Raw genomic sequence first — 72,089 nt, 5'->3', positions numbered from 1 at the left:
TCTAGTGAACTAGATAGAACCCTACATACTCTAAGTCCCAGTAGTACTCACACAGCTCTTAAATTAGAAGTGAAGGCTCCAGGCACCCCTCTATCTCTATCTCTAACACCCAGAGCTATGCTGATACTATCTACCTTGAAATTAACAGATAATTTTTCTATCTCCTTCATTCCTAATTTTGCCACTCCCTAGAAGAAGCCACACATTCCTAGGATTCTCATCCTAGATTATGAATCTTAGAATTCATACCTTGCATTCTAATTTCCTTCTGGCTCTTTGTATCCTTTATTCTGTCCCCATCTTTCATAACATTTCTAGAAGCCCCTCTTGCCTTTCAAGCAAATAGTCTGACAACAGCAGAAAGTATATCCTCATTCTCTTCTCTGGAAGTTGTTTTTTTTGTTGTTGTTGTTTGGGTTTTTTTTTTTTCTTCTTTTTTTTTTTAACTTTCTTAAGACCAAGCTCTGATCTCCTTTAAGCATACTGATTCCCCTGTAGCCTTTTAAAATTGTGGTGATTTTTTTCTCCTCCAGCCATGAGCCTTAAAGTGAGCTAGGAGTCTTTCTTGCTTCATGTTTCCTCTTCCAAACTACTCTTCTTCCCTCTTGTACAAATACTCCCAGCACTGACTCTTTGTTGCTAAGATAATACGAGTTTTTGTTGGTTTGTTTTTTTTTTAGTCATCTACACACACACAGGTTATCTCTCTCACTTATTCAAGGTTTTAACTCCTCTCATACTATCATATTCCTCAACACTACTCCTGTCCTAATTCCTGATGATTTCTATATCTAGAGTTAGGATCACACCAACAGCCTGACCTATATTTCTTTGAACTTCTTTCCTATTCTTGTGTTTATTCTTGTCTTACCACCTACCTCAGCCAGTCACTCACTGAATATGCCCCATTACCAATATGTACCATTACCTCTCCATGCACTCAAATTCAATTATCCTGCTCTCTGACCACCATGTCCTTTCTTATTAAGCTAATCACTTCTGGCACAAGATTCTAACAATCGTTCAGCCCCACAGGGACTGCCAATCCATTAATCTTACCAATATTTCATGCTCCTTCAGCTTCCTCAGGTATTTAACTCCTCCTTGTCAAGATAAATTTTGCAGAAAATCACAAATGTTGTAATCACTTCCTTGCACATGTTTTCAATTCTTTTGTGCCTTTCTCACTTTCTTGTGGCTCCAACCTGGTAAAATCTTATCATCATTCCTTTACCTTTATTTGCTCCTATGTGGTCTACTTGATACCCTTTGAACTGAATGCACTTTCCCCAGATATCTATATAGGTTGCTCCTTTTCCTTCTGTAAAACTTGACGAAAGTGTTATATCCTTAAGGCCCGCTCTTTCTCCTTTTGAAATATTGCACTACTCCTCCCTGCACTTGGGTTTCCTATCTCCTTGTCTTCCTGTTCTGCTGTATTTTCCTCCATAACAGTTATACTTTCTAGTATACTATTCTTTTTTTTTTTTTTTTCTAGTATACTATTCTTTTCTTTATTTAATTTATCTACTATTCTCCCTTCCCTATCCTCTCAGATATAGGATAGAACATGAGCTCTAGCTACCATTGTCTGGAATTTTTGTTTGTTTGTATGTTTTTTTCTTTTTGTTTTTTTGGGGTTTTTTGCAGTATGCAGGCCTCTCACTGTTGTGGCCTCTCCCATTGCGGAGCACAGGCTCCGGACGCGCAGGCTCAGCGGCCATGGCTCACAGGCCTAGCCGCTCCCTGGCATGTGGGATCTTCCCGGACCGGGTCACAAACCTGCATCCCCTGCATCGGCAGGCTGACTCTCAACCACTGCGCCACCAGGGAAGCCCTGTTTGTATGTTTTTTATGGAAGTATTCTCAGTTCCTAGAATAATGTTTGGTTCATAGAAGTAATTTAATAAATATGAAACCATATATTCAATAAATGAATGAAAAAATGCAAATTGCCTCCAATAACTGGTGCTTGTAGCACAGATAGTCCTGACCTGGGCACAAATGTGCCTTTCCCCTTCTAGATATTTGTGAGAATTTTCAAGTATTTTCCCAAAGCTGAAATAACTCCTAATTGGAGGTATCAGTCCTAAAACCTCATACATATATATATATATATATATATATATATATATTAGCTCTTCCCATTGCACTATTTTGCCTCAGAGCAAATTTATTTTCATATGATGCTTAACTGAGAAAATATTTGTTCTCCAGAATTTGTGATATGTTGTACTTCTATTAAAATGTTATTACCACATATACATTTATTATAAATATAGTAGAGACACTGAATAAGAAAAAACTTGTGACTCCAGATCTCAGATTTCTATAATAGAGAATGGATAATGATACAAAATGATTCAATTCATTCCCAGGCTACTTTCAAAAAGGATAGATAATTTTGTGAAATAAAATTTATGTATGTTCTTTCCTAGGTAAGATGATTTGCAGTAATTGCCCTATGGGAATTTTAACAAGCTCTTGGAAGCAAAGGGAATTTTTTTTTAATTAAAAAGAGTATTGTCTGTCTATCTTCTATAGCAAGGCACTTTGCCGCAGCAATTTACTTTGTAACACCATGTTCAACACAGTACCAACCACTATTACAGTCATAGTATCTAGATTATACAAGGCTCTGTACTCCAGTAAGTTAAAATTCTTGAGCCTATGCATGTAGATGTCTTCTTTATATTTACATGTTATGTAGCATATTTGAGGGTGATTACACAGCTGGTAGCAGTTTGATTTATGTTTAACATAACTTCATATTCATTTTGTAAATTTCTCTCCACATTGCTAATTAAGACATGTCAATGGCTATTCTAAAAGGTATTAAATCAGCAAAAAGTGTTCAAATGATAAAGGAGGGAAAGCTGGTAATATTTTTATTACCAGCTTTCCCTCCTTTAATGATAAAGGAGGGAAAGCTGGTAATATTTTCTCCAGTATTATTTTACCACTTGGTTAATGAATGTAACCATGACTGCTAATTGCTTTCTAGAATGTAGAAAAATTATTAACAAGCTTTTTTTTTTTTTTGCTTTCCTAAAGATGGATCAGTTCAAGTCACTGGTTTAAGACATGAACTGCAGGATACTTAAGTAAGTGATAGTTGAAGTAAATAGAACTTTTTTGAAAAATAAATAATAGGATCATCTAAGAGATTCATGAAATATGTTAATTTTGATCATCTCAGACTACTCGGATTGGCACTACTATGAGAACTGAAGAACTGACTCAAACTTAACTTGCTATTGGCTTAAACATTGGCTAATAATTCTAAAAGTGTCTTGAACAGTGTGAGAGTTTGAATAATGCCCCCTCCCCAATATATTGAGATCCTAATCCCTACAAACTGTGAATGTTACCTTATATGGCAAAAAGAGACTTATCAGATGTGATTAAGTTAAGGATCTTAAGGAGAGATTATCCTGTATTACCTGAGTGTGCACTAAATGAAATCACAGGTCCCCTTGTATGGGGGAGACAGATTTGACACAGAAAAGAAGACCATGTGACTAAAGTAGATGAAAATAGAGGGAGGCAGAGGGCAGCAGAGTCAGATAAAGATGGTTCTCTGCTGGCTTTAATGTTGGAAGAATGGGCCAAGATTTGTGCTCCCCCATTCTTTGCATGCCTGTGTCACAACACCTAGTTACTATCATCCAGGAAGTGGTATTTCTGTTTTCTACTGTGGTAGGGAGAGATTTGGAGGTCTATCCTCACTTCTGACTTTACTACAGAAAACATCTAGAATGACTTTAATTCTGGTTTTAAGATTTCTCTGGAATTTTTTTTCAGTTCTGAATATTTGAGAGTGATAATGTTCAGGACATGCTACCTCAAAATATGGCATATTGATGCTTTGGATATTTTAAGCTCAAAGAGTTTGAGGAAACAGCAGAAGCAGGAAGGTCACTGACCTTCTCTTTCCTCTCCCTTCTTTCGTGAAACGGGTCATAAAACCTTCATGTGAAAGGTGTCCTATCTATACTCAGAGGAAAGGAGTATCCATATCTCTGAAGACAAAAGGATGCCAAAAAGAATCCTAACAAATAAGCTTCCTTGGTTTCTCCAAGATTACTACAATTCCTCCATACTACTCACCCTATCTCATTCCTCTACCACTGCCCATGTTCATCAAACCTAGCTTAAAAATACACAGGTCTGTTTCTTTGGGTCTTTATTTCCTTATTAATTTTCCTGTGTCACATAAAATTTATATTAAATAAACTTTTATGCTTTTCTCCTGATCTGGGCTTTGTCAGTTTAACTTTCAGACCTAGTCAGAGACACTATGAGGGTCAAGGAAAACTTTGTTCTCTCCTACAAGAGTAAAAAGCAGGAAGTATATGTAGACTTCTCATGCTGGTTAAAGAGCTATGACTCTTGTCATGCACGCTTACTCATAAGAAATAAAAATAATAGAATATACTTAACGTGCCTCATAATTAAGAACAATTTCATCATTCACCTTCTGTTTCCTAAGAAGATTTTAATAGATCTTTAATGTTACTAATTATTTTCACTTCTATTCACTATTTCCATAATATCATTGTGGAAGCTTCAGTATCTAAGCCTATTAAATGTCTAAATATGAAAATAATAAGGCATTTATGATCATTTCTCAGCAAAAGTGAAAAATACCCAAAGTACCTGTTCTCAGGATTCTTCTATTTTATTCAATCTAGACAGACAGGAAGGAAACAAATAGAGGACAGTGTGGAAGGAGCTAGTATTACAAGGAAAAATAAGGCACAGCTTAATAGAGACTTCTCATTTTTCACCAAAATTCACAATGTACTCTGTTACCTGAGACAGTACAGCTACACTGTACCAGCCAGCCTCCAGTTGAGGTCAAGTGTAGTCGTATGATCGAGTTTCATTCACTGAAATGTGCTCAGAAGTTACATGTACAGCCTTCAGGTCTGGCCCATAAACACACAAATCAAAATAAAAAACTGCTATGCTCCCTTTGTTTTCATGCTTGTCATCTTCTGACTAGCATGGGTGGCAGTGACCCCAGTTAGCTTGAAAGCTACATGAAAATTGTAGCCTGGCTCCACTCAGCCTGAGACTCTGAGCAAAGATGTGGAGAAGAGTCATATCACTGCCATACGTGCATGCTCCCTGTTAAGTGAGCAAAATATTAACTTCTATTGTGTTCAAATATTAACTTCTACTGTGGGACATATATATTTACATGATATTTCACACGGGCTGGTTAGAGAAGCCTCCCTAATAAAGAAAGTCTTAGAGCCCTAATAAAGGGAGAGGCTAAGTCATGTGTCCATCAAAAGCAAAGTGAGGGCTTCCCTGGTGGCGCAGTGGTTGAGAGTCTGCCTGCCGATGCAGGGGACACGGGTTCGTGCCCCGGTCCGGGAAGATCCCACATGCTGCAGAGCGGCTAGGCCCGTGAGCCATGGCCACTGAGCCTGCACGTCCGGAGTCTGTGCTCCACAACGGGAGAGGCCACAACAGTGAGAAGCCCGCGTACTGCAAAAAAAAGCAAAATGAAACTGCCAAATCAAGATATAATTGCAAAGAACTGGGAGCAGAAGTATTTTTGTTGTTTTTAAGGAAGAGCAAGGAGGTTTATGCTGGAGCACAAGCCCCAGGTGGGAGGAAATGAGGTCAGAGATGTATGTATCATGGTGCCATGTCATATAGAGCCTTGAAGACCAGGATAAACTTTTTGAATTTCGCTCTGTGTGAGATGGACAGCCAGTGATGTAACATAATCTAATTACATTTAAAAATCCTATCTTTCGTGTTGATAATTGAATATATGTGGCAAATGATTAATTAGAAGATTATTCTAATATAGGCATTTAATGTTATATTTTTCCTGCTAAACACTGCTTTAGCTGCATCCAATAAACTTTGAGTGTCTTTTTCCTTTTCATTCAGGACAAATATTTTTAAAATTTCCCTGAGACTTCTTTTCTTCTTTGGCCCGTGTCTTCACAGAAGTGTGTTGATCAATTGCTAAGTATTTGTTGTGGTTTCCAGATATCTTTCTGTTACTGATTTTAGTTTAATCCATTGTTATCTGACATAATCTTTTGTATGATTTCTAGTTCTAAAAATTTGTTAAGAGTTGTTTTATAGCCCAGAATATGATCTGTCTTGGTGCATGTTTCACATGCACTTGATAAGAATTTTTATTCTGTTGTTGTTAGGTGAACTGTTGTATAATTTTGGTCAGGTGTGTAGATAGGTTTTTCGGGTCTCCTAAACTTACTGATTTTCCATTTACTCTTTTGATCAATTCCTGAAAAAAGAATATTGAAGTCTCCAATTATGATTGTGGATAATTCTTTTATTTTTTCTTTTTATTCTATCAGATTTGCTTCATGTAATTTGAAGCTCAGCTTTTACGTGCACGTGCATTGGGGATTTTCAAATAATCTCAGATAACTGACTACTTTTTCATAGTATAATGTCTCTCTTTATCCTTGATAATGTTCCTTGTTCTGAATTCTGCTTCATCTTATATTAATAGAGGTATTTCAGCTTTCTTTTAATTAACATGCACAGGCATATTTATAAGGGGTTTGAGGGATTTGGGGGCTGATCAAGGTAAAAGATATGACCATGAGGTGGCACTTTATTGGGTGACACTTTGACAGGTTTGTACTCTGTGGGAACAGGAAGGCCCTTACCATAGGAATCTGTCCAGAGGCTCACGTAAGGTTGTTCCTCAGAAGTGGAGAAGGGCAGGACAACTCCCGAGAAAGGGGGCTTATGTGTCTAGGTGACAACATGTTAGAGAGCTGCAGAAGGGCAGCAGCGGTTTGGGGTCTTTATGGCCAGGTCTTAACCTATCTATTGCTAGAGGTGAGGTTTTATGAGTATGCAAAGAAGGCAGGCTCCAAATGGCTAAAAATCTGCTTGCTTGGGCTCTTTTAAAAATAATTAGATGTGTAAATATTTTAGTTTGGACCAGGCGGCTTTTGAGCAAATGGGTTGCTGCCTGCAGTGAAGAAATAAATAACCTAGGAGCCAGTATACAGAAGCCATCTTCTTGTCTCATTTATCAAACTGTTCATCCCCGGTCCCAAGTTGTTTTGTAATCTAAAGTGTATGTTGTTTTACAGTGTCTGAATTTGGAGCCAGTGATAAAGCATTCCCAAGACCCAGAACCCTATAAGAGCAGAAACTAGGATTTTCAAGCTCTGTCACAGCCAGTCTGCCCTTTTAGTGGAGAAAGCCTGGAGGATGGATTAAGGACAGACTGGAACTCAGGGTGAGAGGGAAGACACATGTTTTCTCTTCAAGTGAGAATTGGCCTCTCCCTCTTGGCCCTTATGTCTTTTCCATTTTTATTACTTTGTGTGTGGTCACCAGCAAGGAAGGTAAGTGATTCCAGTCCCCTTGTGATGACACCATGCTGCTTTTTTTCCCTAGAGGGCACCGGGCCTCTTCTCCAAGGTTCTTCTTCTGTCTCATCTCACTGGTTCCTCCCTCCATCTCATCGACCCAGGAGTCTGGATTCCATCTTCCTCTGTGGGAGGCACCCTCCTGAGAAGCTTCTGTGAGCAGGGTCCACCACAAGGCTCCTGGTTTGAAGCACTGTTTCAGGACGATAGCTATCTCCTCTGGAGTCTGGGAAGAGGCAGGAATATAAGCATCCCTGCTTTTAATCACTTTAAATAATCCTTTACCTGGCTCAGCCCAAGGATGGGGGTCTTGATATTCCTCTGGAGAGGGGTTAGAATGACTCTGTCCCTAACAATAGATCCAAGAAAGACAGCAGCAAAGCCGTGCTAGCTGTTTGCAAAGGCTCCTCTCCTAGTTCTGCTTAGTAGAGACCTCTGCTGTGCCGTCTTTGCCTTAGAGGCTCCTTAATCTGCCATTACGGTACCTAGGGCCATGACATCCTCATCTCAGAGAAGCTCAAACTGCCAAAAGGAGCTCATCCTGCTACAGCCTATTGTGAGGTCAGGGACAGCCCACACTTGGTCCAGAAATATGCTCTCCCTCCCTGTTTCTATTTAGACCCATAGGTCTTACAATGTCCAGTAGCTGCCTAGTGGAGATCCATAAAACAAAGTCCACTGTGTGCAGTTTGAAATTACTTCAAAAGGCAAAAGTAAAAACAGTTTGGGAAAGTGAAATGTTGATGAAATCTGGATAAATGTATGAAATAATATTCTAATAACAATAGTGATTAAAATACGTGATGTTTTCTTTGTAGGAAGTTTGTCAGGAAGTTGCAGAGAGGTTCATTATTCTGATAGTAGCTTAATCAAAGTTACCTGAAAAAACTTTCTTTACAATACTAACTATTATGGAGATGGAAAAGCAAATGTTTGGTAAATAAATATTTACAGAGCCATGCAGAGACTATGGGACACAGAGTGGACTCTGATCTCTAGGCTCTGCCTAGAGTTACCTCCACCACACACAGCCCATATTCTTTGCATATATCTCTGGTAATAGCTCTATTTATCTATAACAAACCCTCTATCTAAATTATTTTAGACAGTGAGGGGGAAGGTCAAAGTTTCTTCCTGAGTCTTTTGAGCCTTTGTGGTTTTAAACCCAAAATAATTCACATGCCAAAGAGACATGTTGGGGTGGCAAATTTTGTTCCCCTACACAATATTCTAAATCATATTCACAAAATTCTGAAGGCCAAAAAGCAATGTCCTCACTTTCCAGATAAGAAGCCTGAGTTTCAGCATGTTTAGGAAAATTTTCCAAAAGCACACAGCTAACTAAGGGGGATTGCTGAGACATGAACTCAATATTTGTGAATCTGGCTTCAGCCTTTCCACTGTATCCCAAAATGATCCAGGTTTTTATCCTTTAAAAAAAACTCAGTTGAGATTGTCTCTTGATTATCAGTGCTCTCTGAACTTGCTCAGGGGAAAATATAATTGTTATCATCAAATGTAAATTGCAAGAGTAATCATCTTCTTTTACCATCCTCTCCCTGCCTTCCACCATGACACTGTAGTCCAGAAAATATGATGTACATACCATAAAAAATTTCTTTACTATCTCTACATTTCCTCACTCATTCCAATTGCCTTTTTAAGGTAATGCTCATACACTCTCTAGGTATCATATTATGTATTTCTTCTGACATTTAGTATTGAGCACCAATGTCTACTGCAGGTAAGTCCTTGAGAAGTTGTCAATAATCTGTTTCTAAATATTATCATGTTTATGTTGAGCATTTGAATCTTAAACATTAATTCACTTTAAACTTGGTACTTCTACTTATTTATTTTTTTTAAGTTGTATGCCATTCTCATGTGAAGGAATGATTAAACACCAATTTAAGCCAGTTCTAACAAGCAGTTTATTCTCCCATTACAGCGTGTGGCCATGTGTGACTATGACTTTTAGGTTAGAGCTCCCAGAGAACACTTGATAATTGAATTTGTGCTTATCAAATTGAAGTTTGAAAAATTTAGTGCTATTAGATTGATGATTTTTTTTAAGGAGTACACATAGATATATTAGAGTCCCAGTTGGAAAAGAACTCATTAAAAAACAGCTAGTGTCAAAACTTACTGTTCACGAGTATGAAGATTCTGGCTTTGAAAAATCTAAATTAAATACTTGTCTTGATATAATATGAAATTTTTACAAGTAGAATATGTATATATGTGCTAATTTTCTTAAAAATACAAAAATCCTTGTGTTGTTTCACCTTGCTAACAAGAAGAAAAAGGAAAAAGAAAGGAAACTCACAGCTAGATGTCTACAAAATAAAGTCAAGGAACATCTTTATAATTTGGATCTTTGTAGATAAGAAATGGATTCTAGATTACCTTCAAATACAGCATAACATAGTTTTAGGAATATGGATTTGAGAGACAAACTACCCAGTTATTATGCCCTGCTCAACCACTTACTAGCTATGTGATTGGGATAATAGTCTCTGTGCTATGTGTTTCCTTCTTCTATAACATAGGACTAATAAAATTATCTTCTTGTATTTTTTAATAAGATTAATTTAAAAATATGCAAAATGCTTAGAACCTCTCTTGGCATATAATTAATACTATAAAATTATTCGCTTTCTTAACTCTCTTTTGCTAGGTGCTTTGAAGGCACAAATTCTACCCTAAATTTCCATAAATAATTTGTTCACAATTATATTAGAGACAAAGAAAAACCTGTGCCATTCTTTAAAATCAAGAAAAAGTAAACAATATATACTACCATTGCTTCTATTCAACACTGTATAATAATAGGTACTACCCAGTAGAGTAAGTAAAGAACTTTTTCTTTAATTAAAATGTATAAGAATTGTAGGAGTGTACATTCACTTTCTTGCCCTGGGGCTACATCCAGCTCACACAGGGCTCCGCATGACACTGATACACTCTAGTAATGCCATTACATTGATTGGACTTGGGGAACAGAAAGTGGTAAGTACCTTAGATGCCTGTAAGTGTGCCAAAGAATGGATTGTTTGAAGTTTTTAGGGGTCTGTGGTCTGGGGCATGTGGTAAAAATAAAGTGACCGTGTATTGCGCTCCCTATTGTTAAGAAAGTTCTTGGTGAATTTCTTTAGATTTTGGAGGAAGTCTACACCAAACTAGGGGATGCTATTCCAACCTACTTATCATGTGACTGAGAAGTCTGACAGTTTCAAGTCACAGAAAAAAAGAGAACTTTGTAGCAGGTTCAAGTTGCAATGCAAGATGCCTTCTATTTGTGCCATATTTCCAGGAAACCAATGGTGTTAGAGACATCACAGTTGTATAACGATGATGTGTGGAGTCTCTAGTAGACCCAATAGCAGACTTCTGGGAAGGTTATGGAGAAAGGCAATGCTGTTTGTGACCAAAAAGAAAAAAGAAAGAAAGAAAACGAATCAAAACCACTCTCTTTGTGTAGAAAAAGTCCTGGCATGCTCTGGGTTTCTGACCATGGGCTCTGCATTTTCCATTTGGAGTTGAATATTATTAGATCTACTAAACATAAGCCACAAGAACAAATAAGCAAGCAATTGTACAGTGGAAATGGTATAGTGAGAATTGAACTTGATCAAATCCAGAAGGCATGAGTAAAATTACATGATTTTGTGGCCCACATTCTCATAATACTTATCCATATTACACTGATATCTCTCTTTCAACTCACATTTATGGCTTTTCTACACCTGTCCTATTTCCAAGATAGATTAGCACAATAGGCTTGTCTCTAGCTGAAAAGAGACCACTGCCACACACCGAGCAGGAATGGCTCTAAAGGACAGTGGTAAAAGGAATTCCTCCCAGCATGGCTGTGAGTAATAATCTTGTTACTAAATTCACATAGGTTGAGAAGTGGTCTGGAGTATGGCTAATGTTGAATGACTGGAACAGATTTTCAGGGGCCTGGAATAAAGGTTAGAAGGATGAAGATAAGGAAATCTGAGGAAGAAACATCTGGATTGATCTATAGGTGTTGCACAGCTTATCCATCAAATTGCATCCATCACTGAGGAATCACTAACCAAATAGGTAGAAAGAATGACCTAATCTCTTTCCCGGTCACATCAGTAATGGCACGACGGGTCTATGAAAGGGGTAGTCATGAGTGTATGTCTGAAACTCATTTAACTGATTTCCTGCCTGGTAATAGCAGTGACAAAACAATTGCATCAACCACATTACAAGCCAAAGAACAAAGGCTCAGAATCCCTGGGGAGAAAGATGTTGGTCACCCTATAGTGTCTGTGGCATGGAATATAATTTTTATTTTTATTTTTTTCCACAAACTCTCTTGTGTCTTTGCAAAAAATGTGCTTTGCCACCACCTGTGACAGATTGGGTTTTATGTAAGGCATGAGGAAATCTGAATGGTACAAGAAGTGAACTGCATCGGATATTTCTTGTGTGTTGTTTGAGATTCTCTTGCCTTACGTCACCGTCACCGTGGTGACAAATAGCTTGGGGCAGTCTTCAACCAGTTTTGCTTAGATGCAGTCTGACAGTGCTCTACTAATTGTTGCTTCAGGTACATTTGTTTTCCTACCATAGGGCTCGTCTGTGGGTGGACCATGGAAACCATTTTGGCATCCTTCATGTATAACTCATGGAAAATGGTTAATCTCTAGAGGGCAACCCTTGGCCAATAACTATGGAAGCCAAGAGTTAAATGCTTCCTTTTTTCTTCCCATAGCCACAGAGGTATTGGATGCTTTTACTAAAGCTTCTCACAAGAAGATGAAACAACCAGATATGTATGGGTGGCAAACTCAGTAACGCATCCCTCTATTCTCTCTACCTTTTTTGTTTCATTCTCTCTATCCTTCATTCCTACTCTCTGGCATCATATTCTCAAGTAAAATTTTTGTTCATGAGCCTTGTCCTTAGGTTCTACTATTACAGACTAGGCAACAACCTAATAAAATAGCATTTGCAAAGCCACCAGTTGAACACAGGGAAAAAAACCTAGCAATTTATTTTTCTAGTTTCTTGAGCTTAACACTTACTTAGTCATTCAAAAATCATTTATTAATCAAATGTATGTATGTGTGTAAATATGTATGTTACACATATGTATGTGTGAATATGAGTGTGTGTACACACACACACACACACACACACACATAAACATAAGCTCTGTTTTATCCACTGATTTAGGGGAACAATTTTGAAAAGGAAAGAGGGAGAGTGTGTGTTCTCAGAAGTTTAATAGAGGTCTGATCCAATATATGAAACTGTAATTCAAGAACAAAAAAATAAGAGTTGCAGACATTTTCTTTACATGTTTTGCTTAAGTATACTATGTTTATATTCCTTTAGATGAGGAGTTCACCTGCAGTCTGTAGACTACTTAATAACTAATTTAAAAAATACTAGCATATATTTGTGGTAGATCTAGTACAAATTTTATCCAACTTAAAATCAGGTATGTTCTTAGCATTGCTTTTTTTCTTCTTTATTATGTCTTGGTTATTTGTTCATTAGATTGAGGCACATTTAAGGTCCAGAGATTAATCTTGTAAGCAGGTTACTGCTAGAGATGACTGTTAAAGTTTTGTAGTTATTACTGTTCTATTATTTTAAAAACAATTGTATTATTAAGGAAGTTTAATTTTGAGCCTATACATTTTGTATCTGCTAAATGCCTTACTCTTTGTGAGGTCACATAACCAGGAAGCATCTTTGTCCAAAATGACAAAAATAAAACCAAATATAGAAAGAAACAAACCAAAACACTCAGTAGCCAAAACTAATATTGTAACGTGCAAATAGAGCTAGTATATTTTATCATATGAGAGTTAAAATGATTACATATCATTCTGAAGTGATAAGTGAATATAAATACAAGTGTCTATTCATAAATTGTACAAGAAAAATAAATACGCTTCTAATGCATAATTTTATAATGTCCAATATGAGAGTCTAATACATGAGAATGAGAAAATGGAAGGAATCTCACATATTCAGTATCATGGTAGATTTGTAAATTTTTCCAGATAACATATTTATTTATTTTAAGTGTGAAATAATTTTAATATAAATATTTCAAATATTATTTTAAAATGTATCACTCATATTTCAAAATTTATTGAAGAAAGTATGTTAAACATAGTTTAAGCTTTTCTACTTTTCTTATTTTGACACATCTGTTTTTTTATCATCTTCATTCTCATTGCCATCATTTAATTCATACCCTCAATGACTAACTGCAATATCATAATTTTCCTTGTTCATTTCTGTGTTCACCTTCATTAATATTTCCCATCCTCATAGCCATATAACATATGCAGCGATTTTTATATTTAACTCAATGATATTTTGTATTGCTTATAGTATTTTATGCATATTAATTTTGACTCTCCAACATACAACTACATCGTAAACTCCTTAAAAGCAAAGGTAATAGCTGCTATTTTATCAGTACTCTATTTTTAAATCCTAGAAAAATATTGAACACATGCCTTCTGAAAAAAAATAATTATTTTTGCATTTAAATTCAATTATAGTTATTTGAAAAATAACATCTTATACTAGTTTCATATGAGTGGTTTCAAACTTTGTAAAGCCACAAAACCTTTGTGTAGAATGAAACTTACCTTAAACAAGAAAAATATAAGCACAACTGCTATAGTTGAAATGGATTGGGGGTAGTAAAACCACACAAATTTTCCTTGCTTTCAATCAGATGATCTTTGATGTATGTGAATCTTAAAATGTCTTCTCTATAATATTTCATCTTATTGAATTCTTGTACTGGCTGATCCATTATTTCATAATATAAAACTGTCAAAAATATAAAAATATAAAAATATTTTCCTATGATTAGTATTTTAATTTACCACTTATAAAATTTAAGCCTTGTGTTTCAACTATATTTAAAGATGTGTTTTGGGTAGTTTCGTGGATCAGAAATAATGCAGGCATCCATTCAGCAAGTGTTCACTAAGCACCTTGTATGTGTTCTATAGGCACTGGAAATAAAGTAGTAAAAAGAACAAAACATGCAGACTCCCTATTTTGAGGCATCTTGAGTTTTGGTGGGAAAACAAATATAAACACACACATAATGTCCACGTGTAGTTAGGACTATGGAGAAAAAAAAGAAGTGAGGTAAAACTGAGCAAGATGAAGTAGATTGAGTGGCTGCTATATTTAGTAGTGTGGTTAAGTGCAATTCCTCTGTTAAGGTGAATTTGAGCAGAAACTGGAAGGTGGTAAGGTGAAATGTCCTCTGCTCATTTCAGAAGCTAGTTTATTTCTTTGTTCTTAACCAGCGTTGTCTGTTACATTATAGATTTAGTGGAGGCCATTTTATTATAAGCAGGGCTTTGATGCTGTTAAGATTCTCCTCAATTCCAGTCTGACGTCCAAGTTCAAGTGGAAAAAGGACTCATGAGTAACCACGTATTTAGAAAGACATGAGAAAGCTACTTATATCTAAAGCACTGTGATTCCTACAGAGGAGTGACTGTGTGAAGCTCCAGGATTGAAATGTAGTACATTTAATTATTTGTTCATAGAATTACAAAATTGAATAATAAAATAATGTTAACTGTGTGTGATGAGTATACATCAAACACTTTTCTTGTGTTATTAAATTAGAGTAAGAACTTAAATGTTTATATGTAGTTTATATCTTCCTCTCAAGGGTGCCATAATGACTCATTGTCATCATGGGATGCAGCTTTGAATAAATTGAGCATTTAAGAGTTTGAAGTCTGTCTCAAACATAACAGTAGCTTACATTTATAAATAATCATTCTTTAAGCAACTCAAAGCTTTTTATGGATCTTTCTTGTTAGTCCATACAACTTCAAGGAAAATTTAAGAGACCACAACCACTGTCTCTTTTCAGGGATTAAAAGTAAGGCAGTCAGATTAGCTGCCTTGCCCGGGGTCAGTCAACCTCACAGCAGAGCTGAGAATAGAATGAGCCTAGCTTTTCCAAGGAGCTAGTTTCAAAATCTTGCTCCGCTAGAAGAGTATACTTTTTGTCATTCCCCGAGGCAGAAAGGTAAAAGTAAAAAATTGCTTATATCAAAGTCTTGCCACCTTTAGAAAGGTCAGCTTTCTCATGGTTCACAAAGTAGGCTTTGTTTTGTTTTTATAAAGGGATCCAGAAACTATAATAAAGCTTTTGGAAACCACTGACTCGATTGATATATCAACGTCAATATTTTCTATAGAGTAGACATGGCATTACACTGGATGTTGTTCATAAAAAATATTTTGCTAATCCAGTCTGTAAAGTGGCCATTAGATTAATTTAACAAAGGTCATTGGAACCTACTTAGTAGGTGTGGAATATGTATCAGGAGAGATAATGATATTTATAAAAGGTTTTGCTCCTTGTTCTACTGAAAAGGAACTTCTAGCATAGTCGGGGTAATAACTACATCTATATAGCACATTGTTCATGCCATATTAATATTATATACAAAGTATTGTGCTACTTCAGCAGGGGGAAAATCACTCATCTGTTGGGTTTACCAAAGGTTTCATGAAATGCTAATCAAAACTTGGATTTTGTTAGGCAGATATAAGGGACAGTGGGGACTACAAGAGAAAAAGCATATTGTGTGGTCACCCTCAGATAGGGGCTGAACCCTAGCAATTTGTGCTGCGAGCAGGATGTCTAGGTGATGGCCACCACTACAGGAGGTCTTTCTTCTCTAGCTTTGCTCCGTTAACCGGCTCTACTTGCTGCGTTCTGGAGAACATGCACTTTGAACCGCAGCTTGTTGGCTGCAGTGCACACTGAGCTGTGTTGCTGCCTGCTGGCAAGCTTGCCCTTTCACCTGTGCTCCCTAGTGCCGCTTTGTGCTGCATTTGTCAAACCTACCAAAACTCCGTTACAGATTCAACTGTGACCAAAGTCAGAAATTTCAATAATTGGTGTTTAGGAACAGCAATATATGCTTGGAACCCTTCTTGAAGTGGCCCCGGGTTGCTTACCTCTACCTGTGCCCATCTGTGTGTCTCAGATTAAATTGTGTGTCTCAACTCCAACATAAGGAACAATTGACACTAGGCTTAGAGGAATGACTCATCCTGTGACTACTGGTTGTATGTCTTATCCAGGTATTGGGTCCTGCTCTGCAGAGTGCTCAGGAGAAAGAATAAGTCACCATGCAACCTATGGGCACATCAGGTGTAAGGAAGAGTAAGTAGTTAGTTACCATGTGGTGTGAGAGCCACACTCCTAGAAGCAGATGACTCATCAGGATTCTACAATAAGTCTTGGCGACTGCTGCTGCCTATGCCTCTGTTGCCAAAACACAACACACAGTATATAAAATTCTTGGGATTTTCCAGAAATACACATATCCAAAGGAGGACTGGTACATAGAAGTGCATATGAACATGGAGTGGGAAATAAGAGTGATAATAATGACAGTGACAGAAGTAGAAATTGCTTTCGGTGGTGAACTGTGTGTCAAGGACCAGAAAATTACTATAAAATCACCAGTGGTCCTTCAAAACTAGACTTAGGGTTTAAGATATTAGTAGGGAACATTGAACTATTGAAATTTCTGAGCAGAGCTGAGTTTTAGAAACATTAATCTGGCTGTGTTGTAATACTATCACAGGCTTTCTAATCAATCAATCAATCAGTCAACCAATCCATTATTTTTAATTAGATTTGTTAAAAAATAATTGTACACCAAGTTTTAGAGTCACCGTTTTAGGTTACTTGATACAATAGTTATATAGACATTTGATCATTTGTAAGAATTAAAATTCAGACCCTCTTACTCACTATTGTGTGACCTTGGGAAAGTTATCTCCCTGCACGCAGGTTTTATAATCTTTAAGACTGGGATAGTAATTGAACCTACCTCATAGGACTATGGTGAGAATTAATTAATTTAGCATATTTAAAGTATTTACAACAGCGTCTTACACATAGTAAACACTGATATAGAGGTTGTCATTTTAAAAATATTTATTTAATAATATCCACTCAACAAATATTTATTGAGTGCTTAAATTCCAGGTATTGTTTTAATTTCTAGCAATATGGCAGTGAATAAACAGATGAAGCAAACCGACTGTCCTCGTGTATTGTTAACAAAATAAATAAAGTTGTCCTCATGTAACAAAACTGATGTATTTTGGGTGTTTGGGGCTTGAGGAAACAGAGGAGAATTTTGAAATAAAGATTATCATATATTTTGCTGACATACTGAGCTGTTCAACATCTAGACCCCCTTCCTCTTTGGGAGGCGTGCCCAACAGAGCCTGGGTAGGAAGCAAGATCCTACCTCATACTAGGAAATTTGAAGTTTCTGTAATTTCTTCTTTTTGCCCTCTAGCAGTTGTAGCACTGGAGTCTGACTGAGGTTCTCCCAGTCAGATGCCCTCAACAGGCACTAATAAGGAAGTAACAGCTGACGGTCATTCACTCTGTGCGCAGTGGAGTTAAGCATCCAGTGGTGCCAGCAGTAGTGGGAGTTCAGAGTTGTCAGGGCCAGTGGCAGCATTCTGTGCATGACTAGGACAAGATGTTGGCTGTTTTATTTGCTGGTAGCAGCTTCCTTTTCTGATCTTCAGACTTCCTAGATATCCTTCCATATCTTTGTTAAAGTCAGGGTCAGTTTCATTGTTTCCAGCCAAGCCTGTTAATTTGCATAAGTCTTTGATTGTAGTCAAATCACTGTCATTAAAACAGAGCTGCAAAAGTGAAGTTAAAAGGAGACTCTAGGGCTTCCCTGGTGGCGCAGTGGTTGAGAGCCCGCCTGCCGATTCAGGGGACACAGGTTCGTGCCCCGGTCCGGGAAGATCCCACATGCCACGGAGTGGCTGGGCCCGTGAGCCATGGTCGCTGAGCCTGCGCGTCTGGAGCCTGTGTTCCGCAACAGGAGAGGCCACAACAGTGAGAGGTTTGCGTACCACCAAAAAAAAAAGAAAGAAAGAAAGAAAGGAAAGGAGACTCTAATTCATTCAACAAAAATGTATAAGCAGCTTCACTGAGCTAATCACCATAACCGAGCAAAAATAGATATTATCTCCGCCCTTTTTAATCAAATATCATACATATTAGTGTAAAATTGCAGCTCTAATAAATCTTTTGAAGGAGAGTTGCATTATGCATGATTACTTAAAGCAAGAGGATTTGACCTGATCAAGAATGTCATGGCAGGCTTATTTGAGGTTTTGACAACAGATTTGAAATATCTAATGGTTGAATGGTTAATCAAAAAAAAAAAAAAGAGAGAGAGAGAAAAATAGAACTCCATGATTAGGGCACTGCTTATTCAAATGCCCTGAAGTGAGAAGAAGGAAAGGGTCATTTGAATTTTTTTTTTAAAGGTCAATATTGTTAGATTATAGCGAACTACAGAGTGAGTCTAGATGAGTTAGTCTAAATGAGGGTGCAGAATAATCAGGAGCCATGGGGTTTGGTACAGAATTTTTTAGCCAAAGTAATCACTTTCATTTAATGGTAGGGTAAAGACTAATCTAAAAGCAGAAGGAAAGCCAATAAAATATTTTAAACTCTGTGTGTGTGTGTGTGTGTGTGTGTGTGTGTGTGTTGGGGGGTGGGACTTAGGGTTTATTTAAAATTGTATTTAAAAATCTAACTTGGTGTCCAATGTGACTAATTAATTAGATAAAGAGTAAAACAGATTCACATAGAACATTTTAGATATAGTGAAATCCAACAGAAATTTCTTCAGTGAGGTAAATGTTCTACATCCATGCTGTTCACTTGAAATGTGGCTAGTTTGAGGTTTTGAATTTTGAATTTTAGTTAATTTAAAGTTAAATGTAGATAGACATGTGTGGCTAGTGGCTACCATACCGAACAGTGCAGAAAAGCTATTGCAATAGTTCAGGCAAGAGGTAATAGCAGCTCAGATTATACTTGTGACAGTGGGGAGAGAAAGAAACAGATCTGAGAGAAATTTATAAGTTAAAATGTTAGAGGATTTGGTTATGGCTTAGATATGAAGATGAAGGAGAGGGAAGAATTAGGGTGACTTGGTTTCTGGCATATGTAATTGGGGTCATAGCGATGTGATGTCATTCACTGAAATGAGGAATATGGAAAATACCACATTTTTGGTGGGGTTCATGATTTCAATAATGGGCTTTTTGAGTTTCAGGTATCTTGGAGATGTCCAAGTAAGGTTACCAAGTAAGCAGTTGTATCCATTAAACTGGTGGTGAGAAGAGAGCTCTGGGTTAAAGATATAATTTTATGAATATAATTTTTTTTGAATTTTTGTATTTTATTTTATTTTTTATACAGCAGGTTCTTATTAGTTATCTATTTTATATATATTAGTGTGTATATGTCAATTTTTTGAATTGTATGAGGAGTGAGTGTGTGTTAGTCTAGGGGAAGGATTTTAAATGAAAAAACAAAAGAGGGTAAAATGCTCTTTAAGGAGCTTTAACTGTTAATGGTGAGGACAAAAGAATGAATAATCCCATGATGAAAACTGGGGGAATGTGATATTTTTTTCTATCTGTGACTCAAATAGAAACATTGTTTATAAAATGAATAAAGATACCTGAAGATATCTGATAAGACCCTATCATCAGTTTGTCATTTAGAAAAAATATTATTCTTTTTCATTTCAGATAATTGGTGGTTCTATAGAGAATATATTTTTAATGTTTCTCTGTGGTTAGGGCTTTATGAATAAATTTTATTGGAACTTGGGTTAGTAGACAAGCCTTGGAAATTACAAGATGACTCAATAGGTTTGCAGATTTCTGGAGAGATTTACCTACATTAAGGCACATACCTTGTACCTTAAACCAGGTACAATGGAGATGTGTTTACACGATATATGTAAACCCAGAGACACTTGTCTAATCTTCCCCTTGTAGACATTCACTTACATTTCAGTGGGTGAGAACACAGGAGTCTTCCCTGCCTCTTGGCAAGAGAATTTGTTTATAATAGGGAGATGTCTCCCTCTTTCAGGAGGGGAAATGTGCAACATATATAAGCTGCCACCCAAGATATTGCATACCATCCAAGATGTTGCAGGTTCTTTCCAGATCACTGCAATAAAGTGAATATCGCAATAAAGCAAGTCACACACATTTTTTGGTTTCCCAGTGCATAAAAATGTTATGTTTATACTATAGTGTGCTCTAGTAAGTGTACAATAGTATTATGTATAAAAAAACAATATGCATACTTTAATTAAAAAATACTTTATTGCTAAAAAATGCTAAGCATCATCTGAGCCTTTTGTGAGTTATCATCCTTTTGCTGATAGAGGGTCTTGCCTCTATGTTGATGGTTGCTAACTGATCAGGTTGGTGGTTGCTGAAGGCTGGGATGGCTGTGACAATTTCTTAAAATAAGACAACAGAGAAGTCTGCCATGATTAATTCTTCCTTTCATGAACAGTTTCTCTTCAGGATGCAATGCTGTTTGATAGCAGTTTAACTATAACAGAACTTCTTTCAAAATGGGGATCAATCCTCTCAAAGCCTGCCACTGCTTTATTAACTCAGTTTCTGTAATATTCTAAATCTTTTGTTGTCATTTCAACAGTCTTCACAGCTGTATGATCAGGCCACCCTGTTTGCTTGCTCTCTGTACAACCCCTGTTGAACCATGACTGACCTTCCCCCTTAAATGTAGAGCTTAATCAGTAAATAAGTACAGATTATCTCCCCACCCTAGTGATTGTTCTAATCTTTAGATCAGAATGGCTCGCCTTTGATAGTTTAATAAATGGAAGACCTCTGCCCCAAGAAGGTACTTAGACTGAGGGGCTAAGAGGGCTGTGTCCCTCTGCTGGTTTCCCTGGTAACTGATGGGCCAATCTGATGTCAGTTCCCCCTATAACTAGTAGTCTCCCTATTCCCCCAGAAGCAAAGATGGCCACTGCCATGTTCTGCCCACCATCTGCTGTTCACGGTGGGGTGTCACTTCAGGACCCTTTTGCTTCAGAGGTGTAAGATCTTCCATCTATTAAACTATTGATGTCTCTGTTGCTGACTCCAAGCTCTTTCTTCAGTCTTGAGACTGGACAAGTACCGGGCTTGCAGGTCTCTGGGGTGCAGCCCAACCACAGTATCTTCACCAGGAGTTGATTCCATCTTACCAATTTCTTTACTCATCCATAAGGAGCAACTCCTCATCTGTTAAAGTTTTATCATGAGCTTACAGCAATTCATCACATCTTCAGGTTCCATTTCTAATTCTAGTTCTCTTGATATTTATTTCCACCACATCTGCAGTTACCTCTTCCACTGAAAGTTTGAAACCCTCAAAGTCATCCATGTGGGTTGGAATCAACTTCTTCCAAACTCCTATTTATATTGATATTTTGACCTTTTCCCATAAATCATGAATGCTCTTAATAGCAGCTAAAATGGTGACTCCTTTCAAGAAGATTTTCAATTTATTTGTCCAAATGCATCAGAGGCAGCATGGCAGCTATAGCACTAAAAAATGTATTTTAAGAATACATTTCTTACTGAGCACAGGCTCAGTAGTTGTGGTGCACGGGCTTAGTTGCTCCACGGCATGTGGGATCTTCCCAGACCAGGGCTCGAATCCATGTCCCCTGCCTTGACAGGCAGATTCTCAACCACTGTGCCACCAGGGAAGCCCACCAGCATTCAAAGACCTCTGATCACAGATCAGCATAACAAGTATAAATAATAAGAAGAAGTTTGAAATATTGTGAGGATTACCAAAATGTGACACAGAGACACAAAGTGAGAAAATGCATTTAGAAAAACAGCACTAATAGATTGGCTGACTGCAGGGCTGCCACGAACCTCCAATATGTAAAAACATGCAATGACTTCAAAGCACAGTAAAGCAAAGTGTAATCAAGTGAGGTATGGCTGTAATTTAAATTGAATTGGCCAGTTTAGACGTGATTTGGAAACATAAATATAGTTCTACAGTTAGTGAAGGCTCACCTCATCCGTCTCCATCCAACTCTCTCCTATTTCTATATTATTTACATGAATCTATCCAAGCTATTCATTTAGGAATATTTAGCAGACAATTCTATTCCATGTGTAGATGAATAGAACTTGGATTTGTTAAATACATTTACTATTTGGAAAAAGATCATCATTAAAAAAAGACTAAAGTGTTACATTAGTCATATGTATTATTCCATGAATTTTTAGGACGTCTGAGAAGCAGTTTTATTGTGTCTTTCCCCAAAGATAAGTAACTTCATCTTATAAGGAAACAGTTTTCTACAGAATAGAAAAGAGGAAATTATATCTTTTTTTTTTCTTCTGAGAATCTTATTTTTATGCTTTCCATAACACTTTAGTTGAAGACATGTAGGTGTATTCATTGTAAGACGTTGTTTCTTTTGGTTTATAATTTCCTCAGGTGGCATTTTTTTCACTGATGACTTCCCCCAGAGCAATTCTATCTTTATAAAATTGAATTTAGATATTGGCTGCTCCACTGAATTCTTGTGGTATCATCAAAGAAATCTTCTTACTGAGTCCGTCTAAAATTTGCTGGGATTGTGTCTCATGTATCATGTGGTTAAAGGGAAGTAATTTCAGTTAGAGAACATTTTAGCTTTCTTAAGCCTATGGTTAAATAGCAGAAGCTGTGAAAATGAAGGTGAGTTAATGGCCCAATGTAAATACAAAGAATAGGGATTAGAGCTACTAATTTCTTTTCTATTCTTTCGAAACACTACCTCTTTGTTTCTTCGGTTGGAAGAGAAAACAATACTCAAATTTCTTTTAGGCCTAAATTAGAACGCAGGTTGCTGATAACATACATTTTCCAAGTCAAGTTAAATATACCTTTACTGCCAATGTGAGTTATTTACATACTGAAAAAAATATTTTAAACTTTGATACAATCTCAGGATTCCAATGTTTCATTAGAAAAGAATATATTGACATATAAATCTATCCACACTTTTTCTGCATAGGTTTTCTATCTCTAGAATAGTTTATGATAGTACATAATTTTAATGAATGGTAAAAATCTCTAAAAAAAATTTAAAACATTGTTTGGAAAGAAATGATTTGTAAATTAAATAAATATCAGTATCTCCTACATGCCAGACACTAAACTTACCTTTTAATAGGAAAAAAGATAACAAATAAAGGAATGTATAATATGACAGGGGTTAATAAATGTTATGGAGAAAAATTAAGCAAGGAAGGATGGGGGTAGTTTGCTTGTGGGAGGGTATATCACCTTAGGTAGTATAGACAGAAAAGGCCTAATTGAGAAGGTTCCATTTTAGAAGCAACTTAAATGGACTAAGGGAATAGAAAATTCTGGGAAACAGCAAGTGAAATGGTTCTGATGAGTAAATATGATTGATTTGTTCAAGAAATAGCAAAGGAGTCAGTGTGGCTACAATGGCCCAGGAGAGAGATCAGGTGAGATCAGTTCAGAAATACAGCCAGGAACCTAATTATACAGAACATTTTTCATCATGCTAAACATTGAGGATTTACCTTGTGTGAGACTGGTGTCCATTGGAGAGCTTTTGATCTGAGGGAGAATATGTTACTACGTTTTAAAATGCTTCATGGAGAAAAAAAACTAAATGAATAAGTATGGAAGAAGGACTCTTCCATGGAAGAGATGATAGTGGTTTGGACAAGATGGTAGCAATGAGGTGGTGAGAGATGGTTAAACTTGGGATTTATTTTAAAAGAAGATAGTTACACAGCTGAAAGGTTAGATATGGGGTTTGAAAGAAAGAATGGTGCTTTGAATTTTGTAGATAGAGAAAAATATAGGAGATGAAGATTTGGGGGAAATAAATTGTTCAGTCTGGGGCATGTTAAATTTGAGGGGATTTAGACTCCCCAAAGGAAATTTAATGTAACTGGTTGGATAGACAAGTATAGACCTCAGGTGAGAGATTAGAAAAAGATAAAATATGGTGGTCAGATATAGCTAAAATATAAATCTCATGAGTTAAAGTGAGGTCATCTGGGGAGTAAAAATAGAAGAGAAAAGGACTAAAGACAGAGTACTGTGTCTCTTCAATATTTTGATACCAGAATATTGGTAAGTAACTAACAAAGAAGCTTGAAAAGGAGGATCTAGTGATATAGGAGGACCAGGACAAAATAGTGTCCCAGAGTTCAAATAAAGAGTAAATTTCCAGGGAGGAGTCATTACCTCTGTCAAATGATTCTGAAAAACCAAATAAGAAAAAGACTTACACTTGAACATAAGTTTTGACAATGTGTATGACATTGAAGGAGGAATTCTTCCATGTGCATAGGTATGAAGTCAATTGCATATTTTGTAGCTTTGGTAGCTTTGGTACAATTCCATTGTAATGTCTGGACCATCAGCTCATAGGTAAATTTTAGGTAATTAAATTCTGAAGTGAAAAATAGATAATTCTATGTCTTGCTCATAAGTAGAAGTGTAACTCAGCAAATACTGGATTAGACAAATATATCAAAACTGAATTTGAGGAGGACACTGGGGAAAGGTGCATTATTCTACAGAATAAAATGGGAAGAATTCGCTTTAAGAAAAAATTTCTGGCTTTGCCTTTTTTGTTTCATCTACATATACAAAGAAAGACACAGCAAGGTGACACAGAAGTGAAGGGGAAAAGAAGATTATGGAGACATGGAAGATGACAGAAGGAAGCTGCAGAATGAGTGAATAACTTCTTTTATACCAAAGATACTTAACACTCAATTTTATATTTGTTAACTTATAAGCCCCATCACCATACCAAACTTTCTGTAAAATCTACTACATCCACAAAGATCTTGTGTATTTTGGTTTTCTTTGAATTACAGGAAGGGAGCTGAGTTGCAAATTTATATCAATTTCTGGATAGTAGAAACAGCGTGCAGAGCAGAGGGTAAGAATTCAGTGGGAAAAAACTTGTGCCAGATGTAATCATGTGGCCAAAAGCAGCATCACAGGAATTTCATAAATAAAGGGAAAATCATGGTCAGTCTAATGTGACACAGAACTTCAAAGCAAACTTACCTCAGTGCTTTAAAGACCTTGTGACCCAAGCTGTCACCTGGATAATATAAGATGTTAATAAAAATGGATGCACGTTTTAAAGGGAAAATCAATATAACACTTTCATTAATAGAAATTTCTTGGTCAATTATTAACTTTCTCTAAAGAGTCAATTAGTTTTAAAAATGTATAAATAGTGATATGAGACAGAAGAGGGGAAAAATCATTTAGGCACATCTTAAATAGATCGCCATTATTTATGATAGAATTAAGCCTGATAGCCCAGAGAAATAGTTAGCGTCAAGATTTAAAAGAGTAAATAATGGTAGTCATTTCTATTAAGTTTAAAAGTCCCTGTCTGTGGCATTCCAGTATCTTTTGATTTGCAAATACACTCTAAAAAATTCTAGACTTTTTCACACAGCTCAGGGAATGAAGGCCTTCTAAATGCTAGAGGTTGTAGCAGAATAAGCTTTGGGGATGGTTTGTTTCTTAGAGGTTCAGAATCATGAATTTGTAAGAAGTTGCTGTCTCTTTAAAACACAAACATTTCTTCCTGCTCCCAAATCCAGTGTTACAGGGATGTGGATAGTTGCCCATGACTAAGTCTTCAATTAGATGCTTATTTTAACCTGTTACTATATACTTCAGTTTTCTATATCTAAAAGTTTCCAGTGATATTTCTGGTATTGTAGATTTGAAAAGTGTTTGTCTCTACCTGACTGTTTACACAGCCACCATTTTTCTTTTCTTCCTGACTGGGTTTAGTGGCTCTAAATTTCCCTACAAGGGAATGTCGTGCAGTTCAACAAGCAAAGTGACTCAATAAATATCTGCTTAATTGATAATTGACTGATAATTTGCATGCAGGACATTAATTGTTTTTGATAAAACTGTGGAATAGTTTTAGAATTACAGGAAAAGTGCAGACGGTACAGAGATTCTAATATACTTGGAATTCTGTTTCCTCTGTGGAATATTTGTCACAATGAATGAACAATATTGATATATTATTATTAAAGTCCATACTTCATTCAAATTTCCGTAATTTTTTCCTAATGTCCTTTCTCTATTCCAAGATCTCATTCAAGATACCACATTAATTTTAGTCATAATCCCTTCAGACTGCACTTGGCTGAGGGATGGTTTCTCAGACTTTCCTTGCTTTTGATAACCTTGACAGTTTTAAAGAGGTCTGAGCAGCTATCTTTTTGAATGCCTGTCAACTGACATTTTTCTGATGTTTTTCCTCCTGGTAAGCCTGGAGTTACATGTTTTTGGCAGGAAGACCCCAGAGGTGAACTGTCATTTTCATCACATCCCATCAAGGTTACATTCTATCAACATGACTTAGCACTACTGATTTTGATTTTGATCACTAGGCTGAGATAGTGTTTCTCAGGTTTCTCTACTGTGAAGTTAGTCTTTTTCCGCTTCCCATACTTTACTCTTTGGAAGGAGTCACTATGTGTAGCCCCTACTTAAAGAGTGGCGATTTATGCTCCATTGCTTTGAGGGCAGGGTATCTACATAAATTATTTGGAATTCTTCACAGATTATTTGCCTATTCTCTCCCATTTATTTGTTTATTCAATAATTTATTTATATCAGTATTGAGTCATTAATATTTATTTTATATTTTGGGTTATATGATTCAATATCACTTATTTTATTGCTCAAGTTGTTGCAGTTTTGGCCATTGGGAGCTCTTTGCGTTGGCTCTTGCGTCCCTTTTACATACCAATCAATGTGCTGTGTTTTTTGTTTGTTTTATTTTGTTTTGTTATTAAGCACTTCTTTACTTTCTGTTACTAAAAGAAGCTCCAGGCTCATCTTGGGTATTTACTGCACCAGTCTTAGAATCATCCATTTCTCTACAGAACCCTGGTTCCTCTTATTAGAGAATGGTATCAGAAATCAAGTTCTGGGCCTAACTGTGCTTGTTGCTACGGGGGTGTCATTGCTTGTAGGCCATCTCAGCTCACAGAATTAGCAAATATATATATGTGTGTGTGTGCTAAACCATGTACAGACATATATCTATAAATATTTCTATATGCAAACATCTGTATCTATATTAAGCTAAACATGAATTCATACTAATGTCTCCAAATCTAATTCATTATGACATAGATCATTGTAGACTTCTCTCCTTGCTTGTCTGTAACCTTATATGCCAAATGTGAGAAACCTGGTTTCCACCATCTGCCATCCCTTTACTTAATTGGTCAGTTTCCAGTATACAATTATACCGATCTCAAAATTGTTAACCCCAAACCACTGGTGGAAAATAACTTTACCAACTAGTGTTTATAGACAGTTCCTTTTGCCTTTAATCTTAGAGATCCCAGCAGTTCCCAAACTTAATTAGGTAAACACATTTCCTCCCTCCCTCTTTGGTGAAGTTATTTCAAACATTTGTAACAAAGTTAGATTGTTTTGTCACCTTCTGCATTCCATCCTGAGATCCATTGACCTGAGTTTTTTAAATTTGCATGTTAAGGTTCTCTCTTAGTGCTGTACAGTTCTGTGAGTTTTGGCAAATGCTTAATGCCATGTATCAACAAGTACAGTACAGTAATACAGAACAACTTTGCCAGACTGAAAAATTGTCTGTGCTTCACCTAATCAACTCTCTGCCCGTCCTTGAAGTCCTCCCAATCACTGGTCTTTTCACCATTATTATAGATTTGCTTTTTCCAGAATGTCTTATATTTAAAATAATATATCAGACTGGCTTCTTTCACTTGGTATTGTACATTTAAGATTCATCCATGTTTTTTCATGGCTTGATAGCTATTTTCTCTTTATTGCTGATTAATATTGCATTGTACAGATGTACCTTGATTTGTTTATCCATTCAACTTGAAGGACATCTTGGTTGCTCGAAGTTTTTACTGATTATAAATGAGGATGCTATGAATATTCAGGGCTTTGTGTAGGTATACCTTTTCAAATAAACTGAGTAAATCACTAGCAGCATGATTTTTGGACCCTACAGTAAAGCTACGCTTAGCTTTGTAACAAAATACCATCTATCTATGTTCCAAAATGGTTGTATATTATGCATTCACACCAGCAGTAAATGAGAGTTCCTTTTGCTCCCTCTCTTTACCAACAATTAATATTGCCAATTAGAAAAAAAAATATTTTAGTCATTCTAATACGTGCCTGGTGGTATCTCATTGTTGTTTTAATTTATACACAACTTTTAACTGAACCTATTCATAGTCCCCTTTTTTGTTAGTCAGCATTTTATTTAATGTTTTATTACTTTACCTCATTCTAGCCAGTTTAATCATTGTTAAACTTTACTTCTTAAAAAGAACATTTTTACTCCATATTAATGGTTAAAGAGCAATTGTACCTATAAAGCCATACCAACAACACTTAAGTGTATTGAAATACATTATATGTGCAAAGGAAGCAGCTGTAGCAAGAACAGTTGGACACTATAGATTTATTGAAAATACAATCTATGAGGTATTGGTAGGCTACGTGTTCTATTAAGATTGACTAGCTTAGATTTACTAGATGATTAGATTGACTAGATGGAATGTCATCCAAATCACAAATTAAGTCAGAATTTTTGATGCCTCTTTGTGTCCTTTTTTAGTTACTTTATGTCATTGAGGCTGTGTCCAGTGGGGAGAGAACTAATGCAAATTGTGGTTGTCAGTTTTGGCATTATTTTGAAAGAAAATAAATGGGAAAATGAATAAATGATGTAAGTGATATTTGGCATTGCTTTCAACACAGCTTTCAGAAAGGATGTCTTCAGCTGTTGCCAAAACATATCTGTATGATATGCCTCAAGTGAGGAATTTTGCATGAAGCTCAGGTGGCTTAGCTGTGAACCCTTTATAAAGGCATTTTGCACATCTCTTTGCTTAGTTAATAGAATTATACCATGTGGGAGATTAGAAGTGCTTATTTTACAGATAAGAAAATTGAAGCCCTGAAAAACTTTGCTACTTTTAAAAAATCACACATGGAGTGAGAAGTTCAATCTCTTGACTCCACTTAGTGTGTGTGTGTGTGTGTGTGTGTGTGTGTGTGTGTGTGTGTTTTCCTCATGGAAATGCAAAGGAGTTGGCAAAGCAAATGCAGAATATATAATTTATATTGACTGGTTGACTGGAGAATGGCCCAGGAAGTTGGATGCTCAGGGAGATGTATGGTCTAGTCTCAAGTATCTCTGACCTCCATTTGTTTGTTTCAGTAATGGGCATTTCTGATTATTTGAACAAGCAAAATTAGTCATAAACATTGGATTCTGATTTCAGTTCTGACTGAAATACTGACTGTTCTGCATCAGGTATTTTTTCCATCTTGGTTATATATTGAACACCTAGTCACCAGTCACAGCTACCAACAATGATACATCTTTTGTTGGTATTCTATTCCTGCTTTACTTCACTAACCCTTGTTCTTGTCCCTGGGATCACATTCACAAATAAATTACTCACACATAAGCCTTTTCTCAGGCCCTACTATTAGGGGAAGCAAACAAAATAATACATATACATATTTTTTTTAAACGAGCAGTTTTCAGTCCTGTTATTCAGCAGTAAAAGATTGAGCTTTTTTTTTTTAACCTCCTCTTTTGATGATTATCTCCATATTTCTAATAAAATTCTAGTAATTGTTTTCTTAGATTTGTCCATTTAACAGAAATGAAAATTTGGCTCGCTTGTATAATCAACCCCAATTCCCTTTTCCCATCTTAAAATATCAACTTCACTCCTTTTAGTTAAATTAGAAATCACTATTTTCCTTTTTATGATAATGTAAATACTGTTCACTCCAAAATTGTATTTCATATTTCCTTTTTGGAAAAAGCTGTTTTACCCCCTTGAGTTAATTTACCTCATTTTTCACTTACATACTTTTGTAGATATCTATCCATAAATTTTTCTGCATGTTCTACAATTTCACTTCGCAGTATCTTTTCTAAGATGTCATTCTTTTTCTTTTAATTTAAATTTATTTATTTATTTATTTTTGGCTGTGTTGGATCTTCGTCGATGGTGTTCGTTGCTGCACGTGGGCTTTCTCTAGTTGTGGCAAGCAAGGAAAAAAAAATTTAAGCTGTCATCTTTGGCTAGAAGTTTCTCTCTCCTTTATTGAACACTGAACATACTTTATTTGTACGAAAGAAGAATATACAAATATTTCAGATAATCATACATATTGCAAGTAATCACATAAATATTTATCAAATATGTATATATATTTGTATACATGGGTGGGTATATATATGTGTGTGTATATATATATATATATATATATACATATATATATTTCTCTGAAATTTTTTTCCTTATTTTCTGAGCTTGGGTCCTTTAGCTATATATAAACATCATAAGATCACAAGTCTGGTAAATAAATACTATATTGTACCTAATTTTGCCAATTAGAAAAAAAATATTTTTCTAATTACTGATTAGAAATACTGATTCTAATTACTGATTAGAAATATTTTTCTAATTACTGATTACTGAGGATTACTGATATTCGTAGAGAGTAAAGAATTGTAAACTGACTGTTATCAGTTTGCTTTTCCCTAACCACACCTGTTCTCTACCTTTTTTACCTTGCTCTGTGCCTCAAGAAGTCGACCCCTATGGAATGCATCTATCTTACCAGTTCGCGTTGGTTGGGTTTCATCCATGGAAGCCACTTGTAGATTAGAGTACAAGAGGAAAGAAAGTTTCAGGTGTTTCTTTCCTACTCCTTGCTGATTGAGACTTTGGAAGGGGCTGCATTTCTCCGTGACTATAGTTGCTGCCGGTTGGGCTTTCCTCCAACTCCTCCTTCTCCACTTCTTCTTCCTCCTCTATTCCAGCTCCCCCCAAAATTAATGGTTTACTGCTAATGCCAGTCTAGGATCCCTTGTTGTCCCCCTCAGCCTTTTCTGTCCTTCTTAACCTTGCCTGTCCTCTACAAGTAATCGCTTTCCTAACTTCCCTTTATTTGAAACATCTAAGTTGAATTTTGTTTTATTGAAGTTTAACTCTTAAAGAGGTACAGTATGACACATGCCGTGTTCTTTTCTTACTCTAAAATCCAAACACTTATACACAGAACTATACAGTTTATACTCTATACTATAGGCACACAGAGTTCATTAAAGACTGTTATTGATATGTGAAGGAATTAAAGATGTGTGTTTGGGTGCAGAAAATCATAACACATTCAGTAAAAAAAAAATGTAGAATGCATCTTCACTAAACATTCAAGGCTCAAATGGCAAAATGATATCAAATAAAGCAACTATAAATATTCAAAGAAACTGCAAAATTTACCTAAACTGTTAAAAAACAAATATTATGTGCACTGATTAGAGGACCTGAAGTTACAGCATTGATAGACTTTACAACTCCTGTGTAGGGATGCTGAATAATATGAAGGCCCAGAAAGGACATGGTAGAAATGATTTTCCTGCTAATCTAAAATTTCCACCTTACATTCTCCTGCTCCATCTCCAGTCCCAGCTATTTGTGAAGGAATAAAATAGAATAGATAGTTTAGCTGAAGAAATTGCTGTCTTAATCATATACAAAATTTGGATTTCCTTCTCCTTTTTCTTATCTCAAAATTCTATGAGGAGTTTACTTATAGAATAGGCCATTTAAAAACTACTAATATTTAGAACAGAGTCATTTTCTCCACATCAATTCCCACCCTCCCTAGTACACTTTATGTGATCACGTTCTCCATCTGTATAAAGCAGTAAGGCTCGTTTTTTTTTTGTTTTTTTTTTAATTAAGATACACTATTAAGCTCAGATTAAATTAGCTTCTGTGGAATACTGTATCTTATTCTTCAATAAGACTAAAAAGATTTATCTGTGAGAAAGGGATCTGATATAGGTGCCAGCTTCAGGTCCTGCCTTCTAAGAGCTTCTAGTTTAGTTACAAAATGTTACTGTCAGTTGTTCTTTTATTTCACTGAAATTATTTCAGCCCCAATATGTTTTGTGTTGTTTACTTAGTCTAGATTATTACAAAAATATATTGTTTTTCTCCCAATATGCAGCTCTTAATATTTCTATTTTATTCTCACTCTGAGAGAATTTGTTACTCTAGCAGGCGTACTACATAGTTTTCTTTCTTTTTTTTCTTCTTCATAGTTTTCAACTTCCAAGCCAGTTCTGATTTATTGGGAATGGTTTCTAGTGTGCTGACTTAAACAATCTGAGGCTGAGTGGGAAGGTCTGCCAATACTGATTGCCAAAGCCTGTAAATAGTACCCCTGTGGAGAGTGACAGCATTCTAACTACATGCTTTCCATTCTTACCCAAGGGTCTGATCGTGCTACAGTCCTGCCTTATGGAGGTAGAATAGCATAATACTTAAGAATATAGATTTGGAGCCAGTCTTCCCGTTGGATCACAGCCTAGGGAATTCCTGGGGTGAAATTCAAAACTGGCCCTTGTACATGGAGGGCAAGGAGAGACCCAGGACAGAGGCAGACCATTCCTGTTTAGCAGGTGGCAGGTTTAATAAACAAGGGAACTTGCACACAAGGCTTATCATGGGTGGCCACAAGACAAGTAGATCTCCACAATTGCCTATAAGAATGTTAAAAGTTTGTATAGAGGTTTTATGGGGTTTAATCATAAATACCATCCAGATAGTCTCAATAACACCTTACTCTTTCAAAGTTACATCATTGAAAGAGCTCTGGCTATGGGAACCGTGGGCAGAATGTACCTTCCAAAGGCAAGGGAGACAGTGAGGAACCTCTGATTGCCCAGGTCCGGCTCACAACAATTGGAGGTCATATCCTCTCAAGAACCTCTCCAAAGCTTCTTGAATCCAAAATCTGGCTCCATCACTTACTAGTTCTGTTGATTTCAGCCCTATTATTCAATATCTCTTCATGTTCTTAATCTTAAAAAGGACAATAATACTGGTATCAATTGGAGATGGTTGTTATAAGGATTAAATTAGTTAACATGTATAAAGCATTTAGAATGTAGTAAGTGCTTTGTTAAGTGTTTGCTATTATTGCCATTCAGATGATTTGTCTGCCATTTTCTGTCTTTCATGTTGAAACTATCAGGAAATCATGAATGATTTTCTTTTTCTTCAAATTCTCTACTCAGCAGAGCCTTGCCTATTTTCTAAGACCTATCTTCAATGCTAACTTCCCAGATCACACAGTCACAATCAAACATCTATTTGTTGGGTATTTGGAAGAGTTTATTTCCAGTTCCATTTCAAGTAGCTATTATATTCTCTTTTGTACTTTTATAGTACTGCTTATTCAGAGCCTTTTCCTCCTCTCACTTTCACTTCAGTTTCAATTATGTTGTAACATTCCATGCTATGATCATGCTTTTTTCTTAACAATTGTGTTACTTACTACCTTCTCTGAGGCATGACATTGCTGCTCATTTTTTTGTATCATTAAGTCATAATCCAATCAATGTGTAGGCAATAATCAGGAATATGTTTCAAATATGGTATTAACCTATTGCAACTGGCTCATTGCCTTGTGCAGCCTCTGTTCTCAAGTTGGGTTATTATCTGAGGCCCAGTCTAGTTTTCCAAGGATTGTGTCCAGTATAAACTGAACTATCTTATGATTTTTTTCTGATACTACAGACTAAAAAATGTTATTAACTTTGCCACAACAGGTAACTGCATATTATACAACTGATTTTTTTTTTCTCTATCAATGTTCAGGCAGCGTTTACTGTAACACTTTGAAAGTGTCAGAAAAATTGTTTGTCACTAGAAAAAATTTTCTTAGTCGACCTTGAACTTACTATTAATTTCTAAATCTCTGCATTGTCATCCAGACTTTGAAATGTTTGCCTTCTAATTACTGTAGCGTTTCTTCTATCAAAACTTCTCAGGTGGGAGGTGCTTCAAGATGGTGGAAGAGTAAGACACGGAGATCACCTTCCTCCCCACAAATACATCAAAAATACATCTACATGTGGAACAACTCCTACAGAACACCTCCTGAACGCTTGCAGTGGACCTCAGACCTCCCCAAAGGCAAGAAACTCCCCATGTACCTGGGTAGGGCAAAAGAAAAAAGAAAAAAACAAAGATGAAAAAATAGGGACAGGACCTGCGCCTCTGGGAAGGAGCTGTGAAGGAGGAAAAGTTTCCACACACTAGGAAGCCCCTTCACTGGTGGAAATGGGGGGTGAGCCGTGGGGGAAGCTTCAGAGCCACGGAGGAGAGTGCAGCAGTAAGGGTGAAGAGGGCAAAGCAGAGAGATTCCCTCACAGAGGATGGGTGCCGACCAGCACTCACCAGCCTGAAAGGCTTGTCTGCTCAGCCGCCTGGGCGGGTGGGGGCTGGGAGCTGAGGCTCAGACTTCAGAGGTCAGATCCCAAGGAGAGGACTGGGGTTGGCTGCATGAACACAGCCTGAAGGGGGCTAGTGCGCCACAGCTAGCTGGGAGGGAGTCTGGGAAAAAGTCCTGAACTGCCTAAGAGTCAAGAGACCATTGTTTCAGGGTGCGTGAGGAGAGGGGATTCAGAGCACCGCCTAAATGAGCTCCAGAGATGGGCGCGAGCTGTGGCTATCAGCACAGACACCAGAGGTGGGCATGAAATGCTAACGCTGCTGCAGCAGCCACCAAGAATCCTTCGTGTAAGCACAGGTCACTATCCACACCTCCCCTCTCGGGAGCCTACGCAGCCCACCATTGCCAGGGTCCTATGATCCATGGACAACTTCCCTGGGAGAACACACAGCACGCCCCAGGCTGTTGCAATGTCACGCAGGTCTCTGCCACCACAGGCTCACCCCACATTCCATACCCCTCCCTCTCCCCAGCCTGAGTGAGCCAGAGCCCCTTAATCAGCCGCGACTTTAACCCCCCTCCTCTCAGGGTGGTGAACAGACACCCTCAGGCAACTTACAGGACGAGATGGGGCCAAAACCAAAGCTGAACTCCAGGAGCTATGCAAACAAAGAAGAGAAAGGGAAATCTCTCCATGCAGCCTCAGGAGCAGTGGATTCAATCCCCTCAGTCAACTTGATGTACCCTACATCTGTGGAATATCTGAATACACAATGAATCATCCCAAAATTGAGGTGGTGGAATTTGGGAACAATGTAGACTTGGGGTTTGCTGTATGTGACTGACTTGTTTCTGATTTTTATGGGTTTTTTTAGTATAGATTTTAGTACTTGATACCCTTGGTGGATTTGTTTATTGGTCTGGTTGCTCTCTTCTTTTTCTTTTATTACTTAAAAAATTTTTTTATTTTAATAATTTTTAAATTTTAATAATTTTATTTATTTTTCTTTCTTTTTTTCTCCCTCTTCTGAGCTGTGTGGCTGACAGGGTCGAGGTGCTCTGGCCTGTTGTCAGGCCTGAGCCTCTGAGGTGGGAGAGCCGAGTTCAGGACATTGGATGACCAGAGACCTCCCAGACCCATGTAATATCAATCAGGAGGAGCTCTCCCAGAGATCTCCATCTCAACACTAAGACCCAGCTCAACTCAATGGCCAGAAAGTTCTAGTGCTGGACACCCCATGTCAAACAACTAGCAAGATAGGAACACAACTCCACCATTAGCAGAGAGGCTGCCTAAAATCATACTAAGTTCACAGACACCCCAAAACACACCACCGGACGTGGCCCTGTCCATCAGAAAGACAAGATCCAGCCCCACCCACCAGAACACAGGCACGAGTATCCTCTACCAGGAAGCTTACACAAGCCCCTGAACCAAACTTACTCACAGGGGGCAGACACCGAAAACAGCAGGAACTATGAACCTGTAGTCTGTGAAAAGGAGACCCCAAACACAGTAAGTTAAGCAAAATGAGAAGACAGAGAAATATGCAGCAGATGATGGAACAAGGTAAAAACTCACCAGACCAAAGAAATGAAAAGGAAATAGGCAGCCTACCTGAAAAAAAATTCAGAGTAATGATAGTAAAGATGATCCAAAAATCTCGAAAATAAAATGGAGAAAATACAAGAAAGGTTTAACAAGGACCTAGAAGAACTAAAGAGCAAACAAACAATGATGAACAACACAATAAATGAAATTAAAAATTCTCTAGAAGGAATCAATAACGGAATAACTGAGACAGAAGAACGGATAGGTGACCTGGAACATAAAATAATGGAAATAACTACCACAGAGCAGAATAAAGAAAAAAGAATGAAAAGAATTGAGTACAGTCTCAGAGACCTCTGGGACAACACTAAATGCACCAACATTCGAATTATAGGGGTCCCAGAAGAAGAAGAAAAAAAGAAAGGGACTGAGAAAATATGCAAAGAGATTATAGTTGAAAACTTCCCTAACATGAGAAAGGATATAGCCAATCAAGTCCAGGAAATGCAGAGAGTCCCATTAAAGGATAAACCCAAGAAGAAACATGCCAAGACACATATTAATCAAACTATCAAAAATTAAATACAAAGGAAAAATATTGAAAGCAGCAAGGGAAAAGCAACAAATAACATACAAAGGAATCCCCATAAGGTTAACAGATGATCTTTCAGCAGAAACTCTGCAAGCCAGAAGGGAGTGGCAAGGCATATTTAAAGTGATGAAAGGGAAAAACCTGCAGCCAAGATTACTCTACACAGCAAGGATCTAAGATTACTCTACCCAGCAAGGATCTAAGATTACTCTACCCAGCAAGGAGCTCATTCAGATTCGATGGAGAAATTAAAAGCTTTACAGACAAGCAAAAGCTAAGAGAATTCAGCTCCACCAAACCAGCTTTATAACAAATGCTAAAGGAACTTCTCTAGGCAGGAAACACAAGACAAGGAAAAGACCTACAATAACAAACCCAAAACAATTAAGACAAAAAACCTGTATGTGGAAAACTATAAGACACTGATGAAAGAAATTAAAGATGATACAAACAGATGGAGAGACATACAATGTTCTTGGATTGGAAGAATCAACATTGTGAAAGTGACTATACTATCCAAAGCAATCTACAGATTCAATGCAATCCCTATCAAATTACCACTGGCATTCTTCACAGAAGTAGAACAAAATATCTTAAAATTTGTATGGAGACACAAAAGACCCCGAATAGCCAAAGCAGTCTTGAGGGAAAAAAAACGGAGCTGGAGGAATCAGACTCGCTGACTTCGGAATATAGTACAAGGCTACAGTAATCAAGACAATATGGTACTGGTGCAAAAACAGAAATATAGATCAATGGAACAGGATAGAAAGCCCAGAGATAAACCCATGCACATATGGTCACCTTATTTTTGATAAAGGAAGCAAGAATATACAGTGGAGAAAAGGCAGCCTCTTCAATAAGTGGTGCTGGGAAAACTGGACAGCTACATGTAAAAGAATGAAATTAGAACACTCCCTAACACCATACACAAAAATAAACTCCAAATGGATTAAAGACCTAAATGTAAGGTCAGACAGTATCAAACTCTTAGAGGAAAACACAGGAAGAACACTCTGCAAGGGCTTTTTTAATCCACCTCCTAGAATAATGGAAATAAAAACAAAAATAAACAGATGGGACCTAATGAAACTTAAAACCTTTTGCAAAGCAAAGGAAACTACGAACAACACAAAAAGACAACACTCAGAATGTGAGAAAATATTTGCCAATGAATCAACAGACAAAGGATTAAGGTCCAAAATATATAAACAGCTCATGCAGCTCAATAATAAAAAAACAAACAACCCAATCCAAAAATGGGCAGAAGACCTAAATAGATATTTCTCCAAAGAGGACATACAGATGGCCAAGAAGCACATGAAAAGATGCTCAATATCACTAATTATTAGAGAAATGCAAATCAAAACTACAATGTGGAATCACCTCACACTGGTCAGAATGGTCATCATCAAAAAATCTACAAACAGTAAATGCTGGAGAGGGTGTGGAGAAAACGGAACCCTCTTGCACTGTTGGTGGGAATATAAATTGATACAGCCACTATGGAGAACAGTATGGAGGTTCCTTAAAAAACTAAAAATAGAATTACCATATGATCCAGCAATCCCACTACTGGACATATACCCAGAGAAAACCATAATTCAAAAAGACACATGCACCCCAATGTTCATTGCAACACTATTTACAATAGCCAAGTTATGGAAGCAACCTAAATGCCCATTGACAGATGAATGGATAAAGAAGATGTAGTACATATATACAATGGAATATGACTCAGCCATGAAAAGGAACGAAATTGGGTCTTTTGTAGAGACGTGGATGAATCTAGAGAGTGTCATACAGTGAAGTAAGTCAGAAAGAGAAAAACATATATCGCATATACACACATATATGTGGAACCTAGAAAAATGGTACAGATGAACCGCTTTGCAGGGCAGAAATTGAGACACAGATGTAGAGAACAAACATATGGACACCAAGTGGGGAAAGCAGCAGTGGGTGGGGGTGGTGATGTGATGAGTTTGGAGAATTGGATGGACATGTATACACTGATGTGTATAAAATGGATGACTAATAAAAAAACAAACAAAAATTAATTTGTATCATAATTTTTAATGCTGTTACTGTATTCTATTGATCAGGAAGACTACAATTTGTTTAACCAATTCTTTTCATTCATTTAGGTTGTTTAAACTTATTTGTTGCCATAAAAATACTCTGCAATCCACAGGAATTATAAATATCACAGCCCCAAAATCAATAACGTAAATTTAATCAGGAGGCAACATCAAACAGACCCAAACTAAAGAATCTACAAAATAACTAACCTGAATTCTTCAAAACTGTCAATATTAGCCAAGGTAAAGATAGGTTCAGGAATGATTCCACAATTTAGGATATTAAAAAAAGAGAAATGATGACTAATTCCAATGCAAGAACTTAGATTGCATTGTGGAGTGAACAGAAATAGCTATAAAAGGCATTACTGGGATATGTATTAGTTCTCTATTGCTACATAACAAATAACCCCCAAATTTAGCAGCTTAAAATAGTAAACATTTATTATCTCATCATTTCTCTGGATCAGGAATTTGAGAGAAATTTAGGCTAGGTAGTTCTGGTTCAAGATCCCTCATTACCTTTTAGTTGTTACTTAGTTGTAATTGTTTCTAGATCATCTAAAGACTGAGCTAGAGTATATTTATGTATACTAACCAATGTGATACACATATACCTATAACTATTTCTGTATCTATCCATCTGTATATTTATATTAAGCTAAACAAGAGTTCATACTGATGTCTGATTTTAATTCAGTTTCAAAGTTATTAGGTCAATCTACCCCCTTCAGTGCAAATATACTATACATTTGTAATGCTGTTGGATTCATTTGACACAGTTTGCATTCTATCTTGGCTTTCCTCAACATCGTGTTTGGATTTTTTTTAAATTTTGCATACATTTAAGTTCACTCTGTGTGATATACTTGTTCCACGGATTTTGACCACCCCAGTATCATACAGAACAAATCTAGCACCCTAAAATTTCCCCAGTACATTTCTACTGTAGTCAATCACTCCACCTTCCACAAACTCCTTGCAAACTCTGATTTATTTTCTAACCCTAGAGTTTTGCCTTTTCCAGAGTGTCACATTGGAGTCTGGTTCTTTCACTTAGAAAAATCAATTTGAGATTCATACATGATGTTTCATGAATCAGTTACTCGTTCCTTTACATCACAGACTAGTACTCCAATCTGTGGATGGATCACAGTTTGTTTATCCATTCCCCAGTCAAAGAGTATTCGGGTTGTTTCCAGGTTTTACCAATTAAGAACAAGTTGCTGTAAACATGGGTTTTGTGTGAACATAAGTATGCAATTAACTCGAACAGATTTCTAGGAATGCTTTGCTGGACCATAGGGTAAATCTATGTATAATTTACAACAAACTCCCAAACTATCTTTCAGGGTGGTACCACTGACATTTCTACCAGTAATGAATGAGAGTTTCTGTTGTTCCACATCATTGTCAGCATTTGTTATTGTCAGGTTTTTAAAAATTTTTTTGACATTTTTAATAATTGTACAGTGGCATCTCATTGTAGTTTTAAATTGCTTTTCCGTAATGACAAATGATGTTAAAGCATCATTTCATGAGTTTATTTGCCATCCATATATCTCCTTTGGTGAAGTGGCTGTTCAAATCTGTAACTTATTTAAAAATTTTAAATCTTGTTTTCTTGCTGCTGAGTTTTATAAGATGATTATATATTTTCTATACAATTTTTTTTTAATCAGAGATGTGATTTGCAAATATTTTCTGTGAGTCCATGGCTTTTTCTTTTAAAGAGCAAAATACTTTAATTTTGATATAGTCCAATTTATCAATTTTTTTCTTTCATGGATTGCTCTTTTTGTTTGTAGCAAGAAGCGTCATCAAACCCAATGTTATATATATGTTCTTCTATATTTTCTTCTTAAAGTTTTATGGTTTTATGTTTTATATTTAAGTCTATGATCCATTCTGAATTAGTTTTGTCCAAGATGTGAGATATGTTTTTAGGTTGTATTTTTTTTTTTAACATATGCTTGTCCAATGATACAGCATCATTTGTGAAATGACAGGCCTTTCTTAATTGATTTACTAAAGTTATATTTTTAATAAATTATATAGGATCTTTAGAAGCAGAAAAAAATATCTGATGTTTGATGATATACGTATTAATTTCCTAGGACTTCCATAGCAAATTACTATAAACTGGGTGGCTTAAAACAACAGAAATTTATTATCACAGTTCTGTAGGTCACGGTACAAAATCAACATGTCGGCAGTGTTGATTCCTTCTAGAGCCTCTGAGGAAGAAGTTTTTCCGTGCCTCTCTCCTAGCTTCTAGTGGCTGCCAGTAATCCTTCTCTTATAGATGCATCACTGTAGTCTCTGCTCTGTCTTCATATTGCCTCCTTCTCTGTGTGATCTCCCCTTTTCTTCTTTTATAGGGACACTTGCTGTTGGAGTTAGGGCTCAACCTAATGCAGGATGATCTCATTTTGAGTTTCTTAACTTAATTACATCTGTAAAACCCTTCACCCAAATAATGTCACATTAACAGCTTCCCAGTGGACATAGTTTTTTTTTTTTTTTAAGCGGCGGTCGGGGGAGGCACCATCCAATCTACTATAGTTCATACTGGGAATATTGATGATGGAGTTAAATTTAGTCTTACATTATTAGACTATTCAGAGAGAGGCTGATTATTCTACTACATAGTAGACTGGAAGTAGTTTTTTTATGCTATTTTGCAATTTTGCTTATCTATCTCTTCTGCCCAACAACAAATGCCCGCCATTCCAATTATTCAAATACACAAAAAACAAGTGTCTTGCATATCAAAGGAAAAATTATATATTTTGTGACCACAAGTTAAAATGAATTTGTGTTATAAAGATATTTATTTAATGAGAAAAAGACAAATATTTTGATAAGATGACAGAGCAGAAGATAAGTTTTATGATATCCCAAATTTATACACAGAATCAAACAGAATAAGTATAACAGACACATTTTTTTGAATTACTGACAACACAAAGTAAATGATAAGCAATTTCATGAACTCCAAAATATTAGCAAATAGACAAACCACCCTCCCTTACAAGACCATGAAGAATCAAGCCAGTATGAAGCAAAGACAACAGGGCTTCTTGTGGTTTTAAGAATGAGAAAAACCTTCAGCTTCCCGATAGGAAGTCACTAGAAAGTGTAGCAAGGCCCATCGACAATAGCAACTAAAATTGAGAATGAATATTAATCCAGTTTGGAGAATTGTGGTATCTTGGATGAGATCCTAGATCAGAAAAAGAACACTGGGTAAAAACTAAGGAAATCTGAATAAAGCATAAACTTAGCTAATAACAGTGTACCAATATTGGTTCATTAGTTGTGAAAAATGTACCATACTATTGTAAGATGCTAATAGGGAAATCTGGGTGTGAAGTACACAAGAAATCTCTGTACTATCTGCTTAATTTTTCTATAACTCTAAACTGTTCTAAAATAAAAAGTTTATTTAAAAGAAGGAAAACCATGTGTTGCTTTTGCTTTCTCGCATTATTTCTGAGTTTTCAATTTTTTTTTTTTTTAATATACAAGGAGAAATGCTATATGGTTCCCTGGGGAGGCAGGGCTACTTTTATTTTTATTTTTTAATTTTTTTGACTGTGTTGGGTCTTTGTTGCTGTGCTGCACGTGAGCTTTCTCTAGTTGCAGCGAGCGGGGCATACTCTCCATTGTGGTGCACGGGCTTCTCATTGTGGTGGCTTCTTTTGTTGCAGAGCACGGGATCTAGGTGTGTGGCCTTTTGTTTCTGATCCTCTATAATATCAGTTGGTTTTCAGTAGTTGTGGCACACGGGCTCAGTAGTTGTGGCTCGTGGGCTCTAGAGCACAGGCTCAGTAGTTGTGGTGCATGGGCTTAGCTGCTCCACGGCATGTGGGATCTTCCCAGACCAAGGAATGAAACTGTGTCCCCTGCCTTGGCAGGTGGATTCTTAACCACTGTGCCACCAGGGAAGCCCTCAGTTCTTTATTTAAATAAATTCTGGATGTTTTTTAAGAGCAGTTCTGGAGAAGTTCTATTTCTTAGAGCAGTTTTAGGTTCACAGCGAAACTGAGTAGAAGGTAGAAAAATTTCCCATGTGCTCTGTGCCCTCACACATGCATAGCCTCCCCCATTATCAATATACCCGCCAGAGTGGTAGATTTGCTATAACTGATGAACCTACATCCATACATCATTATCACCTAAAGCCTAAAGTTTAGAGTTCACTGTTGAGTTTGGAAAAATGTACCCACCATTATAGTATCTTACAGGGTAGTTTCACAGCCCCTTATTTCTAATTTTTTTTAAATTAACATTGTATTTAAAGTAATATTCATTTTTTAATCAAAGTGTATATATATATATAATTAAAAGGTAAATGACATAAAAGATTTTAAAACTCCTTTCAACTTGAATTCCAACATGGACAAACATGTCAAGGAATTTGTCAGTACCCCAACCCCTTGGAGACTTCCTTCATAGTATCTCTGTTCTTCTTCAGTCTGGACAGAATTTTCTCAAGGCTGCTGCATGGCTCTCACTCTGGAATCCTTTTTCAATATTATCTTGGGATGCTTTCCAATTTCTTTCTTTTCTAAAAAATTTTTTTAAATTTAATTTTATTTATTTTTTTATACAGCAGATTCTTATTAGTTATCTATTTTATACATATTAGTATATATTTGTCAATCCCAATCTCCCAATTCATCCCATCACCACCACCCCCATCACTTTCCCCCCTTGGTGTCCATACATTTGTTCTCTACATCAATTTCTGCCCTACAAACCAGTTCATCTGTGCCATTTTTCTAGGTTCCTCATATATACGTTAATATACGATATTTGTTTTTCTCTTTCTGACTTATTTCACTCTGTATGACAGTCTCTAGATCCATCCACATCTCTACAAATGACCCAATTTCATTCCTTTTTATGGCTGAGTCATATTCCATTGTATTTATGTATCACATCTTCTTTATCCATTCATCTGTCGATGGGCATTTAGGTTGCTTCCATGACCTAGCTATTGTAAATAGTGTTGCAATGAACATTGAGGTGCATGTGTCTTTTTGAATTATGGTTTTCTCTGGGTATATGCCCAGTAGTAGGATTGCTGGGTCATATGGTAATTCTATTTTTAGTTTCTTAAGGAATATCCATACTGTTCTCCATAGTGGCTGTATCAATTTATATTCCCACCAACAGTACAAGAGGGTTCCGTTTTCTCCACACCCTCACCAGCATTTGTTGTTTGTAGATGATTTCTGATTTCTGTTCTTTGTTGAATTGTATGTTTCCCTAATTCTATGCCTTCCTCTTTGTTGGCCTACTTCATTTTTTTTTTTTTTCTGGGATCCATGTTCCTGTAAGTTTTAGAGAAATAATTAAATGGGGAGTAAACATTGAGATATTGCATCTGTGAAAATTTCTCTGTTTTATCCTCATACTTGTTTGAAAATTTGACTGATTGAAGAATAAGTTGTTATAAATCATTTTTTCTCAGAAATTTTTATGACATTGTTTAATTATTTTTTAGGTTCTAATATTGCTTTTGTGAAGTTTAGTTCCATTTTTGTTTCTGATCCTGCTATAATATCTGCTGTTCTTCCCCTTGGAAATCTTTTAACATCTTCTCTTTACCTCTGATATTTAAAAATTTCCCCATGGTGTACCTCAATGGGATTTTTAAACTCATTGATTTGCACTGTTTCATGCTCTTCAACAATGATTTTTTTCTTTTATTATGATTATTTTTCAATTTCCTCTATCCCCTTTATCTTCTCTTTCTTGAATTCCTACTGTGCAGATGTAAAACCTCCTCCTAATTTTTGGTTTATTCCTGAATAATTCTGGAAAGTCACTGGGTTTGGAGTGAGAGTGAAGGACAGGGAACAACCAATAGCAGCATTTGTTGAATGTCTGTAAAAAGAAATATTTGACCCCTCAGATTCCAACTTCTGTCTGATGCGTACTGGTAATTACCCCTCTCTCACAATATTAAGAGATGGAGGTTTTATTCTCTGCAGAAATGGAGCCAGAGAAGTTCTAGATATTTTATATTAGGTTTGTTGAAGAGTGGGGGTAATAAGGGAAATTTTATAGTCTCAAGAATGGGACTTCAAGCACTTGTCCCTTATCAGCTCCTGGAATGCCAGATGGGATTCTGCAACACAATTGGCTTTTTTCTCAGCATCTCCATTTCCATGTGATTAGGTTTTAATTCCCCTATACATTTTGCTTTTGTTGTGCTTTGCATCATGCAATTTTATACCATTTTAAAAAATTCCCTTAATTTCAGTGAGATTTCAGGAGACATGTTCAAAATCTTAAATTTATATTAGTTGTATATTTTAAGCCAACAAATGTCAAACACAAGGGCTTACATCATAGGTGTAATGTTTATTTATCTTATGCTATAGATAAATTTAAAGGAAAGTGAAAAACTGAGAAATATAGCTTTTAAAAAATGTGGGGAATACACCTAAAAAGAGCAGGAAGTCCTAAATCAAAAATCCTTGTCCTATTTTTCCTACTGTAATCCCTCTTAGAATATTCTTCTCTCTGGCTATTTTTTCGCTCTACTTTCTTTAGTTCTCCTTCATCAAATGTTTCTTTAATTTTAACAAACTGATATTTCTGAGCCTACAAGAGAATGTTCCAGATGTACACAGAGCCCCCTCTGATAAACACTGAACAACTTCCAGGAGTATAGGTTTTACTGCAGTTGACTAGGATAAGAAGAACACTACTTTATAATAAAACAAACATATATAAAAAAATTAAAATTTTACTTATGTTTTCTGATAAAACACAAAACCTTCAAAGGATTTTTATGATTGTCCATGTTCCCAGAATCTCCCGGTTATATGAATTCTAACTTTTCTGGCCTCAGGCATGTGAAGAGAGAGCTTTGAGAAACTGCCAGAGGAGCTAAAATAGTTGTTAGAATTGGGCCCTCCAAGGAGTCATAAAATCTTTCATGGCAAATAAAAATCTCTGAAGAAATTCTCCTTTCAGGACATTCATTGTTTACATGAGAAAAAGCAGAGTTCAACGCTACTCCAAACACAATGTTTCTCTGAAATGTATTACAAAAGATCTGTAGGGTTGTCTCTAAGGCAGACAGAGTTATTCCTCATTTTCAATCAGACAGTGGATTAAATCAGAGTCCCATGAATAAGAATAATTATGCTCTGTGAGAATTTTCCAAAATATATGTACTAATTTCCTTGCAGTCTTGCACACAATCAGTGGTTTACATATTAACAATAGAAGGGTATGTTTATGCCCAACTTTTCATCTGAATCAAATGCTATACTTTACTATCTGCAAAACATCATAAAATAAATCTAATACATTAATTATAGGCTGTGTTATTAGGGTATGAGTTGTCATGTACAATAGCCAACAACACAGTAAAAATCATCACATAGTAAATCATACTGCTTTATTTTGTAATTTGAATCTTTCTATTGTTTTCTTTGTTTTTATTTCACTGTTTCACTGACTATTAGTTCTTGTTTAAGTTTAAACACATGCAGCACAAAGAAATAATAGGGAAATTGGAATTTTAAAAAAAGTGTTGATGAGAAAAACTGAAAAGTTTGAGTGGATGGGTATAGGAGACATCAAATTAAATTAAAGTGGGTGTTTTGGTAAAACCAGGCAGGGCCCTTGAATTATTACCATGACTGGATTGAGAATGTACACTATAGCTAGTTGACCAAGAAAAGGCAGTATTTCTGAGCAAAGAGTGACAAACAGATGAAAAATAAGCCATAAGCCATTCAGTAGGGCTCTATGGTGATGTCATCTCTGAGCCTCAGAATAAAAAAGGAGTTGAAAAGTTAGTCAACTCTTGGTACTATTCTTTTAAGACTCTTGACTTCCATAACAGTATATCTTCTCATTTTCTTCCTACATCTTCAGCAGCTGCTTCCTTTCCAATACTTTTGCTGGTGATTCCATATCTTTTTCACATCTTGAGCTCTTAAGCTTTCACCTTATCTCATCTCTTTCTTCATTGTCTTGGTTTTAGGAATTATCTATATATCACAGACTCACAGATTTTTTTATCTCCAGTACAAAACTTACTTCTGAGCTCTTGACCTGATGACTCAGCTGCTTTCTTCGTATCTTCACTTAGATGACTCAAAGGTATCTCAAACTTAATATGTCCAAAATTAAAATGAATTTTCCACATCAAATTTATCCATATCTCAGTCTTCTACTGATGAGTAAATCATACTATCATCAATCCAGTTTCCAAAGCCAGAAAAATGGCTTCTTGAGGAATCCCCATCTCCTTTACTCCATATGTAATCATTTTTATTATACCTCTAGAAATATTAAATTTTTTTCTACATCTCTCTATACTTTTTCAATTGAAACCCATAATTTTCACTTGGACTACTGTAACAATTTTCTAACTTATCTTCCTGTTTCATTCATGACCTCCTGCAATCCACAGTTACCCAGTAGCCATAAAAATTTACTTTCAATACTTAAAATGTATTATGTCACTTTCCTTCTCAAAACTTTTCAATCATTTTAAAATACTTCTAGGGCTTCCCTGGTGGTGCAGTGGTTGAGAGTCCGCCTGCCGATGCAGGGGACACGGGTTCGTGCCCGGGTCCGGGAAGATCCCACATGCCGTGGAGCGGCTGGGCCCGTGAGCCATGGCCGCTGAGCCTGTGCGTCCGGGCCCTGTGGGAGAGGCCACAACAGTGAGAGGCCCGTGTACCGCAAAAAAAAAAAAAAAAAAAAAAAAAAAAAAAAAAAACTTCTAAAAAATGTTCACTTTGTTTTTATTTTATTTTATTTATTCATTTTTAGCTGTGTTGGGTCTTCTCTGCTGTGTGCAGGCTTTCTCTAGTTGCGGTGAGCAGGGGCTACTCTTCGTTGCGGTGCATGGGCTTCTCATTGCAGTGGCTTCTCTTGTTACGGAGCACAGACTCTAGGTGCGTGGGCTTCAGTAGTTGCAGCATACAGGCTCAGTAGTTGTGGTTCGTGGGCTCTAGAGCACAGACTCAGTAGTTGTTGTGCACAGGCTTAGTTGCTCCGCGGCATGTGGGATCTTCCCGGACCAGGGATTGAACCCATGTCCCCTGCATTGGCAGGAGGATTCTTAACCACTGCACCACCAGGGAAGTCCCTAAAAAATGTTCACTTTGAAATGTTAAAGTTTGTTTCAATTACTTCATAACCAATATAAATTCAACAAATACTTATGAATTATCTACAATGAAGCAGGTCAAGTTTTAAACATTGCTGAGAAAATCAAACATTAAAAAAAATTTGCTACTATATTCAAGCTTACATTCTAGTGAAAATAGCTACTATATTTTGAGTGATTATTATAGACTTTACAATACTCTGTCATATAACTCATTCAATAACCCAATGAGATAATTAAAACTTTTCACATGTATCTTCAACATCAATGCTTTTATATCAGCAAAGCCATATTTTAAGTAGTCTAATACAATTTTATAAAATAATTAATTTATTCAAGAAGTATCCATTGAGAAACTACTATGTAATAAACATCTGAACAGCAGAAACAAAAAATCCCTTGTCTTCAATCAGATTATACTCTAGATGTGAAAACTGACAAATTACAAGGTAAATACATGAAATATATAGTGTTAGCTGCGAATGCTTCAGAAAAATTTAGAAGGGAGTGAGGAAATTAGAGACAGAGGTTGTATTCAGCTGGTCAGGTAAGACCTCAGTGAGAATAGGATATTTAGTAAAGACCTGGAATGTTGAGGGAATAATCCATTTATAGATCTGTGGAAAGAATGGTGTGGACAAAGGCTTCTAAAATGCAAATACTCTGAAGCAGGAACATACTTTATGTGTTCTTAGAGTGGCAGGAAGATCAATGCAGTTGTAGCAAAGTGAGTTACATAGAGGCTAGTATGAGTTTAAGAAGTCAGAAATATAATATGGTGTCTCGGTTTCCTATGGCTACTGTAAGAAGCACCAAAAACTTAATGGCTTAATGCAACAAACACTTATTGTCTCATAGTTCTGGAAGCTGGAAATCTGAAATTAAGGTACCAGCAGGTCCATGTTCTCTCTCATCCTCCCCTGGGGCTTTTCTTGTCTTTTACTATCTTCTGATATTTGCCAGCAATCCTTGGCATTCCTTGGTTTATGGCAGCATAACTCCAATCTCCACCTCCATCTTCACATGTTTTCCCTCTGTGTATGTTTCTGTATTCCTCTTTTACCTTCCTATAGGGACACCAGTCATGGATTAGGGCCCACCATAACCAAGTATGAACTTTTCTTAACTATTTATATTTGCAAAGACCCTATCTCCAAGTAAGGTCACATTCAATGTCGCTCACTTTTAGGGAGATAATATTGAACCCACAACAGTCCACTGTCTGATGTCTAATAATTCACATCCATTATATGTGAAAAATATATTCATCTCATCCTAACACTTCTAAAAGTCTTAGCCCATTTCAGCATCAAGCATAAAGTCCCAGATCTAAATGTCAATTCAAAAAAGTCTCAAATCTCATCCCAAGTGAGACTTGCCTCTGCTGTAGGGTACTCTGCAGACTGCTGGAACCTCTGCAAGGGAGAGGATGGGCAGTGAAAACACAGAAAATTCAAGGCCCAAGCCTTGCCATAACGTTTTGGGAGTTGTTTGGTTGATAAAATGCAAGCTTACCCAACCCCTAAGAATGTGAAAGAGGTACAAGCCTTTGTAGGGATTTGGGGGTTTAGGGGTTTTGGAGGACTTTTATTCCCCACCTGGTACAGCACTTCCATTCCTTATACCATCTGGTAAAGAAAGGGCATGTGTGTGACTGGGGATCAGAGCAACAAGCTGTCTTTGAGAAAGCAAAAATACTAGCAAAACAGATGAAAGCTCTGGGCATCTCCCAAGCAGAGATGCCATTTGAGTTAGGTTAGACATGTCTGCAACTCCAGAAGGTATGGGTTGGGCACAGAAGCAGCGAGTATCAGCTAGGTACTCTCTCCTAGGTTTTGGTTCCAGCTCCGGAAGGGGGCAGAAACCTGATATACTCCCACAGAGCAACAGCTCCTAGCAGTGTACAGGTGCTCCTCGAGGTAGAACTTCCCACAAAGCAATAGCAGTAAGAACTTCCCTTCCTATCAAGAGGTCAGTTGAGAACATATTTCATCGACCCACTTCTGTCACCGTGCAAATTCCCTCTTTGACTACGAGGTATGCCTATTTGCAGCAGAGGAGCACCATGTCTGCCAGCCAACTATCTCTAGAAATGCAGGTGCTACTAGGCCCAGTAGAGTATGTAGACCCTCCAAATGCCCCCATCCTTACCTCTGTGATGACTCCTGTGGCCTGTAAGAAGGGAATGGGAAAAATTTCCACTAATGCCTGGGAACAGGAACAAACTGAAGCAGTCAGCAGGCTAAACTCAGAGTGCTCTGGCTGATGATCACTCAATGAGCCTATGAGCCTTGGTTATTAACCCTTTGCACTGACAGTTGGGCTGTTCTAAAGGGATTAAACTTCTGGCTTGGACAATGGGAATCTGAGGGCTGGATGATCATGAATAAGCCCTTGTAGGGTCAAGATATGTGGAAAAACATTTGGGTTTACCCCCAAGAGTCCAAGGTAGTCCTCGCTGTTTCCCATGTCCTGGCTCACATGGTGCTGGCAATCAGGAAGCTGATGCCCTAGCCCAGACACAAACCCTGACAACTGGCCCTTCAGTAGATACAGCAGATTGGATGCAGCACCTGGGTGGGATGGCAAAATGCCAAGGATGCCAGATTGTCTTTGAAACACAGTGACTTTGTTAATGCAGCAACAGCATGTCCCATGTGTAAACAACATCCAAGGCAACTGCCGGAGGAGTCTGGGGCCATCCACCAGAATTCCCATCAGATTGACAAACTGATTATTTTCACTCCCTTCTTCCAAGTAAGGGTTCTAAATATGCCCTGGTTTGTATGGATACTGCATTTGGTCTAACCAAATCTATCCCCTGTCACCACACAAACCAGGCTGCCACTATTAGGGGATTAGAGATGCTGAGTACCATGTACAGATACTCTCCTCAACTAGACAGTGATCAGGGGTCAGACTACAAAGGTCTTGATATACTAAATTGGGAAAAGAACATGACGATGAACGGAGGTTCCACTTTCCCTATAATTCACAAGCAGCTCGGTAAATGGAAAGGAAAAATGGACTATTAAAGGAGCAGATTAAATTACTAACAGGTAAAACCACCTTGGTCAGGTGGACTAAAGTACTGTCCTGGGTTTAACACATTTGAATGATCAACGAGTAGGGCCTATTACCCCATACACTAGGTTGGGGACCCCTGCCAAGACACCCAATGATATAAAACTATGAAAGTCATGGAAAACAGCTATTGCCCAACTCATACTATGGATCATGTGCTATGTTGCTGAGAACACCAAGCACCATCATGCCTGGGGAAGGAGTTATCTATTGGAGATTGCAATGAGACATCCCACCAGGATGGGTGAGCTACTTTGCACCAGTGGATGAAGGGAAACTACTCAGTCTCCACTGGGATCCTGCTGTCCTGCTACAAGCTGGACCTGTTGAAATGTACTATATTTGGAATGGAACATACACTATCGAGAGAGGAGAAACTGAGCGTCCTCACCTGGCACACCCTGCCCCCAGTCCATATCCTCATGCCTGACCGTGGTGCCTTCCCTGGCCAACATGTACAGTATGCACAACCAGGTCAAGTTCCTAAAGCTGCCATCCTCCCTCTCCTCAAGGCCAGATGGACATGTTCTGTTTTCCACTGGTATGATCATTTGACTGCTGTCTTTGTTCCCTCCATTGGCCTGGAGGATGTTATAGCACACATAGAAGCCCTTGCTAAATCCACCCAGCAAACCTTAAATGATAGCCAACAAAACCTGTTCTTACTGAACACTGAAATGTCTCTAATGAGAAAAGCTGTTCTCCAAAATAGGATGGTTTTAGACATTGTTACTGCCTCACAAGGGATGCACCAGTTCCATTTTTTAAACAAAATGTGTGCTCATACTTGATGAGTCTGCTAAATTGTCATCTTTGTTAAATCACATGAGGACACAAGTGAAACCCTGAGTAATCTGACCCCCAGACTAGGGGACAATAAATCAGTGGTTCCAATCATCAGGCTCTTGATGGAAAAAAATGTTACTTATTTTGGGAATCATCATCTTAATCTGAGTTTTCTCTTGCATGTGTCTATACTGTTGCTGTGGTATCTGCATCCAATGCAGCCAGATAGCCACCAGAGGAGCCAACTCCATGCTAGTGAAACTTCTTGCTGAGAGCTCAGGGCACACGGAGGAAGAGGGGGGTGTGAGAGATTATAAGAGCTGGTCATGAGTGATGGAGTGTTAGAGGAGGCTATCAAGAGGATGTGACCACTGGTCGACCCTCAAGCTGAAACCAGGAAATTAGAGGCTCCTTAATGTCTCTCCTGTCCTTGGAATGTCAGTTTGCCCACTGTTCCCATAGCCAGAGCCATTACAAAGATGTAGCCTTGAGAGAGAACTCTATTTCCAAATAAGGTCACATTCTCAGGTCTCACTGATTAGAATTTCTGCATATCTTTCATGGGGAACACAACTGAACCCACAACCATATGATGTCATATGTATCAGTTTCATCTCTACCATATATTTGTAATGCTATAGTATACAAAACAGTTAAAGTCTCTGATTTCCTGCAGTTGGCAGTATAAGAGGGTTTTTAGACACAACATAAATATATCATGTATATCCAAATGCAAGGTAAGTGTTTTTTCTTCTGGAAAGATTATTTAATAAGGTCAGTTAATGATAATATTGTTTAAAACACTGTTGGCTTTATAGAATGATCTTTTGGGAAGAGGTAGTGAGATTCTGAATATGAGCAATTGGGTGAAGAGTAGGGCTATTTTCCAAATGAGGGAGCATAGGAGAGAGGAAGGTTTGGGAAAAAGTATCAGGAGACAGGTTGGGCAAGTTAAATTTGAGATACCTACTAGGCATTGATATTGAGTGGGTAGCTATATATAGGAAAATTGAGTTCAGAGTAAAAGTCCAGGCTGGACATATAAACATGGAGTCATCAACACATAATTAAATATTTATAAACATGAGTGTGCTGTTGTGATATAATAAGAAATATATATATTTAATCTGTATCCCCAGTACCTGGCACAGAACTCCTAAAACCCTTGGAATTTCCTCAGTGATAGTGGTGAGAGGAGCATTTTTGGTTAATTTAAAATAAGTCCTTTTCAACCCCATTTGAGCTTATGCTAATGAGGCGACCCAGAAAACAAAGGCTGGTTGCCAGAGGAACAACAAAACATGAGACTAGAGGGTTGGAAATGTTATCCTCATCCAGTGTCCTCTGGGAAGGAGAGAAGGGCTAAATATTGAATTAATCACCAATGCCTAATAATTTAATCAACCATGCCTATGTAATGAAGCCTCCATAAAACTCCTAAACAATGAGTTTTGAAGAGCTTCTGTGTTGGTGAACACATAGAGGTGCTGGGAGGGTGACATACCCAGCAGGGACATGGAAGCTCTGTGCCCCTTCCCACCTTGTGCTATGTACCTCTTGATTTGATTATTTCTCTGTATCTTTTATTATATCTTTTATAATAAACAAATCTAAGTAACTGTTACTCTAAGTTCTGAAAGCTGTTCCAGAAAATTATCAGATCTGAGGAAGAGATCATGGGAAACCTCGATTTATAGCTAGTTCTCAAAAATACAGAAAGCACAGACTTGCAATTGACATCTGAAATGGGGGCCATCTTGTGGGACTGAGCCTTTAACCTGTGGCCTCTGCACTAATTCTGGATATTTAGTGCCAGAATGAATTAAATTGTAGGACAATAAATTGTTATCCAAGAGAATTGGAGAGAATTGCTTTGTATGGAAAACCCAAACATTTGGTGTCAGAAGTGTCCTGTGAGCAGAGGGGATCAAGTTCATCTTTTAATGAGCCTGGGAGTGATCTTCAAGGGAGTGAGTGTAGACAGAAAATACTGCGATAAAGAGGGATAAAGAACAAACCCTGAAACACACTGAAGTCCAGTTGAGGAGGTGATGAAAAACAAGAAAAGATCCATCATCTTCAGTTCTTCTCAAGTTGATTCAGTTATAGAAGTTTTTGTCTATTTATGATTCGATTATTCAAAAATTGTCTCAAACCACAAATATCAATTTATTTAATACTCAGAATATTGTTGCATTCCTCAATATGTAGATTTATGTCTATCTGCACTATTATATTGCCTGTCCAGGCAGTCAGAGACTTTAGCTGTTTTCTTTACCATAGCAAAACAAATATGGAGCAGCACCCGGCATGTGCTAGCTATGAGGTCTCAATCATTTTGTAATAAAAATGTAAACAATCTTTATATTGTTAAGTACTATAAATTTCTACTTTATTCACTAGTACTCAATAAACAGAAAAGGCTGGACAAAAATTAAAGATAAAGTACAGTTGACTCTTGAATAACATGGTGGTTAGGTGCAAAACTGCCCCCCCCAATCCCCAAGTTGAAAAATCCCCGTATAATATTTACCTCTCCCAAACTGAACTACTAATAGACTATTGTTCACTGGAAGCCTCACTGATAACATAGGAAGTTGATTAACACATATTTTGTACATCACATGTGTTATATACCGTGTTCTTACAATAAAGTAAGGTAGAGAAAAGAAAATGTTATTACGACAACCGTAAGGAAGAGAAAATACATTTATAGTATTCTACTGTAATTATCCATACTGTAAGTTTACATGGTCTGTTTACAAGATGAATGGTCTGTCAATATTGTCTTACATTACACAAAACACTGTAGATATTCTATGTATTACTAATGCAAGTCATCAAAAATGGTAAGACAATGTGAAAAGGTAATTCATATATTCAAGTATAACGATTAATGTATTGATAATGAAGAAGCAGCAATATGATTGCTTTATGGTGGCCTACTATGATCAATACAATTGCTTCACAGTAGCCTAGCTTATTTACTAATAAATGAGTTGTTATAAAATGTTTATGGCATACAATATTATAGTCATGTTCATAAAACAATATTGGAAACATTGTTACATTTTTAAAAAGCCACTTACCTATGTGATAGGCTGATACACAGTTTCTCCAATTATGAGAGAAAGAGAGGCATACTATATAGTAATTTAATTCCTTGAAAACAGTTACATAGCACATTATTAATTTTATATTAAATATTACTCACCTTATGCCTATGTAAGGTTAGGCTTCCACTTCAATACAAGTCTTCCACACGATGTTCAACACAGTGAGCACTTAGACAATGATAATGATGAGGATACAAAAATATCTCGTACAGCTTTTGCTATACAGCTATTAGATTTTCACATGAAGACTCTGACACACATACACAACAGATAAGTTTATTAACTGTATGGCATGATGATTATTTACTATTCATTCAGTAGAAGCTGATCATCTCACCATAAAGGTCATTATCCTCCTTGTCTTCACATTGAGTAGGCTGAGGATGAGAAGGAAGCAGAAGAGTTGTTCTTGCTGCCTCAGGCGGGGAGAAGGTGACAGGGGAGACCTGAGAGGCAGGCACATTTGATGTAACTTTACAGAAGTACTTCATAATTTCTGTCTGCTTTTTTGCTGTTTCATTCTCAAAAAATGTTTCTATAAGGTACCAATCCTTTTTCTCCTGTTTGGTTTAGTTTCAGTGTCCATATCAAAGAAATATCCAGGCTGTAAAAGTAGTCAAAAGCAATGTTGACTAATCAGAATCCTTTTGCCAGATTGTCTAATGTCAATTTGTTTTCTGCAATGCTTCTTCTATGTCTTCTTCCTCATTGTCTGGCACTGGTTTGGAAGCACTTCTCCATTGTCCTCTGGTGTGGTGTCTGTTAGCTCTTGAATTTCTTCAAGATAAGTATCTTGAAAACTTTCACCATCCCCCCCCCACCTTTTCTGCCACATCCACAATCTCTTTCATGATTTCCTTGCTTGGCTCTGTCATAAATACTGTGAAGTCACGCAGGACATCTGAACACAGTTTTCTTGAGCAGAAATTTGTTCTTGCTTGATGGCTTTCACAGCTTTTCTATAACAATGATGGTATCTTCGATGGTGTAATCCTTCTGGACTTTCAGATCAGGGGTCTCTTCCATAGCATTGACAATCCTTTCCATAGAGTACCATGTGGAATGAGCCATTTAGGTCGTTATGACCCCCTGATCTAGAGGCTGAATTAGAGACGTTGTGTTTGGGAGCAAGTAGACCACTTCAACACCTTCAGTGTTTAATGTACGAGGTTCTGGGTGGCAGGGGCATTGTCTAATATCAAAAGAACTTTAAAAGACAGTCCCTTACTGGCAGCAAGGTACTTCCTGACTTCAGAGAAAAAGCACTGATGGAACCAATCCAGAAAAACCCTTCTTCTACAACCAAAATACTGCTGGCTGGTGTTTATTTTTCCAAAAGTCTGGGGGGAGCAGCTTTATAGATAAGGGCAGTCTGATCATAAACCTGACTGCATTTGCATAAAAACAGAGTTTGCCTATCCCTTCTTTCCTGAAATCCTGGTGTTCTCTTCTCCTTCTTACTAATAAATGTTTTTTGTGGTATTTTTTTTTTCTCCAAAATAGGGAACTTTCATCTGCATTGATAATCTGTGCAAGAAGACATCCTTTCTCCTTAATGATCTTCTTAGTGGTGTCTGGGAACTCGTCTGCTGCCTCTTGGTCAGGAGAAGCTGCTTCTTTTGCTATCTTGACATTTTTTAAGCCAAATCTCTAAAATTAGAAAGAGATACCATCCTTTGCTGGCATTAAATTCTCCAGCTTTAGATCCTTCACCTTCCTTTTGTTTTAAGTTTTCATTTAATCAATTCATGTTTATTGAATTATAATATATTAGGATTATACAGGTATGCCTTTCTTATCCTGCACCCACACAGCAACTGCATTTTCAATACATGATAAAAAGGTATTTCACAAAAAGTGCAAGGTTTTTGCACCTGTGACTACTGGTGTAGTGGCAGGGACAGCCTCTCAAATTTTCTTTTCTTTTTTTACCATGGTTCTTAGGCTGGACTCATTTGTCTTGAAGTGGTGGGCAATTTCAGTTGCAGACCTGACTCTACAGTACAAATCAAACAATTCAACTTTTCTTGTAACATCATGACTTTTCTCTTCTTCTTGGGAGCACTTCTAGCATCATTAGTGGTACTTTGTATAGGGCCCATGTTATTATTCAAGGTTTACAGTATTACACTAAACACAATGAAAAATACACAAAAACTGCAGGAGATCACTTTTTTTACTGTGATATGCAATTTACTGAAGAGACAAACTGCTCACATGGAGATGATTAGGGTCACACAGCATTTTAAGTAAATACTTGCAACACTTGAGCTCATCACAATAGCAATAGGAGGTGGCTGCAAAATTATTACAGTAGAACAATGTGCACTGTAGTTAATTTTGTGCTGTTATGTTTAATACTGTGTCTTTATGTTTGTTTATATTTCTCTTGACCTAGAATGGTGCCCTGTACGGTCTATAAGTGTGTGCGTAATTTCGATAAATTTTAACTTTTTATAATAGATTTATGTATGTCTTATAGTAGTAAATAATAAAACATACAGTACCTATGTACAGTTTATGAATTCATGATACATCTAGCTTTGTCTTATATTTTTTATATTTCTAGACTATGTGGTTTTTCTGCAATTTTTTTCAAATTGTCGCAAATCTCCACAAAATTTTCCAACATATTTATTGAAAAAAATCCACATATAAGTGGACCCATGCAGGTCAAACCCATGTTGTTCAAGGGACAACTGTGCATTTTTAATAATAAACTTTTTCATTAAAAATATTATTCTGACCGACAATAGGGATCAGGTGCTCTAAATCTATTCTTAGCTATAGTCTTTAAAAAAATGAAGCCTAAAATATTGCTGAATTATTTTTAATCTTATCTAAAAGTCCATGGCAAGATATTCTAGATCATTTGAGTGCCCAGGGATACATCATTATAAAAAAAGCTTGCTGAGACATGAAATTCCTTGTCAAACATCTCATTTGGAGCTCATTCAAGGTAATACATGATTGAACATTACCAGCAAGGCCTGAAGACAACACGTTTATATTGAACACTGTATGGGTGCATATATACACCCCATGTATAGTAATATAGTAATATTTCAATTCAGTCAATAAAAATCTAAACCTATTTTACCTGACTTGAAAATGTTACCACAGCTTAAACTTCTGTAATGATACAAAAATATTGACACTGGAAAAAGCAATAGTATATGACCAGACTATTTTTGTTTATATTTTATATTTGGTTCATGTAATTTGTAAACACAGAATTAAGGGTTAATGATGCATATTAGAAACCAAATAGTTCTATTATTTGAATCAAAAAACAATAGACTGGGGCTTCCCTGGTGGCGCAGTGGTGGAGAGTCCGCCTGCCGATGCAGGGGACACGGGTTCGTGCCCCAGTCCGGGGAAGATTCCACATGCCGCGGAGCAGCTGGGCCCGTGACCCATGGCCGCTGAGCCTGCGCGTCTGGAGCCTGTGCTCCGCAACGGGAGAGGCCACAACAGTGAGAGGCCCGCATACCACAAAAAAAAAAAAAAAAAAAAAAATAGGCTTAACATCTAATGATAGACACGTTTCTTAAATGCCTTAAACTATGTCTATAGTACAAGAAGAAAAATAGTTTTTATCTACCTTAATAATGGAACTGAATGATCTAGCAAATAAAATATTCCACCTAGTTGTTAAGGGCAGAACTGTGTTGCCCTCAAGTACATATGTTGAAGCCCTAACACCCAGTACCTCAGAATGTGATTGTATTGAAGATAGTGTCTTTAAAGAGGTAATTAAATTAAAAAATGAGGTCTTTGGGGGCAGGCCTAATGCAATCTGACTGGTGTCCTAATAAGAAGAGGAGATTAGGATATGTGAAAACACACTAGGGATGTGCACGCACAGAGGAAAAAGCATGTGAAGATACAGGTGGCCATCTGCTAGTCAAGGAGAGAGACCTCAGAATGAAATCTTAGACATTTAGCCTCCAGAACTGTGAAAAATAAACTTCTGTTTTTTAAGCCACCCAGTCTGTCATATTTTGTTATGGCAGCCCTAGAAAACTAATACACTGATAAAGATTTTTCCAGTATGTAATCACAAGTTCTCAAGAATTACAAAAGAAGAAAAAGTGCTTAACACTAAAACCATACCAAATATAATTCAATTTGTGATAGTTTAAAAGAAATTTTATACACTGAAAAATCTGAAGTTATAATTATCAGAATGAATTATTACATTTCAGAAGTAAATGCTATCTGAGAGCATTCCCCCTGACAGAATATAAAATACAAGATTTTAGACTTTTTACTTTATTTTAAAATAGAGTCTTAAAAAAAGCAATTAAAATAATCACCTCATTGTGAATGATTTAGCACTAAATTCTAATGATAAATTTCATTTACTATTAAATAGGAAAAATGTAGTATAAATTGTTGAAAAGTTTGATAAACTATATAATTAAAATATTTTATTTTTCCTTATTAAATATTTTAGAGATAAATTTACATTTGATTACATCATAGAAGGCATAATAAGCATATGCTTATTATTTTCCTAATGTCATCTGTGGATAATAGCAAAAACAGTATAAATGCAAATTTTAATTTTATATTCTTATTAACTTTGTATAAAATATTGTGCACAATCATTGGAATATTTTAAAGCTATTACAGCTTGCTCTCTTTCTCTTCTTCTCTCTCTCATTTTTTTCTCTTTCTCAGTACTCCTTGGGAAGCACCTCAAGGAATTCCTTATTTTGTTTTAGGAGTCAATTTAATGTGCTATGTTTTCTAAACATTTTTAAAGTAAAAACTGACTTTTTTCAAGGATTTTATTTGTTTTTTGTATTTACCCAAGCACAGTTTGTTATTTTATCTTTTCTGTGAATATCTTATATAATATTTTACAGCTCTTATCACACTGAAAAATAAGTATTTACATTGTTGACGTTTCTTTTCAATGTAACTGTCTCAGTTCTTAGTTCTGTGCATGGTTACTATAGTAAGATCTTACTGAATTAAAGACTTGTTCAAAGAGAAAAAATGGATTTTAATAAGGTAAATACAAATGTTTATGATACTGTGCTATGTTTTGACTAACTTTTACTGAATATTTATAAAATACACATAGAACACATAGTGTTTCAGATATAACCATATAGATGTATACATTGAATGACAAACTAGGATGGGGCAGAAGTGATAGAGGCAAGAGTTCTAGAGAATGCCTTGTATGATCAGACAATAGCCAAAAGTACTATAAAGAATGAAATAATATGTTATCTCTTCCTATCTAATCACAAGCCAACATTATCATATACATGGAAAATATATCTGCATATATAAATATAGTATATTTACATAGACACATACATGTGTGTTTATACAAATCATATATACAATTTCTAGATAAATGCAGTTTATACAACAGTTTATTAGAAGGAATTGGGAAAATGGTTAATATTCCAGAAAAAAAAAAATCTTGTAAAGGCACAAAAGTTGCATGTGGTTCATACTATGGCTGTTCCTTTCTTTAGCTTCAGAGAGAAAGGTAATGTCAGAGAGAGATGGTACAAAGTCTTAATTTGCAGTGATTATCAAAATCAGAGACAATGAGCCAACCTAACAAACCTTCTTTAAAGAGTATTCATGTGTGAATTTGAGAATGTAAAGGCTAATTTACTGAAAAGAAAATGTAACAATTAAACAAATGAAAGAAAGTGCACATGTGGGTGTACACTGAAACCCAGATGAACATATTATACTGCTAACCTAAGGAGACTTTTTTTTTAATTTACCAAGCTAAGGTGGTTATACCCACCAAGTAAAGTCTGTTTAGTTAGATCTGAAGATAGAATTCTTTCTTTCTCTGTCTAGTTGATTTCAACTCACTAGCATGAGCACTGGGGCAAAATAATATTTACAATATGCAGACATTACAGTTAAGGGTGGGAAGAACTGGGTTAAAAAGTGCAGGGGAAATTCATGTCCTCTTTCCTTTTATTGCACCTAGACCTTCACATGTGAGAATATCTCTTGTATATTGGTTTCTATGTAACCTGCAAATGAATTGAATGGAAAATGTGCATTAAGTGACAATTCTGCTCATCTCTTTCCTATTTGTGTTGCTATGATTTATTCTTCTCTGAATAAGTTTTTTTCATCATCTCAGATTTAACTTAGTCCAACCAAAAAATTAGATATGACCTAGTAACATAGATCTGGAAAGGAATACTGAAGTTAGTGCAAGTCTAAACTCATCATTATTCAATCAATGGAGTCAGAGATACTAAATGACCAGCTAGAGTCATTCAGAAGGTACACATACATTTGCTGACTTCTACTCCAGTACTTTCCCATCATAACATGCCATATGGCTAGACACTATATGCCTCATTATATAGATGAAGGAAGTGATCGTACAGAATCATACTTCAGTATGACTAATCAATAAATTTATTCCAAAAATGAAAACTAGGTCTCAAATCCATAACAATATTTCATAGAGACACAGTACAGCTTTTTACCCAATTATTTTTATTATGGCAAAATACACATAATATTTACCATCTTATCCATTTTTAAATGCATAGTTCAATGGTATTAAGTACATTCTTATTACTCTGTAACCTTCACCACCATCCATCTCCAGAAATCTTTCATCTTGCAGAACTGAAAATCTATACCATTAAACAATACCTGCTCATTCTGCCCCTCTCCAGCCCCTGGCAATCACCATTCTATATTCTGTCTCAAATTTGGCTACTCTAGGTTTCTCATATAAGTGGAATCATATAGAATTTGTCTTTTTATGAGTGGCTTATTTCACTAAGCCTAATGTCCTCAAGGTTCATCTATGTTGTAACATCCATTAGAATTTCCTTCTTCTTTTTTTTTTTTTTTTCAGTACGCGGGCCTCTCACTGTTGTGGCCTTTCCCGTTGCGGAGCACAAGCTCCGGACGCGCAGGCTCAGCAGCCACGGCTCACGGGCCCAGCCGCTCTGCGGCATGTGGGATCTTCCTGGACCGGGCACGAACCCGTGTCCCCTGCATCGGCAGGCGGATTCTCAACCACTGCGCCACTAGAGAAGCCCCGAATTTCCTTCATTTTTAATGCTGAAAAATATTCTATTGTATGTATATACCATATTTCGCTTATCCATTCATCTGTCGATGGACACTTGGGTTGTTTCCACATTTTAGCTATTATGAATAATGCTGCTATAAACATGGATGTACAAATTAATCTTCAAGATTCTGCTTTCAATTCTTTTGGGTATGTAACCAGAGTGGAATTGCTGAATCATATGGTAATTCTATTTTTAATTTTTTGAAGAGCCACCATACTGTTTTCCACAGTGGCTATACCATTTTACATTCCCACTAAGAGTGTACAAGTGTTCCAATTTCTCCACATCCTTGCCAAGACTTGTTATTTTCTGTGTGTGTGTGTGTTTTTAAATAGTTGTCATCCTAATGGGTGTGAGGTGATACCTCTTTGTGATTTTTGATTTGCATTTTCCTAATGATTAGTGATATTATACATCTGTTCATGTGCTTATTGGACATTTGTATACCTTTGGAGAAATGTCTATTCAAGTCCATTGCCCATTTAAAAATAAAGTTGTTTGTTTTTTTGTTTTTTAATTTTAGGAGTTTCTATACATTCTAGATATTAATCACTTATCAGATATACAATTTGAAAATGCTTTCTCTCATTCTGTGAATTATCTTTTTATTCCATTAATAGTGTCTTTAGAGGCACAAAAGTTTTTAATTTTCATGAAGCCCAATTTATCTTTTGTTTCATATGCTCTTGGTGTCATATCTAAGAAATCATTGCCCATTTCAGTGTTGTTAAGTTTTTGTCCTATGTTTCCTTCTAAAATCTTTATAGTTTTAGCTCTTACATTTAGGTCTTGAATCCATTTTCAATTACTTTTTGTATACAGTATTAAGTAAGGGTCTAAATTCATTCTTTTGCATGTGGATAGCCAGTTTACTGATCATCATTTCTTGAAAAGGCTTTTTCTCTCTTCACTGAATATTCTTTGGCACACTTGTTGAAAATCATTTGATTATACTATATTCTCTTTAGATAGCTTAAATCTGATTGTAGAATAAGGTGATCTGTTTCTAGGTCACCTTTATATAAAGAGATTTTTTTCTTGATAACCTTTAATGGATTAATTAACTAAAAAAATTAAATAATAATTTTTAGTCCCTGGTTACAGCCATTTTATGAGCCAATGTAAACGATTTTTACACTTAATTTTATTTCTGTTCTTCTTCATATATTTCTATATATTTGCCTATAGGTGGTACAAGAATCAATTTCACCTGACACACACACACACAAAATACAAAACTATTCAAATACCATGTATTTACCCATTTATCCATTCTTTATGTATTGATATACTGAAGTATCTATTATTAATGATTCAGTAAATGACAAAGCATTGTGAGAGGCTCTGAGATCCAATGGTAAAGAAATCAGGCCTTGGTTCTTAAAGCCACTCTACATAAAAATAGGTAAAGATCCTGGAGGTCATAGGGGCTATTATTAAGAGACACAGGGAGAGTGTAGGAAACATCCTTAGCTTAGGGAAAGAATATCAGGAAGTATTAGAGGAAAATGGCCTTAGCTGTATACAGTATACTGGACTATACACACGTACATATATATATATGTAGTAATGCAATACATATGATCTAATTACACATGCATAATGTATTATATATAATGCCATATATGTGTATACATACTTGAGATATATAATAAATCATTCTCTACATTAAAAGCACTTCTTATATTTATATGAGAACAGGCAAGGCACATATAAACTATCCCACCATAATGAACAGCCACTCAGTTGCCTAACATAATTCCTGAAATTAGTTTCAAAAGCTCTCCAAAATACCTTAGTTATAAATCAGCCTCCTTGTTACAATAAAGTAATATGCTTCAAATTTCAATTCTTTACACTACAGATTATTGTTCTTCTTATAAGAGTAAAAAAAAAAAAAGCTCTGCACTAAAAAATAGATCTAGCATTCCCATTAAAGATAAACCTTCCTTTGGAATTACATCAAAGGAAACTGATTCCAAACAAGACTGCCCATAACAGGCAAAACACCTACACTGCACCCTTAATACATACCTCTTGCTAAAGCTATCATTTTAGAAACTTATAGGTAGTGGCATAAAAAGCATAGCTTTGTGAACTATAGTCCATTAGATGAACGGCTGGAACAGGAACTTTAGTGTCTCAGGGTTTGATGTTGACCAAAATACAGTTGTTGGTTTCTTCCAGCAAATTAAAGCTGCTTACTTTTTTCTCAACTATCTAGATAAACCCATGTTTGGACTTCCTTAGGTGAAGCAGAGCAAACCCCACGCTGTGATCAGAACTTCCCCCTCTAATGCTCCTCAATCATAAACTGCTATTCTATTTGAATGCCTTTTGTAAGACAGATCTAAGTGAATCTTTTCTGTGTGATAAACTCATTGAGGATACTCTGGAGGTCACTCGGTGAATGTAGATATGCCAACTTATTCTGCCACTTTGCCTTTCAGAGGCTTTCAGTTTTAGTGTACAGAAAATTTAAGAGAAATTTCAGTCTGAAGTCAATGAAGGATATGCATTTTCTGAGCAGTGAGAATTAGCCAGAATTGCAAGATCATAATGACACTATTTAGCTTTGTTTCAATTTCACTTAACCAACTACCAAATGAAAATTAGCCTTATTTTACTATTTAACAAATATATCCTAAGGAAATAATTGAAATAGATTATTACTTTTTTTGCATTTATTATGACAGAAGAATTTAAATTTGAAATGCAGTAGAATAAAACTTTTTAATAATATTTGCAGATATTAATAAGTGAATGCTTTCAAAATCTACTGAATTAAGCTTACTCTTCAAAAATTACCAAATTGAAGTAGATGCTCAAATGGAGCTATATACAAAAGTACAGCTTATAATGACATATGAGAAATTGAAGCAGGTAGAAAGGGTACCCTGTTTAACAATTATTCTTCATTACTAGGGGCTAACATGTCTAAATTATAACCTCCATCTGTCTCTTCTCCCCTAATCAGTTCCTTCTTTCCTTCCTCCTGCCCTCCCTCATTCTTTTCCTTTCTAATTCTCTCCTTCTCTCCCTTTTCTTTTGGGAACATTATTGAAAAGAATCTGGGTGCCCAGCAGGGCACTTAGCTAGAAAATGTAAACAAAGTTTCTCCCATCCCAGGGAGATGGGAGATTTAGAGCTTCTATTAATGCACTGTGACACTTGAAGTACATTCAGCTGTTCTTAAAAAATCAAAGAAAACACTCTTTTTTAAAGACATGAACGTTATTCTTTATTCTCCAATAATGCCTAATAGGACTTGATGAGTTCTATTCTTATTTAGCATATGCATACCTGTAGCGACAGATTATATTGAAAAACAGAGGAATCATTATATTAGTGAATTAAAGCTACAGCTATAGTTTGATGATAAAAATAAAATTATTTTCTTGCTTAAATAGCACATTTTAATCTTCACTATGGAAATCAGTATGCGAAAACCTTGACTAGAGTTCTGACTTTCCCTTCTTTCCATTTTTTTGATCCTAGGTAATGGTATCCACCTCTCATAGCAAAACTCAAAATTGTAGGTAATATTAAATTATGAAACACCCAACATCCCAGTATTGAATCGAATTAGTTCCTAAATTTTCGTTTGTAAAATGCCTCCCTAATCTTTCTTCTCATCAGCCCCTGAGACTATCAACACCTCTCACCTGGGTTATTGTCAACACTTTTTAGTTGGCTCCCGTGCTCTCTATTCTCTTCTGTAATCAGTCCATCTTCCATACTGCTAGAGTTTTATTTCTAAAGTGAAGATTAAATTATGTAGTAACTTAGCTTAAAAACATCCAACAACTTTCAGATGTCTGGATCTAGTCTAAATTTCTTAGTGTGATAGCTTAGGCCCTTTATATTCTCATCCCAGCTACATTTACCACCTGGTTGTTTATATTCATTACTTTAAACATAGACAATATAACAGTGTTCTAAATTGTCATGCTCTTGGATGCCATTGTGCCTTTGGATATTTCTATTTCTTTTTTTTTGGAATAGCCTTCCAAAAAGGCTTCATCCACACTTCATCCTAAAGAAGACTCGATAATGCCATGCTTTGAAATTCAGTCCAAATGTTTATATACTTCAACCCTATGGTGAAGGCTACTTCACATCAGCACTCGTGTCACTCACACCCCTAAGAGAGCACTGATGGCTTTATATTTCAAGTATCTGTTTCTAAGCATGTATTCGACAAAAGAAGTTTAGCTATGCCAAATCACTATCCTCACTTTTATTCTCTGCACAAAATTTTTCAAGGTCTTGCTTTCCTTCACTCAAACTCTACCAATTAAAAAATAAAATACTTTAGTCTCAGGAGGAATATGGTAGCAGTGTATTTTGTTGGAAGCTGTGTTATTTACCTTTAATAAATAATTCATTAACTATATAACCAATTAAATTAGGATCCAGCCTCAATGGGCATTGAATTGTTATAGTGGAAATGGAATCACCAGGTAATAAAAATAGAATAATAGTTTTCCATCTAGTTACAAATGTGTTTTGAAAAAAAAGAGTTATTTGGAAAACTATGTTATTTGAGAATAAAAATCTTAAGAACTTGAATCCTTTATTGTATGCTTTTGTAAAATCCCATCTCATTTATTTTAATAATTAGCATTTTATTCTTATCTTGGTAGTTTAGGTACTCAAGTTATATTGTCTCTGATTTGTTTTCCTTTAAGTCCAGTCAAGGAATAGAAATAGCACAGATCCTGGGAGGGTTGCAGGGACACTGAGAAATGAAGGCGAGAAGAGGACGTAGAGCATGAAAAGGAAATCATGAATTCAGATAAATGGTAATATGGCTCCCCTACTAGATTCCTCTTTGCTGCTCCTGAGACAAGTTGCCCTGGGTCTGGAAGCTAAAGAGAGGGAACCATACTAGAGAGCACAGAACATTAAGAATCCTTTTTACAGAGATAGGCAAAACTTTTTACTTAACAAAAGACTTCATGGTATAAATATTTGATGGAATCTTTCTTTTTTATAAAACTAGGAGGGAAGAGTTAAAATGTTCTCATAGTATTTGGTTGAAATATGTATCTAATCTAATGCTTAGATATTCACTATCATTATGAATTTGCTCAGATAAGTTAACAAACAGGACAGTCAATAAATTCAAACTTAAAGTGTAGAAAATTTCAAAGATTATGTAGTAAGAACTGACATTTGTTTCACAGAATCTGATAATGTTATTGCTAGAAGGGAGTTTAGACATAAATCAAGTGCCACTTCTTCATTTTACACAGAAGATATTAGGAGACAGTTCTGGAATCAATATATACATACTGAAAGTCACATAGTCAATTAGCTGAGGAGCCAGTACTTGAATTTAGATCCCATTTATTATCTGCTTGCATTTCCCCACATTGGTCTATTTTCATTAGATATGTGATGAATTATTCTCCCTTAAACTCTTGCAAAACATGTTACCCAACTTCCTTCCCCCTTTCTTCCCAATATCTGTCTTGGATTTGGTTCCTTGACCAGCAGGCTTCCCTTCCAATCTTTCAAGTTAAACTTTTGTAGTATCCTCCTCCAGTGCCTTATAAATAAATTTCCAAGCAAGTTTATGCTCTAGAACATGAAGCCTGATGACTTAAATCACACATACAGACTTTAAAAACAATTTACATAGTATTAATATTTTTAGGCTAGTTGCAAATATGTCCTTTCAAGAGGAAATAACTCCATATTTTCAAACTTACTGGCTATTAGACAGTTGTTCTTATCATTTTTGCTTTTCAGTTTGAAAAATACAACCCCTGACCTTTTGCCTGCAATAAGAGAGGGAAGAGATGTAGGGACTTTGGCTGACAAAGATTGTTCATGAATTCTCAATTAGCCTCTCTCCAAAGGATGGTTGCATATTTAGTTAGGCTTTTATAAGTTATAAAACCACCCAAAAAGATTTACTTTCAAAACCCATCATCTCTATTTGTATGGATTAATACACTAATGGTCCTGCTGGAACATACTGTGCCCCAACCATATTTGAAAATCTTCCATAAATAACTAAAAGATTATCTTTGGTAGAACAAATTTAAACTTACTTTAACTTATTGTTAGAATTAGTGATATTTCAGAAGAACAAAAACTATATATACATCAATTTAAATATTAATTGAAGTATATAAACAATGCACATTCTCGGTTATAATCTGAGAAATACATACATTTAGATTGTCATTAGATGTGCAATTCACATATTGAATTGTAGGGATAATTCTTTTTCTTTTAATTTTAGAGATGGATAAGATAAGATTCAGCGTGTTACACATTATTAAATTCTCATTGACTCTCAGGAACAAAATGCTGATGCTTATGTGAAAACACTGCTTGCAGAGACAACAGACTTATTTAAACTAAAGCAAACACAAGCATTTAAATGCAAAACATTCAATAACAGCATTTAATTCAAGAGAAGAGACTGTAAATCTTCGAAGATTATACACCAAATAACGATTGAGAATATATATATTGTTTAAATGGCAGATTAACTTTCGATTTTTTAGGAAAAATATTCTCAAGTTTCATCCCTCAAAGAATATAAGATTTTGTAATTTAGGAGTTGAGTAAAAAGTAATATGTGAATTATAGATAAAATAATATTTTGATGGTGAACTTTTATTAAATGTTTATAGAATTGCAATTTATAGTACCATATATTTATGAGATCAGTGTTAATATTGCCCTTCAACCAGTTTAATGTCTTGTCCATAATCTCAGCCCTAGAGAGTAAATTAATTTATTCCTAAAGTAATTGATGCCAATGTACTTATTTGAAATATCTTTTCTAGGGAATTTTACACTTTCAGAATGTATGATGGGCTATATATGATTTTGAAGAATAAATCAATCAGTTTTACATTTTAAACTATTTCCTCTATTTTACTAATATTGTTTGTTAGAAATTGATTTTTTAAATGTTTTAACCCTCATGTACCTTGACCATACATAAAATGTGCCTGGAGTAGCCCTAGCATAGAGCTTCTTTTCCCTTGCATATCATTTAGTTTAGCTTTTATTCCAGCTTTATGATTTATTATTATCATTAGGAGTAGTAGTAATAGTAGAAGTAGTAAAATAAGCCAAAAAGGGCTTTTTGTTTTTGTTTCTGTTGTTGTTGTTTCTGTGATCAGAAAAATTTAATAAGGTGGGGTTGAGGCAAATGTTGGGTCGGGGAGGCAACCACCTGCATGGAAGGACCAGCCTCACAGCACGGATCCAGCATGACCTCCGCTGCCTCCCTCTTCGTAGTCCCACACCTGGAACCACCAGGCATTTGCTGTCCCCTGGATCATGGCTGAAAGCCCTTGGCCAGACTGCAGGTGGAACAGGCACAGGATTTGTTTATCGAGGGCCACACTCCGACCCAGCTCATAGCCTACACACAAGGATGGTTGCCATGACCATGTCTGCCTGTTGCAGCCAGGCCAGGTCCTGCTCATAAATGAGCCCGTCACCCCCAGCAGCCTCATAAATTTCTAACTAGTGCTTTCTGCTCTTACCATGGTCTCATCTATTGGTGTATGTGACAAATGTGCAGAAAATATAATTCTCAGTTTAACATGTGGCTGAATGACAATCAATAGATGGTTTGGGGACCACTGTAAAGCAATTATACCCCAATAAAGACGTTAAAAAAAAATAGATGGTTTGGGGAGTTCCCCGGTGGTCCAGTTGTTAGGATTTGGCACTTTCACTGCCGTGGCCCTGGTTCAATCACTGGTTGGGGAACTGAGATCCTGGAAGCTGTGGGGCCAAAATAGAAGAAAGAAAAAAAGATGGTTTGCCTTTTCTCCATCCTTTCCAAATTCAAGGTAACTTCCACAGTCCTTTCAAGGATAGCATGTAGGTCCTTGATGAAGTTTGCTGGAACTCAAGTAGTAGAGAGAGCTAAGTCCTCCAGGACTCTAGTATGATAGAGAAGGATTCATTGTTTTGCTCTTGCCATCTTCTTGATATGTTAATCAATTATACCTCAACATGCTTTGACACATGAGATTCATGCTAGGCCACCAGTCAGCAGGGTTGTGGGAAATAATAGTGTACTTGCATGTGAAACGTGTAAGGGGAATAGAAGCTAAGCAGTTCTGCCATATAGCATACAGAGAACTCCTTGAATATTCATCCTACATGTGATATCATGCTAAATTCTTATGATACTTCCTGGATTGTAGAAGTGGCTCAATAAATATAACTGCATTCCTCCATTTTCATTGTCTTCATACCTTAGATTACAGATTACCAAATTCCATAATAGTATCATTTAACAAATACTTATCATAATTCATTTTGTGCCAGGCACAAAAATGAATAAACATGGCCCCTGTCCTTAAGGAGCTACAATCTAACTGTAGATTCTAATCCTTAAAAATAATTATAATGTAGCACATTAAGTGTTAACATGGAAATAGACCAATGTGATATGTGAGAACTGATATGGGGCATATCATCTAATTTCATGTTTCAAGGTAGTCATTCTGGATGAAATAACAAGAAGTCTAAAGAACATGTAACATTTGGCTACTGAATGTTGGAAAGAAAGTTAGTTTAAAGGAAATAGCATAAGGTATAAATATCTTGCTATATTACAAGCTATGTGATATTACTAGGAAATAAAGTAAGCATCAAGCAATAATGGGCAATGGAGTTAAAGAAAAATATCAGAAGGCAAATAATAAGTAGTCTTCATTTTATACTAATTTTTAGCACTGTATATGATGTATGTATATTGGCACACTGGCACCTATTGGTCAAAACAAGTCTCAGTGGTAGACAAGCCATGGCTCTGTGGGTGCAAAGAGGGATCCGCCTCCTGAAGAGTGGGCTGCAAAGGTTTGTGGCCATTATTAAAGTCAATCACAAGCAGTGAGTGACATGATCAGAATCATATTTTAGTTTGTCTTCAACAGCCTCAGGTACAGGTTAGAATAATGGTGTCTCCTTATCTACTAAATCAGAATCTCTAAAGACAGAATCAAGGAATACGTATTTTGAAAAAAGTTACCCAAGCATATTTGAAAGCACAGTCTTGGTTGAGAAATACTCTCCTAAATAGATTACTCTGATGGAATACATTTGAGTCGAGTGTTTTTTATTTTAATTTTATTTTTAAAATGAAAAAATCAACTCCTCTTAGGCCAACAAAAGGACACATTGGCCAAGTTTTGAGGTGTATTATGTAACCCAAGGATGATCTGAAAAACTAAGCCTTGTGAAGTATGTAAATTAAAATATATGTGAAGAACTCAACTGTGAGAGTTAATGGATATGACTTTCTAATACACTGTCATTAAAATGATTGAGGTACTAAGTCTCTACATTCAACATTAAAATGCTTTGAAAGAGAATCTAATAGGCCAGTGTTGTCTTGTGTCCCACTGTTGGACCAACCATAGGCAGGGCCATTGAGCAGATACATGGCTCCTCAGCATCCAGCCCTGCCAGTGAGGGAGGTAGTTTTCAGAATAAAAATATCTGGTCAAACAATCCTAACGTTGTCCATTGCACCATGGTTCAAAGAATGGGATTTATTTTAGGGAACTACTTCAATAATTCAGTTATAAGATGATAAAGTACTAACCTGTGATATGGTGAGGAGCTAGGCAGTCTAGAAACCAAATGTAACTTTTAATAATATTGAAGGTTTTTTTAAACTATTCTGAAGTACAGAATCATAATATACAAAGTCAGACAATCAATTGATATTCATAAAATTGGCTTTAGGCGTTGGAGTCCTTATCAAATATATGATATAAAAATGTATTGATGTCATACATTCCAGGAATGTTGCAATTAGAAAGTAGAAAAACAATTCAACAAAACAGAAAGTGTTATCATTTCAAGGTAACTTTATAGTTCATTTTTCAATTCTTTAGCAGATTACATAGTAGGCACATATTTGGATTTAATAAATATCAAATAAGTGAGCAAAATGATATTACACATTTAAATATAAAATGTAACCAAAT

The sequence above is a fragment of the Phocoena sinus genome, chromosome 1, assembly GCF_008692025.1.
Source record: "Phocoena sinus isolate mPhoSin1 chromosome 1, mPhoSin1.pri, whole genome shotgun sequence".
Classification (NCBI taxonomy): Eukaryota; Metazoa; Chordata; class Mammalia; order Artiodactyla; family Phocoenidae; genus Phocoena; species Phocoena sinus.
This window is presented reverse-complemented; position numbering follows the sequence as displayed.